Genomic DNA, 71,336 nt, shown 5'->3' on the forward strand with positions numbered 1-71,336 from the left:
ATGTAAATACAATCAAAGGGTTTAGTTTTTGTTTAGTGGTGTCTTTTTGACAGATTGCTCATTAATACGGCAAAAGGATTTCTTATCTGATTACTCGATTAATCAATGGAATAATCAATCGATTATTAAATTTACTATATTTTACAAATTTTTCTACCACATTTATTTTCAAAAATAACCTGAAAACAGTATTAGATGCTCTGCTATAAGTGATGCAGGCAATACAGTGCACATTGTCTGTTAACGTTCTCAGAAGTGAAAGAACAACAGATTTTAACATAGAAATGCAGGAAGTGCTGCTGCACAGGAAAAGGATGAAGGGGCCAAACTGCTGCATTTTACGGGGAGTCAGTGAACTTATCATACTGTGACTACAAACAAGATCAGAAACAAAAACTTACCTGTGGGGTGCCTTGTTCTTGACATTTCTGGAAGAGGATAGAGGTTATCAAGCTGCCAGAATGAACAGTTTCAGTTACACTTACAACACAGATGGCAAGAAACTGAGTCCCAACACATAGCTCATTTATGAAGGCCATTAGTATGCATCACAAATGATTGAAATAAATGACCACCTAAAAACATTCAAAGAAAAGACTGGACAGAAACTGGCTGTTTGATCACATCTTTCTGTGGCAAACCCATCTATTCAGCTTACCTGTGCAACTTTGCTGTGTACGAGTGTGCCAATGGTGCCTGCACAAAGCCTCGGACCAAGTCCTTTGAAAAGACCAGCTCTTCCATCAATCTTAATGATGTGTTTTGCTGAAACATTTAGTCCAGAGCAGGACACAGTGTAAATAGTGGTAAAACTACAAAGGTAAATATCCACATACAATCGTTCAAAGCACAGTAATACTATTACCAACTCCATTTATAAAAATATCAAGAATCAAACTTGCCATAAGCAAACAGTCCAGGTAGCTGGTAGACTTGTCTTCCAAATAAATTCCTACCCAGGGTGGGACGGAGTGGCTCATGTCCTACCTGATAACACACACAACACCAAAAACAATGAGAGGGTACCATAGGAGGGGGCAAGCATTGACTTTATGTATCCTAGAGAAATACAGCAAAACACCAAAAACACCTGGAAACACTAAAAGCAAGTCGAGTTGCCCGAGGTTCACAGAATTTACAGAAAAATGTTACATTTTTGTGATTTATATCGTTGTCAGAACGGTAAATATCTTAGACCGTGATATGAGATTATGGTCATAGCGCACAGCCCTGAGCTTGATATCTGCTCTGGTGCCTTTTACCAATACATACAGACTTGGATTATTTGCACAGAGCCAGGAAGGACTGTGTCCAGTACTGAATGGTGCTGTGGAGAGACAGACCATGGAGACAGACAGAACACATCACATGCTTTATAGCAAGAAGACAGACAGACAAATCTTTATTTTTTTACTGATGATGTTGACTTTTGATTCACTTATTTGGTTATTTTTCTTTTACAAAACTATGTTTCCTGAGATCACATAAGTTTGACAGGGCACCAGTGTGTGCGCTGTGCTGCATTCATATATTTAGCACACAGTTGATGATTAGCCGACTGCCACAAATATGGACACGGTATACACAAGGCAGACAACTGTTAGCATCTAGTAAAACTGTCGCTCCGTATGACTCATTCTGTCATTAAGATCTACATGCAGCTATTTCTGGTTTTAAGCAAACGTCCCCGGAGCTCTGCTGGTGCTCGTTATTTTCATGTTTTTCAGGAGCTAAAGGCATCGAGCTAGCAGTATTCGTAACTGAGAAGCAAACAGCATACATTTCTCCCGATGACAAACTTGTGAATATACACGGTGTGTTGAAGACATCAGTGTAAAACACTACGTTGGAGCTAATCAGCTGGCAGCTAACTGGCGGTGATCTCTAGCAGTTCAACAACTTAACGCCGCTGGCTTTCTTGGAAAATAAGCCATGTATGAACTGTGTACAATTACGTCTGTAGAACACAGATTGTTTTTATTCAGTCTGCGCACAGAATATAAATGAAGCAGGGTAACATTGCAGTTAATTATTAACTTTCGATTAACACACGGATTCCGCCTATTGCACAGCAACGAGGAAGCAGAAGGTCACAGGGACAACAGACGGGACAACCATGTGGCTGATCCTATTACTGGGACAGTTCCTGCTATATTCTCAAATAAATAGTTATCAAGACTTATTAATGTCTCTGTGTGTGCTACAAACCTACTAATCTACTGGTAAACGAGGCAATACACTGTGAAAATGAATGACAATTTCCTCTTCTAGTAAGATACTAGCGAGAGTTACAGTATTTACAACGATAAGTACAGAGTGTCTGAATCAGGCCCGGGAAGGAAACGTAACAGAATCTGTCCAAACTCTCACGTCTTACCTGGATCAGGACTTTAATGTACATCAAAGGATGGGAGAGCACAGTAAGCCCTGATCCCAATAACACTTGACCACAAACATCCGCCATTTTTGGAGCGTCGATAGAGACCGGAAGTTCTCCTATTTCGTTTTGCTTCTGAGAGCAGATAACGTCCGTGGAAAAAAACACTGCCATCTAATGTTTATAAGAGATATGACAACGATGTCCTTCGTTCTGAGACCATGTTCAAGTCTGAGGCAGCCCAGTGTTGCAGGCCAGGTCCGTTGCGTCTGCTATGAAAGGTTAGTGAGAGTTAATACTTGTACAGCTGCAGTTATAATGGATTGCATTTATATAGCGCTTTTCTAGGCACCCAAAGCGCTTTACAATGCCACTATTCATTCACTCTCACATTCACTGGTGGAGGCAGCTACAGTTGTAGCCACAGCTGCCCTGGGGCAGACTGACAGAAGCGAGGCTGTCATATCGCGCCATCGGCCCCTCTGGCCAACACCAGTAGGCGGTAGGTGAAGCGTCTCGCCCAAGGACACAACGACCAGGACAGAGAGCCCAGGGATCGAACCGGCGACCTTCCGGTTACAGATGCGATTCCCAACCCCCTTATTCATAGCCTTTTTCGTACTGTGTATGACTGTGTACGTGACAAATAAAATTTGAATTTGAATTTCTATAGACGTGTGTAAAACTGGCTGGTGACGATGAGAGAACGTGAAATTCATGTTTGTAGAGCAGTGGGAAGGCTCAAAAAAATACTGGGAAGCCCCCACTGGAGGTAGAAAAAAAGCACACCAAGCCCAGTGTGTTTTTACCCAGCTCTGTCCTAACTTTGCTATCAAAATAAAGGCCCTAAAAATACATACATAAATAATTTTGTAATGTGGAGCTGAAGGGAAATTGCTACACATTAATTCATTTTGCTGTCCCGGGTGCCTGGGACAGTAGAAAACAAAATCACGAGGGTACAGCATTAAACAACATACAAAATATACAAAGAATATAAGATATACATTTCAACCATGGAGATCTCTCATGAATGTACTCATCATATACTTTTCAACAGTATTAATAACAGTCTGTCCACTTATGGGTCATTAACGGGGTCTAGACTGCTCTTTATCACACTCACTTGTCAATAGCTGACTATGGACAGGGACATTTGGATATACATTTCTGCATTCACCATTTGTGCTAGAAAAAAGGAATTTCTTATACTCACTATAATACACTACCAGTCAAAAGTTTGGACACACCTTCTCATACAATGTTTTTACTACTTTCTACATTACAGGTACATACTGAAGACATCAAATATATGAAGTAAGATATATATAGAATGTAGCAAAGAAAACATTGATAAACAACTCTAAATATATCTTATATTCCTAACAGTAGCCCCCCTTTGCTTTGTTGACAGAACTGCAAACCCTCGGCGTTCTCTCGGTGAGCTTTATGATGTAGTCACCTGAAATGGCTTTCACTTCACAGGTGCAAAGCCCGATTTGACAACTGTTACAATTCATATTTATGGCAAGAACCAATCAGCTACGTAAAGAGAAATGACAGTCCATCATTACTTTAAGAACTGAAGGTCAGTCAGTCTGGAAATTGCTAAAACTTTGAATGTGTCCCCAAGTGCAGTAGCAAAAACCATCAAGCGCTATGACAAAAGTGGCTCACATGAGGACCACCCCAGGAAAGAAAGACCAAGTGTCACCTCTGGTGCTGAGGATAAATTCATCCAAATCACCAGCACCTCTGGTTAAAGTCCAGATACAGTGGGGCAAAAAAGTATTTAGTCAGCCACCGATTGTGCAAGTTCCCCCACTTAAAATGATGACAGAGGTCAGTAATTTGCACCAGAGGTACACTTCAACTGTGAGAGACAGAATGTGAAAAAAAAAATCCATGAATCCACATGGTAGGATTTGTAAAGAATTTATTGGTAAATCAGGGTGGAAAATAAGTATTTGGTCAATAACAAAAATACAACTCAATACTTTGTAACATAACCTTTGTTGGCAATAACAGAGGTCAAACGTTTACTATAGGTCTTTACCAGGTTTGCACACAGTAGCTGGTATTTTGGCCCATTCCTCCATGCAGATCTTCTCGAGAGCAGTGATGTTTTGGGGCTGTCGCCGAGCAACACGGACTTTCAACTCCCGCCACAGATTTTCTATGGGGTTGAGGTCTGGAGACTGGCTAGGCCACTCCAGGACTTTCAAATGCTTCTTACGGAGCCACTCCTTTGTTGCCCGGGCGCTGTGTTTTGGATCATTGTCATGTTGGAAGACCCAGCCTCGTTTCATCTTCAAAGTTCTCACTGATGGAAGGAGGTTTTGGCTCAAAATCTCACGATACATGGCCCCATTCATTCTGTCCTTAACACGGATCAGTCGTCCTGTCCCCTTGGCAGAAAAACAGCCCCATAGCATGATGTTTCCACCCCCATGCTTCACAGTAGGTATGGTGTTCTTGGGATGCAACTCAGTATTCTTCTTCCTCCAAACACGACGAGTTGAGTTTATACCAAAAAGTTCTACTTTGGTTTCATCTGACCACATGACATTCTCCCAATCCTCTGCTGTATCATCCATGTGCTCTCTGGCAAACTTCAGACGGGCCTGGACATGCACTGGCTTCAGCAGCGGAACACGTCTGGCACTGCGGGATTTGATTCCCTGCCGTTGTAGTGTGTTACTGATGGTGACCTTTGTTACTTTGGTCCCAGCTCTCTGCAGGTCATTCACCAGGTCCCCCCGTGTGGTTCTGGGATCTTTGCTCACCGTTCTCATGATCATTTTGACCCCACGGGATGAGATCTTGCGTGGAGCCCCAGATCGAGGGAGATTATCAGTGGTCTTGTATGTCTTCCATTTTCTGATGATTGCTCCCACAGTTGATTTTTTTTCACACCAAGCTGCTTGCCTATTGTAGATTCACTCTTCCCAGTCTGGTGCAGGTCTACAATACTTTTCCTGGTGTCCTTCGAAAGCTCTTTGGTCTTGGCCATGGCGGAGTTTGGAGTCTGACTGTTTGAGGCTGTGGACAGGTGTCTTTTATACAGATGATGAGTTCAAACAGGTGCCATTCATACAGGTAACGAGTGGGGGACAGAAAAGCTTCTTACAGAAGACGTTACAGGTCTGTGAGGGCCAGAGATTTTCCATGTTTGAGGTGACCAAATACTTATTTTCCACCCTGATTTACGAATAAATTCTTTACAAATCCTACCATGTGGATTCATGGATTTTTTTTTCACATTCTGTCTCTCACAGTTGAAGTGTACCTCTGGTGCAAATTACTGACCTCTGTCATCATTTTAAGTGGGGGAACTTGCACAATCGGTGGCTGACTAAATACTTTTTTGCCCCACTGTAAATGCAGTAGCAGACAGATCTTTGCATTAACTGTTCAGAGGAGACTGTGCGAATCAGACCTTTATTGACAAATAGCTGGTAAAAACCACTACTAAGGAAAACCAACAAGCAGAAGACGTGCACATTATTCATTTTAGGGAAATATTGCAATTGAAAATGCAAGTACTGTGGAGATAATCACAAAATAGAGCATGTTATATTACCCTTTCAGAAGTATGACTAAGAAAGAAGACAAAACCTAAATAGAATTAAACTGAAAGTAGATTTAATTGATTTACTTAGAAATAACTCAAGAAGTAACAGTTATCAGGCAAATTTTAATAACGTTAGGCAAGCACATTTATATGACAACATGTAATCCTTAAGTGACATTCTGGTTCAACCACAAATAATTACCACTGGTTTAGCTCAGTGGAGTGAGAAGGCAACAAGCTTCAGTCATATGGTGCACGGCTGAGAGCACCATACGACCCACGTCACTTTGCTGAAAAAGGCTGATAAAAAATAAAAACAGTGAGAAGAAGCACCTGGGTACAGTGGCACAACAGCACAAGCTTCAGCATGAGGGGTTATTGTTGGCATTGCTGTGATTCTTATACATGGTACACTCTTATGCAAACTGTTTTTGTGCCTTCTTGCAGTTTAATTCGAGGTTTATAAACTGTCTTGCTAGTGTTAACCTAGCTTTCGTATCCCTGATGCTCTGTGTGCATAATGCTCCCTTTCAAACCCTGTTGTTTAAAAAAATAAACCCTACAGCTTTAAAACCCTATAAAAGTCTCTCAGTGAAATTTACTGTTGCTGGTTTGAAATGGAAAAGTGACAAGAAGTGCATTTTCTGGAAGTTGCCGCCTTGTTGCCACTGTTAGGTGGTGTTGTGTTCTTCTTTAGAGAGAGAAGATGAATATGCTCAAATTATAAGTTTTCACAATTTATTATCAAACATTTTCAAATTAGTTTTAGATGGCATCATGGACCGCCACCTTTCAGAAACATGAGACAAAGGATGCCTCATGCAAGCAGTAAACACTTTTATTGTATGTGGTGAAATACAGAATCCCAAAGGGTTGACTCTGTTCATCTGGACGTAGCGTTTTAAGTGGGAGAAACATTTTGTCACTCATGCAAGTGACTTCTTCGGTCTCAGCTGACTGAACGTGTACATGGAAGAAATGGAGGCTATGTGGGCTTCATGGCGACATCATGATGGGTGAAAATCAAATCTCAGGACGTACCGCAATTAACGGATCACATTAACTAGGAGGACCAACACATCAAATTCACCAGGGATGATATGAAAAGTTGCAGTTTGCCTTCTTAGACTGTGAGATTTTCCATTTAAATAAACCTATACACATACAGATACATACATACATACAGTATTTAAGGTTTGAGTGTAAACATCCACTGGAGCACAAACTGGGTGTCATCAAGATGCTACAACATAGAGCGAACACCATCCCCATTACATCGAGAAGGCCCTGAGTAAATGTGGTTATCCCAACTGAGCTAAACCGGCGCCCTCTGTGGCATTTAAACTCCAAAACACCATGAGTGCCATGTTTTATACATCAGGGAAACCAAATAACCTCTGGCTAAGGGGATGGTGCAACACAGAAGAGCTAACTTGTCAGGCCAGGACTTTGAAAGCCTGTGGAGACGCTTTCAGTGATGAGGATGTAACATCCAGGACAGGGAGGAACACTGGTTTGAGTGGGGAGTCAAGGAGGCCAGTTATGTGAAAAGGGAAAGACCATCTCTGAATCGATGAGGGGGCCTAAGGGTTCATCTGTCACCATCTTACAATGCTGTGATTGCAGCCATTCCCCAACTCTCTGTGAATGGGACTCATGGCCATTGATCAGTGGTCTTTGATCAATGGTTGTTGATCAGTGGTCATGACAATTTGCATATTAATGGTCAAGGAACTGACATCACACCTCATTGTTCCTTCAGTGTGCTGTTTATAAGTTTGGGGAAACCTGCAGTCAGCTGAGACTGAAGAAGGCAGAGTGACGAAACGTTTCTCCCACTGAAAAGTTACGTTCAGATGAACAGAATCAACCTATTGGGATTTACTTGGATTACTGAGCATTCATGAAGACATAAAATACACAATGTTAATGTGATTGGTCAGAAAGTTGGGTGAAAACCGCAGTTTCCCTTATTTGGTTTGAAATAAATCCATAACCCAGCTGAAAGCCTCTTGCTGCTCCTTGGTATCCTTCACAGGTGTGATGCTGGACCAAAAAGGTCTTTCTCCCTTAGACCTGTTTCACGGGTCCCAAAAAGTTGATAATATTCTCCCATGTCTCTAATAATAGTAGTTACTGGATGTTACAGGCCATTAGCCTTAGGTCAGTGGTCAACTGGAAATGATGACGCAATTGTTACAGAGGGAAAGAAAACAAAAAAACCTTTTAACCCATGGGAGGAAATCTCCTATGTCAATATCCTCCCTCCAGTTTCTTTGATCTCATCCTCACTTTCCAGGACCCCCACCATACTCCAACAATGGCATCTGAAGTTGTGTATTTAAGAATGAAAGTGGAGCACAAAATACCAAATACTGAACAAAAACTTCCCCTCAGGAGCATGTCTAAGAACTTCCTATTCTATATCACCATCAGTGATGTGCCATATGTGCCTTATCATGTTCCTCTTTTGCTTTTTAATGTAGGACCTTTATTGCGTCATTATTTAGGAGTTGTGCTCCTGGGATATGTGGAGACCAATCCTCCTTTTCCCCACATCTTCCAGACGTAATCCAGTGTTTTTCTAATTTTCCCCTTTTCTCCTTAATAGTAATTGAGAAACTTTCTGGCAGAAACTTGGTCTTGTTAGGAGAGATGTCATCCATTTCTAGAAATCTGGTTAAATTTATTAATCCCTCCAAAACGGGACTATTCAAAGTTGAGACCAGGAAGCAGATGTTCAGTCTTACATGCCTCTCTGCAGCTTCTCTCCTCCTGTTATCCCCCAAAAGCACCATCCCATTAGAAACATACAAAAACAAACTAAAAACCAGCAAAAAAAAAAGTGTCTTAAACATAAAAAAATCACAAAGAACAATACAGCATCCCCAGCGGCACCAAAGCGTAAAACAGTGAAATGTGATTTATTAAACATTAAGTCTCTCTCTTCCAAGTCTCTGTTAGCACAGGAATTAAAAATTGATCAACAAATCAATTTACTCTGCCATACAGAAATCTGGTTACAGCAGGATGATTATGTTAGCTTAAATGGATCAAGACCCCTGAGTCACACTATCAGAATCCCCAAAGCAGAAGCTGAGGGGGTGGTGTGGCACCAATATTCCACACCAACTTATTAATCAACCAAAGACCCAGACAGACTTCATTCATTTGAAAGCCTCTACCACCACCCTAGCTGCCACCTATCATCCACCTGGGCCTTACGCGGAGTTTCTGTCTGATTTCCGTCCACCTTCTTATGCCTCCACTCATCCTCCTTCATGTTTGTGTTCATGTTTGCTGTTTAGTAGTTTAGTTTGTCCCAGTATAGAGTCGTTTTTGTTCCATTTTGCCATTTTTCACATTTTGCTTTACTCTACAATAAACCACCTTCACATCTCAGCAAGTGCCTGCATTTGGATCCTCATTTATTTTCTCCACACGGCTCATCCCATTCGCTGTGACAGTGACGGTGTTTTCAGATCCAGTGACAGTATGCAGTACAGTGCAGCCATCTGAAAAGAGGTATCAGAGAGGCCAAGGCAGTGCACAAGAGGAATATTGAAGACCACTTAACAACAATTTGCGACAGGTATGGCAGGGAATTTAGCACCTAACAAACTACAAGCCTGGCAAAACCATGATGACTGAGGGCAACATGGCACTTGCAGAGGAGCTGCACAACTTCTTTGCACACTTAGAGGTGAAGGAATCAGAGGCAGCCGTAGCTCAAACATCGAACGGCAGCAGCAGCCCAAGCCTCGTGGTGCAGGAATATGAGGTGAGGTGCACACTGAGGGCTGTGAACGCATGGAGTTTTCTCCAAGCATGACATCCCAGTGTATTTCAGACCCAGCAACATGCTCAGACAGAAACTGGTTCACCCGAAAGACAAAACGCCAAAACACAGACTTAACAATGTGGTGTATGCTGTACAGTGCAGCGAGGAATGCCCAGACCTCTACATCGGAGAGACCAAACAGCCACTTCACAAGCGCATGGCACAACACAGAAGAGCCACCTCCACAGGACAAGACTCAGCATCCATCTGCATCTTAAGGACAAAGGTCACTCTTTCGAGGATGCCAATGTTCACATTTTGGACAGAGAGGACAGATGGTTTGAAAGAGGAGTGAAAGAAGCATCTATGTCCACTGTGAGCGACCATCTTTGAACAGAGGCGGGGGTTTACGACACCAACTCTCTGCCATCTATAATCCAGTTTTGAGATCCTTCCCAGACGCCGTAACGCCCACTCACATCCTGGGCCATCTGACCTCAGGAATTCGCATGATAAGGTGGGGCCAGGTTTCACAATGAACACACCCGAAACTCTGGCTGATTGGGACCCACGCCCAGTTTCCCACCTTGGCTCAGGCGATTAGAGGATCATCAGGGGGTCCTTTTGTCCCTCTGTGGGGGGTCACTCCCACTAGGTTTATATCTGGGACTCTCCACCATTTGACCTTAGAACTGAAGAAGCTTCTCGGATGAGAGGTGAAACGTCTTCAAGCAACTTAAAGAAGTCCAGACGCTTTTCTTTGCAAGCTCCTTTGACCAGCCTGATTAATATAAATGTCACTGACAGTTGCTAATATATTGGAAAACCAAAATACTTACCACTGAGTTGATGTCTTTCTGTCCAACAGCAGGAGTGCTGGTCCCGATACTCAAAGACTGTCATGGATCGCTGCGTGGCAGGCGGGAGGAGGACCCAATCGCAAGATTCACAAACACGGGGATGAACTCAAAAGCAGCTTTATTGCTGACAGGCAGAACATAGGAAATACAGAACTCAACTAAACTGGGAATCAATAAACTAACACTCGTAGGGAGACACAGGGAATCCACACAGCAATGAGGGAGAACGCGACGCCGAACAGAGGGAGACGCAGACAGAAATACACAGAGGGTTAACGAGGAAAGTGGGAACACACGGGGAACACAGCTGACACAGATAACCATAACGAGACAGGGCGGGGTGAACATAACACTGACGGGAGACGGGCAGAGTCAAACAGGAAGTACAGAGGTTCAGACAGGAGGAGAGAGAGCACGGGGAAAACACAGACATAACGGGCAGGGGAAACATGGAACAACCACAAAGGGAGACGAGGGCTCACAGATACACAGAGGGGCACACAGGGGGTAAAAACCACGAAGGGAAAACACTTAGGGAACAACACAACAGGGCAACTCAGAAAACATGGCCTAAATAGGGAACAAAATACAAACATACAAGAAAACTAAGAATACTGGGCCAACATGGCCCAGGACCATGACAAAGACAGTAAGAAGCAAGCAGAGGGAGAAAAAACAGAATTTTTTTATAAGCTGATTTGATCCTTAATGTCTGTGAAATCATAATAACTTACAACACAGAAGGTCAATGTAGACCCCATACAACCAAATTAGACGAACACAGGGGTGGGCAATTCCAGGCTTCGAGGGCCGGTGTCCTGCAGGTTTTAGATCTCACCTTGGGTCAACACACCTGAATCACATGATTAGTTCATTACCAGGCCTCTGGAGAACTTCAGGACATGTTGAGGAGCTAATTTAGCCATTTAAATCAGCTGTGTTGGTTCAAGGACACATCTAAACCTGCAGGCACACCGGCCCTCGAGGCCCGGAGTAGCCCACCCCTGGACTAACACATATAGTATTAAAAACACCATCTACTACTGTGTCTGAATGTGCGGTATTAACACTGTCAGTTTAGGCCTAAAGAGATATGTGTTTAAAAAAAGACCACCTAATTTAAATATAATCATTACATGCTTGTTAAAAGCTAACTTCCAATATATAAGGTTTCTCATAAGCAAAATGACCAGATCTAACATATGGCAGGGTTTATATGTAACATCTGGGGCGATCGTGGCTCAAGAGTTGGGTGTTCGTCTTGTTTCCTTGGGCAAGACGCTTCACCTACCGCCTACTGGTGTTCTGTCAGTCTGCCCCAGGGCAGCTGTGGCTACAACTATAGCTGCCTCCACCAGTGTGTGAATGTGAGAGTGAATGTAAAGCACTTTGAGGGGTCCCGAAAAGCGCTATATAAATGCAATCCATTAACATAATGTTTCTAGTCACTCCCGATACATGCTCGATAAAATGGGAGGAGCAAAAACACATCCCGGAATTTTTCGCGTTCTCGGCTTCATGTATACTTTGAATTGAAACAGTAGGTCTCCGAGGTATCACAAGTCCATGAGAACACAAGTACAAGTACAAGTACAACAATTATACGCATACACAGGCTCCGACAACTGCGATCCTACTTTTCCCCAGATTACCCTTTCTGGGTCACAAAATAAACTTTTAAGATATTTTCAGGCAAGAACGTAGCTGTGTAATGCTCAAATATCTACTTAATTTATCAAAATGTGGCTCAGGAAACAGATTTTATGTGGTACACGGCGCTCAGCAATCTGTCAAAAAATGTTTTGGTACGACTTTGGTAAGCGACGGAGCTGCAGCGCTTGATGGATTGTTGGAGCATTACGGCTACTGTAGTCTGGAGCCTCGCAGAGTAACACGTACTCTGCTTCAACGTAATATTACCGTACTGTGTGTATAAGGACCACAAATGGCACCTGTTCAGAGACACGGTTACGAAGCAGATTTCAAACTCCAGGCTGTCAGTCACACAGTGGAACTTGGGAACAGAGCAGCTGTGAAATCTGTCTCTTTGTTATTATGCTCAGCGTCTGTTAGTTTACATTTTGACTGCACAATTGTGAGCTCTTTGTTATGCACAAAAACAACATTGTTTTCTTTTATTTATGGAGCATTATTATGTAATAAATGCTGATAATTTATTTCTGAGTAATGTTTTCATGTACATCTACGCTGTATGTTAATAAAAGTGCCTGTGTGAGATCTGGGACACAGCTTTGACTAAGAACTCTCTTAGTGACGTGGCATTTTCAAAACACATCTTTCATCCTTCTGCACTGAGAAGCTAAATTTCGAGCTTACTTGGTTTTTCTAAGTTAAGACAACTCAAATAAATTGAGCTGATCAGTGTTTTTGCATAAAAAGTACTGGTAACTTATTCAAATTGAGTTCTAATAACAAATTGATAAAAAAAAATTGAGTTCAGCCTATTTAATATTTTTAATTAAACACAATATTAGATTTTACAGTGTAGGTGGAGTTTGCATGTTCTCCCCGTGTTTGCGTGGGTTTTCCCTGAGTAATAATATCAAAGTGCAATAAACATTCACTCTTTATTTATTTATTTATTAAGTCATTCCTTTACCTTTCTTTTTTGCTCATACATTTCTTCCACTTAAAAAAAATCCCCTTTAACTTACTGTGTTGTTTTGTTAGTGTGTTGTGTTGTGTTTTGTGGCGTTTAGTTGTGCATATTGCTGACGCGGGACAGTTTCCAAGTTTGTTGTACTATTGTACTGGGTATGACTGTGCAATGACAATAAAGAGTTATCTTATCTTGAAGGGTAAAGTGTAGTTATGGTCAGTAAGACTAGAACATTGCAGTATAATGCAGTTGATAAGGGCGACATGGACAGTTGCCCAGGGCGGCATTGTGGTGGGGGCGGCATCACGGGAATCGGCAAAAAACAAAAAGTTGCTCGTACTCATGCTGCCCCGACAACATGCCAGCGCATTTGGGGGATATCATAGGCACCGATTGGTTTTCTATCGCCCATTTGCTGGGAGTAAGGGCGCCCTCCATCCAAATTTAGATAAGGTGCAGTTTTTTAAAATTGTGCATGAAGTCGCAGGACTTTGTGATCACGGGTGAGGTGCGCCTGCTGCTTGCGGCACAGGGAGGAGAGGGGCAGGATGACGGGGGATTCTCTGGATGGCTGAAGCGGCATCCAATAACCAACTCGTGAAATAAAACAAAATAAAAACGAACCAACAAACACGAAAACACCAGACATTATGATACACACTTATAATTTGCACTAATGTTTTTTCAAATTCTATACGCGAAAAGAGAGCACGAGAGCCCTCGGTGCGCCTGCTCGCTGCTGTGCTGAAATCAAAGTAAACTTTATTGTCATCTCTGCTATATACTGCTATATTGGGGTCATCTGAAAGCAATTGTCTATAGTGTGAAGATACGAGATGTGCAGCACCTGAAACTACGGATACTGGATGCCTGTGCTGGCATTTCTCCTGCGGTGTTGCTATCAGTGTGTGAAGAGTGGGAGAAGAGGGTTGCATTGACAATCCAACACAATGGGCAGCACATTGAACACATTTTATAAGTGGTCAGAAACTTGTAAATAACTCATGAAAGAATAAAGTTACATTGAAACCAAGCACACCATTGTTTTTCTTGTGACATTACCAATAAGTCTGATGTGTCACATGGCCCTCTTCCTATTGAAAAACAAAAGTTGTATCCAAGATGGCCGACTTCTAAATGGCCACCATGGTCACCACCCATCTTGAGGAGTTTCCCCCCTCACATATACTAATGTGCCACAAACAGGACTTTAACATATCACCAACCATTCCCATGTTATTACAGTGTATCCATATAAATGGCCCACCCTGTCTGTCTGTCTGTCTGTCTTGCATATATATATATATATATATATATATATATAGGCAAGAATACCAGAGGCGAAAAACACCAGCTACTGGTAGACAGAACAGTCAGCCGAGACTGCAAGACCAGACTGACCAACCTGTGCACTGCCTGGATTGATTACAAGAAGGCCTATGACTCAATGCCCCACAGCTGGATACTGGAATGCCTAGAATTGTACAAGATCAATGGGACCCTAAGAGCCTTCATCAGGAACTCAATGGGGATGTGGCGTACAACACTAGAGGCCAACTCCAAGCCCATAGCACAAGTCACCATCAAGTGCGGGATCTACCAAGGAGATGCTCTGTCCCCACTGCTGTTCTGCATAGGCCTGAACCCCCTCAGTGAGATCATTAACAAGACTGGCTACGGATACCGACTACGGAACGGAGCAGTTGTCAGCCACCTCCTGTACATGGATGACATCAAGCTGTATGCCAAGAGTGAACGAGACATCGATTCACTGATCCACACTACCAGGATATACAGCAATGACATCGGGATGTCATTTGGGCTGGAGAAGTGTAGTCGGATGGTAACAAAGAGAGGGAAGGTAGTCAGAACTGAGGGGATTGAACTACCAGAAGGCAACATTGCAGACATAGAGGACAGTTACAAGTACCTGGGGATCCCGCAGGCAAATGGGAACCATGAAGAGGCCGCTAGAAAAGCTGCAACCACCAAGTGCCTGCAGAGGGTCAGGCAAGTCCTGAGGAGTCAGCTGAATGGTAAGAACAAGATCCGGGCCATCAACACGTACGCCCTGCCCGTGATCAGGTACCCTGCTGGGGTAATAGGCTGGCCAAAGGAGGAGATAGAAGCCACTGACATAAAGACAAGAAAGCTCCTTACCATGCATGGAGGGTTTCACCCCAAGTCCAGCACCCTGAGGCTGTACGCTAAGCGGAAGGAAGGGGGCCGGGGACTGGTGAGTGTCAGCACCACAGTCCAGGATGAGACAAGGAACATCCAAGAATACATTGGGAAGATGGCCCCAACTGACCGAGTGCTCAGTGAATACCTCAGGCAGCAGAAACCCAAGAAAGAGGAGGGAGACGAGGAACCATCATGGAAGGACAGGCCCCTGCACGGTATGTACCACCGGCAGATAGAGGAGGTGGCTGATATCCAGAAATCCTACCAGTGGCTGGACAAAGCTGGACTGAAAGACAGCACAGAGGCACTAATCATGGCAGCACAAGAACAAGCTCTGAGCACAAGATCCATAGAGGCTGGGGTCTATCACACCAGGCAAGACCCCAGGTGCAGGCTGTGTAAAGATGCCCCAGAGACAATCCAGCACATAACAGCAGGGTGCAAGATGCTAGCAGGCAAGGCATACATGGAACGCCATAACCAAGTGGCCGGCATAGTGTACAGGAACATCTGTGCCGAGTATAACCTGGAAGTCCCGAGGTCAAAATGGGAGATGCCCCCAAGGGTGGTGGAGAATGACCGAGCTAAGATCCTGTGGGACTTCCAGATACAGACGGACAAAATGGTGGTGGCTAACCAACCGGACATAGTGGTGGTAGATAAACAGAAGAAGACGGCCGTAGTGATCGATGTAGCGGTTCCGAATGACAGCAATATCAGGAAGAAGGAACACGAGAAGCTGGAGAAATACCAAGGGCTCAGAGAAGAGCTCGAGAGGATGTGGAGGGTGAAGGTGACGGTGGTCCCCGTGGTAATCGGAGCACTAGGTGCGGTGACTCCCAAGCTAGGCGAGTGGCTCCAGCAGATCCCGGGAACAACATCGGAGATCTCTGTCCAGAAGAGCGCAGTCCTGGGAACAGCTAAGATACTGCGCAGGACCCTCAAGCTCCCAGGCCTCTGGTAGAGGACCCGAGCTTGAAGGATAAACCGCCCGCAGGGGCGTGCTGGGTGTTTTATATATATGGACCGGCTGCTTCCAAATAGAGCCCATTTCATTCATAATGTTATGAATGAAATGGGCTCTAATCAGCTAATCAGAAGGTCGGTGGTTCGATCCCAGGCTGCATCCTGGCTGCATGCCAAATATCCTTGGGCTAAGATACTAACCCCATGTTTGCCTACTGGTGGTGGTCAGAGGGCCTGGTGGCGCCTGTGTCCGGCAGCCTCGCCTCTGTCAGTGCGCCTCAGGGTGGCTGTGGCTACAATGTAGCTTGCTATCGCCAGTGTGTGAATGTGTGTGTGAATGGGTGAATGACTGAATGTAGTGTAAAGCGCTTTGGGGTCCTATGGACTAGAAAAGCGCTATACAAATGCAGGCCATTTACCATTTACCAATGTTATAAATCCAAGCCCATAATGTATTCATGATTTGAATCCTGGGTTGTGCGAAATCCCAGAAATAAACCCTTAACAAAGCAAATCTGTGAACTAAGGTTTAGATTTATAAGGTCATGTTGTGGTGATCCTCGGGTTGTGGGATGGGTGTTCATACTGGAGTGCAAAATTAAAACCAATGGAAAATGGACAAGAAAAGTTCAAAGCCATCAGGTTCTCAGTTTAGAAAAAAGAGAAAAGAAGAGGAGGAGAAACGAGCAAAAGATACAGGTAAGCAGATGTGTCATTGGATAATGGCAGGTCATCTATCCTGAAACAATCAGAATCAGAATCGGAATACTTTATTAATCCCTAAGGAAATTATGTGGGTTACAATTACTCCAAGAAGAAATTGTAGAAATAGCAACAGTAACAGACTAAACTCCAAACAATACATTATGTTACAGATTTTACACATTTAAGAAATAGCACTAATATATACAGATCACTCAATTATAAATATCAAGGATTAACAGAGGTGATTATAAATAAATATCAAGAAAATTTACAAGAATATTACAGAATAGAAAAGAACGTGTATAAAAAGTGTATCTTTTGCAGTGTTTACAGTGCATTAGATGGAGGAGTGGTACAGGGAGATGGCCACGGGCAGGAATGATTTCCTGTGTCGGTCAGTGGTGCTTTTTGGTAATCTCAGTCTCTCACTGGACGTGCTCCTGTGAGTAGCCAAGCCTTCATGGAATGGGTGGGAGGTATTATCCATGATTATCCTTATCTTGGACAACATTCGCCTCTCAGACACCACCCTAACAGAGTCCAGCTCCATCCCCACAACATTACCGGCATTGTGGATCACTTTATTTAGTCTGTTGGCATCTGTGACCCTCAACCTGCTGCCCCAGCATGCAACAACATAGAGGATAGCACTGGCCACAACAGGGATACAAGAAGATAACATTAATTAGTAGTGATAGTGAAAAAAAAAAATTAGTAGTGATAGTGAAAACTTTTGTTTACGTTTGTTTGCCACTTTCCTTTGTAGCTTACTGAATCTTTTGGACTGTGTTCAGCACAATATTAATTAGTCAGTGTCAATTGTTGATTTGTCCTATTCTCATTGTATGATGAATTATGATGGCTGTTTGTTAGTCGTTTGCTGTTTGTTATGGGGGGAGGGGGGGGGGCAGAGAGAGTGCTCGCCCAGGTCGCCAAACAGCCTTGGACCGCCACTGAATGCATTCCATTCATTTGTGGATCAGGTGTGACTCTTCACCTTCTGTAGTAACTGAAAAATCTTGAAGGTGGTTTGGCTAGAGTGGGTCTATTGCCCACTCCAACGCAGTAGGTGGCGGTAAAGCACTGTAACACTGGTTGTCACATGACATATATAAAAAAACAAGCAGGAAGAGGAGGTCTTTCGAAGGGTAAACATCCGTTGTAGTGGACAGTATATGTTGTTTTGTTTTTCAACGCCGCAAGCTTGTGATTTAAGAAAAAATAGAAAATCCCGATAAAGAGGAGACGACATGGCAACTACCATCAGCACCCAGAGGGGACAGGTAGCGACCTCGGTGTTTGTCTAGTTTGTTCGCACTGGCACGCACACAGCTAGGCGTTGCTCTGGATTGTAGTTCTGGTTCATTAAATGATCAAGAAAGAGTTGCACAGCACGGACACTAGCTTAGCATTCAATACCCGTCATTCAAAACGTCGACGAAAGTAATTAACGGATAAGCGTTAGCTTAGGTAGCTAATAGCAACTCAAGGATTAAGCTGCCAGGATAGCAACTCTGACGTGTTCCGTGTTACACAACAAACGATAAAGAACAGTTTCACTCCCGTGCTTCAGATCTGGGAAGCTGAATTCCAGTTTCTGTGTTGCTGCTTAGAGGACCCCGGATGTTTTGTGATTACAAAGAGTCAGAAAAAATTAAGCCTTTGATTTGTGGTGAGCTGATCTAATGATTACTCAGAAACCGACTAATTACAAGTTAATGAAGTTCTGAGACTTGAGCAAAACGGTGTTCACGTCCAATATTTTCCACGTGCTAGCATTACGTTAAAATGTTGGAAGAAAGGCTAGATAAACATATTAAAGGCATGGTTTACGTCTTTTAAACTCACAAAATCCTAAAAAGTCCTGCTCTTAGCGACAATAAGTTTCGCATCATTTTCTGTGTTTATTCGGGTAGATGAAGACAAACTGATTTACCCCACTATGTCTTGCAGTTTTTTAATGCTACATTCTTTGCTCCTTCTCTCTTGTACAGTTTCACTCGTGGAAGACAGAAAGTGAGAGATATAGTCGGCTGTAATGACTGGGGAAAAAGACTCATGCTTGAACACTGCTAGCAGCATTTGCACCCACTGAGTGAATTCATTTGGATTGGTCAGAGCAGTAAAAAGATCCGTCATTATATAGTTAGAATTTGTTGGACAAAGTTTTCTGTCTGTAAACCACCACATTGGATTTTAAATCGGACAATATGTGATCAGAATGCATACCTTAAGTTTTAATTCTGGAGTTTTTACCAAAAATTTTGGAATTAATTGTTTAGACAGGTTAAATGGGTCCTGTTGCATTGTTATTACGTGACAAATAAAGCAGCCATGATATCTGAAGTTGATTCAGAGTGAAGAATTTTGTATTCCGTAACTTTTCACTGTAATTGTGAATATGAAACCCAAGAGATGTCAGATGACAGCAAGGAAGGCTGTCACGAGGCTATTATGCAGAACAAACAAACTAAAGCATGTGGTGATGTTTGTGACATCACGCATGTCATTGATTGTCATTCATTGATTGAAAGGATTTTCAACTGTAGTGGTCTAGATAACTACAAAAACTGAGTCTCTCTACAACAAGTGATGGACCTAAGTGTAGCTAACTAAAATTCAGCAGCATCACCAAGATGTCTTCCAAGTGAGCCATACATATAAATCAACACCTCTCAAACAATTTCAACAAAAGTTAAAAAACCCCCAAACCAAAAAACCAAAAGTCTCATCATGACTCACTTAATTGACTGTAGGTTGTACCTGCTAGTTAGAGTTCAAATTAGCATGCTGATATGTAAAACACGATTAAGTCCACCAACCCTCATTTGAATACGGGTGTCTAAGAATGTAACGTTAACCGAAGTCCTGCTTGTAGACGGGACTCTTGCAGTAACCTAGAAATACCTCTGGGGACTTTTTCGGGTAGTACTTTTGAAGCATTATCTAAATTAACTTACGTTTCTGTCGTCACTAGTACATCACCAGTCAAATAAGATAAAAACTGCTTCAAATATTTATTGACTTTGCCCCAAAATAAGGTTACAGTACCATATTTACCGCACTATAAGGCGCACCAGATTATAAAGCGCACTGTTGAAGACTGGCTCTGTTTTCATACATAAGGCGCATCGTATTATATGACGCATTAAGACAAACAAAACAGTCAGATAACTTGACCTTTATTAAGCTCATTCACAGTAACTCTTAACACTGTTAAGCTGTAACACATTAAATATTGAAAAATACACTTACTTTTTCCAGTACATTCAACTTCCACAATTCCCTCAAACTCTTCACCTTCCGTGTCTGAGTTACGGTAAACAGCTGGGCAATTTCAGCATCAAGCATGCCCGGATCCCTCTCATTATTGTCTGAATCAGTCTTGTTGCTGTTACTTAGCTGTTCAGTGATTATTCCAGCCTTCGTGAAAGCTCGGACGACACTTGAGACTGATGTTTTGTGCATTTTATGTTCAATAAAGGTATTTGTTGTGCCTGAAAATGAACAAATAAATGAATGAATGAATGAATGATACCTTAGCCCAAGCATCCACGATCCATTGGCAGGTAGCGGCGTAACTTGCTCGGCGTTGCCTCCCTGTTTTGGTGAATGTGTGTTCGCCTTCTGTCATCCAATGCTCCCACGCAGCTCGTAATTTAACTTTGAACAACCAATATCTAGTGGTTGGAGTTCTTTGGTTAATCCACCCGGAATGACGGCAAGCTCCGAATTAGTTTGCTTCACTTGGGTTTTGACAGCCTCGGCGCGCATGGAGTCGTAGATCAAAAGAGACGGAGATTTGTGGAAAAAGCCACCCGGTCTCTTGACATGAACTCAAACACTCGCTCATCTTCTCCTCGTCCATCCAGCCCTTTGAGTTAGCCTTGACGATGACGCCGGCCGGAAACTTTTCTTTTGGTAAAGTCTTCCTCTTGAAAATGACCATGGGTGGTAGTTTCTGGCCATTAGCTTGGCAGCCCAGAACTACAGTGAAGGATGACTTCTCGTTCCCTGTGGTGCATATAGATACCGTACTGGTCCCTGTTTTCTCAACAGTACGGTTCACGGGGATGTCAAAGGTGAGGAGGACCTCGTCCATGCTAGTGATGTGTTCTGGCCGGATCTTCTTTTCAGTGATCTCATTCTGGCAGTAGGTGCTGAAAATGGCCAACTTTTCTTTGTAATCGTTTGGCAGTTGCTGTGAGACTTTAGTTCTTGTGCGGATTGAGAGATTATGCCTTTTCATCAAACGGAAGCACCAAGAAGGTCCCCCTCGAAAGTCGCTGATCTGCATGTCATGTGCTGCCGCTGTTGCCTTGAGTCGAATAGAGACTGTAGAGACACTTCTGCCTGCTGTTCTCTGTTCAATAACCCACTGTTCAATTTTGTCCTCTAACTGCGGCCATCGCGCCGTGTTCCCTCGGAAACTCCTTTTGGTCTTCTTTACTTGTTTTAGGTCATCTTCTTGCTTCCTCCACTTGCGCACCATCGACTCATTAATGCCGAATTATGTCACAGCTGCTCTATTTCCATTTTCTTCTGCATAACTAATTGCTCGAAGGTTAAAATACGCTTAAATATGCCATTTTGGAGTCGTTATACACACACAACACGGGAATGTTGTGTTGAAGCACAGTACGTATTACTCTGCGAGGCTCCTGGCAACGGTCCTCTAAAAAAAATTTTGACAGATTTTTGAGCACAGTGTGCCACATAAAACCGGTTCAAGGTCAGTAAGCACAAACCAAAATTCATCCATAAGGCGCACCAGATTATAAGGCGCACTGTCGATTTTTGTGAAGATTTAAGGATTTTACGTGCGCCTTATAGTGCGGTAAATACGGTATATATATTTTTTACATTTACATACAAAGACCTGAATGAATATACTCTATAAAGACCTCATAATACTATATTTTCTCAATAGAGCACTTTCCTCTCCTTATTTGTGGTTCTGAGAGATTTCAAAAGTAGAAATGGGGGAGAGCTTCTAGCTTACTTGACCCTCTCCTGTGGAACCAGCTCTGAGTTTGTAGTCAGGGTTGGATCACCCTGCTAGAGTACTTCATTTGTTTTCCACTTGTTCTCCTCTTCGCCTTCATCTTAGTTTCAATAAGCACTTCATTTATCCCATATTTAAGTTATATGGCAATATTACAAACTGCATGTCAGTAACTTTTGGTTTCTCTCTTCCATAGATTGTTTTTTGTTCTTTTCTCTCTCTCAAAAAATACATACAATGTTAAATAATTTGCATGAATTAGTATCTCTCTTAGTACAGCACCAAGCAATCCTCTCTTCCTCCAGCCCCCTTTATGCTGGTTTTTCTGGGTAAAACTTAAACCAGTTTTTTGCTTTCAGGTGTATATTGGGGAGCTTCCACAGGATTTTCTGCGAATCACTCCCACTCAGCAGCAGCAGCAGGTCCAGCTGGATGCGCAGGCAGCCAGGCAGCTGCAGTATGGAGGCTCCATAAGCACTGTAGGACGACTTAGCATTACAGTGGTCCAGGTGAGCACAGCTTCACTATTAGAAGTACAACTGGATGTCATTTCAGTATTTGTACCATTGTGGATAAAATATACACACCAACAGCTTGTTCTTTTATGTTACACATAAAAGCTTCTTGTTTAGTTTGTTAAGTTCTAAATTTTAACTGAAAAGTCATTATAGCAAAAGTGCCACAAATTCTTTATAACTAGGGATGGGTATTGATAAGATTTTAACGATTCCGATTCCATTTTCAATTCTGTTTAACGATTCGATTCTTTATCGATTCTCTTATCGATTCTTATTTTTAAAAAAGGAGAACACTAAAGTCAATTAGCTTAGAACTTTGTTTTATATCTTCTCTTTGAACAAGAGACAAATTTAGGAGTAACATGGCCTTACAAACCCAACAGTGAGGTCTTAAGAGATCCAGCCTACGGCTCTTCAATGGGGTGTCACAGGGTCCCCAGGAAAAAAAATGTAAATGTAAAATAATAAAATAAATATTCTTCTGTAGCAATAACAAAGTATAACATAAATTATTCTGTAGCAATTACACAAGAATATCCAGTAATGTCCCTGCCTACAATTAAACACATTCACTTACCAAAGTGAAATCGGGGCATCTGCTGTGGCAAACGGGTGCAAGCCTTTGACCACAAACTGAGTCACTGCTCGGTGACATTTGTCTATCCTGGCCTGAAAGGAGACGCTACCGGTAGACTGCAGTGAGAACTGCCAGCATCTGAGCCAGACTCTGTCTCTCTCATCATGATCACCTAAATGCACAGTAATGGCAGGTTTTGTAATAAAGCAGATCGCGCTAACATAATATGCACTGTTAGTTGATTATTTACCTGCCGCATTAACGGGAGAGGACGTGCAAACGTTACCGCTGCTGCTGGGTTGAGATTCACGAGTCCGGAGCGGAATTAAAAACACGACATTCATTTAAGGTCATCGTGTGTTTTGTGAGCAAATGCTTTTGCATATTCGTAGTGTTTCCTCCCTTAAATGAAATATCTACTTTGCAAGTATTGCAAGTTGCCCTGTTGTCATCCGTTCTCGTAAAGTATAACCAAACTTTTGAGCATTTGAGCCGCTGGCGCCGTGTTTCCTGCCGGGTAAATGACGCTCCGCGACGTGGTGACGTCATTCGGGGCGACTGGAATCGATAAGGGAATCGTTTGCAAAAATGGCAAACGATTCCAAGGAATTGAAACAGTGGGAACCGGTTCTCAACAAGAACCGATTTTCGATACCCATCCCTACTTATAACAAACTGTTATTTTTTTGGATCTTCATCCATATTCTATGTGCTAGTTAACAGACAGGTTTATTTTGTTTCCTCCTTGTTGAACTAGTCTAATGCAGAGGTCAGTTCACTAACCCAGTGGTGGCGTGGAAATCTTTTTTGTCTTTCATGTAGTTCATGTTTTATGTCTGAAAAACCTTTTGGTTAAAAAGTTCCTCAGACCCCAGGAAGAGTAGCTTCTGCTATTACAGGAGCTAATGGGGATCTTGATAAACTAAACTAAACTGAGTTTTAGTTAGTGTTTATGTTTTTGTGTGTAACTTAGATTAAACACAGGAGTACACGTGCTAGCTATACTGTAATACACAAATCTTAAATTAATCAGTTAATTGAAGCCACCTGTCTTGTTTTATTGTGTAGGCCAAACTGGCTAAAAACTATGGTATGACCCGAATGGATCCATACTGTAGGATCAGACTGGGCTATGCTGTCTATGAGACACCAACTGCTCATAATGGAGCCAAAAACCCACGCTGGAACAAGGTGATCCAGTGCACGGTGCCTCCTGGGGTTGACTCTTTCTACTTGGAGATCTTTGATGAGGTGAGGAGGTCACAGAGCTTCTCTTCTGAATGGTTAGACATGGGCACAGCTTTTCAAAGATTAGCTCTATAGGGTCTTCTTCTTTGTTTTCTTCTTTTTTTTCATTTTATCTATTTGTCTGTTTCATTTTAACATTATCATATTGTGCAAGTAAGTGGACTGGTTCTTATATAGCACTTTTCTACTCTACCTGAGTACTCAAAGCGGTTTAAAACATGTTTCTATTCATCCGTTCATAGAAGCACTTTTTTAATCTTAAGTGCTTTGTAACAGTCACACTCTGATGTGGGTGTGACTGTTACAAACTGTTACAAACTGTTACAAACTGTTACATTGGAGGGCAACTTGCGGTTAGTATCTTGCCCAAGGATATTTGCCATGCAGATTGGAGCAGCTAGGGATTAAACCACCAACCTTTCAGGTTAGTAGATGAGCCAAGCATACATACCTGGTATGCTCAGGCTGTTAACCTAGTCTGACCCTGCTTAGCTTCCGAGATCAGATGAGATTGGGCATGCTCAAGGTAGTATGGCCAAAAGCTGTGAAATATGGCAATAACAGAGCTGACAGTCAGAGGAAAAAAACAAAAGGACAGAAAGAAAAAAGAAGCGGGGAGAAAATAGGAGGAATATAAGAAGAAGATGGAACACAATTAGAACAACATAATGGGTCGGGCATCGGTTTAGCTCACTGGAATGAGCAGGGGAGCATATGCAGCAAAGCTGGGAGCGGCCAGACCAGGTTCGAGTCCGACCTGAGACCCTCTGCTGCATGTCTTCCCCTCTCTCTTTCCCTCATTGTCCCTATCAAACCTAAAGCCATATATATATATATATATATATATATATATATATATATATATATATATATATATATATATATATATATATATATATGTATATATATATATATATATATATATGTGTGTATATATATATATATATATATATATATATATATATATATATATATATATATATATATATATATATATATATATATATATATATATATATATATATATATATATATATATATATATGTGTGTATATATATATATATATATATATATATATATATATATATATATATATATAAGATCAAAGTAGCACGGAGGGAGGTTAGCCAACTAACGGAGTTGCAGAAAGGTGCGACAAAGAAGGTGCCTAAGAAATACAGCAAGCTGTCCATACCTGAGGCCTTGGAAACTGCCAAGCAAAGACTCACAGCCTTGGCCAGCCGCTTGAGGAGGTACACCAGAGAGATAGAAGGCAGGAGAATAAACCAGCTGTTCTCCACAGAACCAGCAAAGGTGTACTCTCAGTGGCAAGGGAACAATAAGAGAACAGCACCACCAAGGCTGGAGACGGAGCAATACTGGAAGAGCATATGGGAGAAGGATGCAACCCATAACGGCAATGCTCAGTGGCTAGAGGATCTGAGGGCAGACCACAGCGACCTCCCTGAACAGGGTCCAGTAACCATCACAGTGGCAGATATCCAAGAAAGGGTCTCCAGTATGAAGAGTTGGACAGCACCAGGGCCCGACATGGTTCACGCCTACTGGCTGAAGAAGCTGACTGCACTCCACGAGCGTCTGGCAGCACAAATGAACCAGCTGCTAGTTAACGAGAGACACCCGGAATGGCTAACTGAAGGCCGGACGGTCCTGATCCCCAAGGACCCCAAGAAGGGACCGGTCCCCTCCAACTACCGACCAATAACCTGCCTCAGTACTACATGGAAGCTCCTGTCAGGCATCATATCGGCTAAGATGAACAGGCACATGGGTCAATACATGAGCGGGACACAGAAAGGAATTGGCAAGAATACCAGAGGCGAAAAACACCAGCTACTGGTAGACAGAACAGTCAGCCGAGACTGCAAGACCAGACTGACCAACCTGTGCACTGCCTGGATTGATTACAAGAAGGCCTATGACTCAATGCCCCACAGCTGGATACTGGAATGCCTAGAATTGTACAAGATCAATGGGACCCTAAGAGCCTTCATCAGGAACTCAATGGGGATGTGGCGTACAACACTAGAGGCCAACTCCAAGCCCATAGCACAAGTCACCATCAAGTGCGGGATCTACCAAGGAGATGCTCTGTCCCCACTGCTGTTCTGCATAGGCCTGAACCCCCTCAGTGAGATCATTAACAAGACTGGCTACGGATACCGACTACAGAACGGAGCAGTTGTCAGCCACCTCCTGTACATGGATGACATCAAGCTGTATGCCAAGAGTGAACGAGACATCGATTCACTGATCCACACTACCAGGCTATACAGCAATGACATTGGAATGTCGTTCGGACTGGAGAAGTGTAGTCGGATGGTAACAAAGAGAGGGAAGGTAGTCAGAACTGAGGGGATTGAACTACCAGAAGGCAACATTGCAGACATAGAGGACAGTTACAAGTACCTGGGGATCCCGCAGGCAAATGGGAACCATGAAGAGGCCGCTAGAAAAGCTGCAACCACCAAGTACCTGCAGAGGGTCAGGCAAGTCCTGAGGAGTCAGCTGAATGGTAAGAACAAGATCCGGGCCATCAACACGTACGCCCTGCCCGTGATCAGGTACCCTGCTGGGGTAATAGGCTGGCCAAAGGAGGAGATAGAAGCCACTGACATAAAGACAGGAAAGCTCCTGACCATGCATGGAGGGTTTCACCCCAAGTCCAGCACCCTGAGGCTGTACGCTAACCGGAAGGAAGGGGGCCGGGGACTGGTGAGTGTCAGCACCACAGTCCAGGATGAGACAACGAACATCCAAGAATACATTGGGAAGATGGCCCCAACTGACCGAGTGCTCAGTGAATACCTCAGGCAGCAGAAACCCAAGAAAGAGGAGGGAGACGAGGAACCATCATGGAAGGACAGGCCCCTGCACGGTATGTACCACCGGCAGATAGAGGAGGTGGCTGATATCCAGAAATCCTACCAGTGGCTGGACAAAGCTGGACTGAAAGACAGCACAGAGGCACTAATCATGGCAGCACAAGAACAAGCTCTGAGCACAAGATCCATAGAGGCTGGGGTCTATCACACCAGGCAAGACCCCAGGTGCAGTCTGTGTAAAGATGCCCCAGAGACAATCCAGCACATAACAGCAGGGTGCAAGATGCTAGCAGGCAAGGCATACATGGAACGCCATAACCAAGTGGCCGGCATAGTGTACAGGAACATCTGTGCCGAGTATAACCTGGAAGTCCCGAGGTCAAAATGGGAGATGCCCCCAAGGGTGGTGGAGAATGACCGAGCTAAGATCCTGTGGGACTTCCAGATACAGACGGACAAAATGGTGGTGGCTAACCAACCGGACATAGTGGTGGTAGACAAACAGAAGAAGACGGCCGTAGTGATCGATGTAGCGGTTCCGAATGACAGCAATATCAGGAAGAAGGAACACGAGAAGCTGGAGAAATACCAAGGGCTCAGAGAAGAGCTCGAGAGGATGTGGAGGGTGAAGGTAACGGTGGTCCCCGTGGTAATCGGAGCACTAGGTGCGGTGACTCCCAAGCTAGGCGAGTGGCTCCAGCAGATCCCGGGAACAACATCGGAGATCTCTGTCCAGAAGAGCGCAGTCCTGGGAACAGCTAAGATACTGCGCAGGACCCTCAAGCTCCCAGGCCTCTGGTAGAGGACCCGAGCTTGAAGGATAAACCGCCCGCAGGGGCGTGCTGGGTGTTTTACTTTTTTTATAAGAAAAACATAATAGGTCATCCACTGGTGCACCTGTACGGTATCATCCAAAAAACAAACTGCATTTGTAAGAGAAAATCCAATGCAATGCGATTTAAAAACAGCTACTTCAACATCCTCCAATAAAGCACAGTACTATACAAAATATGCAAGAAAACTCTTCCTTCTAAAGGTGAAAGAAATTGTTTGTCTTTTACCACTTGGAGGCAGAAACACATTGTTGAGTACGAGCAGGCTACAAAGGTGGAGGTTAGCAGTTGGTAATGTGCTAGCCAAGTAAACACAGCTCTGTGGAGGTTACAGGAATACTCCTCTAGCTCTACGTATGTCAGGGGGGTGAAATGGTGGATGGAAATTACTTTTGAATAACCCTAATATTTTTTTCAGTTTTATTATGTGACAGTATTGTGAACGCTACTAAAAAGTTACAAGGTTATTTGTTAAGCAGTAATTTTTTTACTTAAGATTTCCAGGGGAAAACTATCTGGGCTGCTTTTATGCTTAGATTTTATTTGCATAGTATTCCTGGACATAATGCCGTGTCAGTGCTATTACAATTCTCCTAGCTCCTTGTTTCTGTAGTTTCACCCTTCAAATGAGGAAATGTGTTGTCAAGGATGGACAAAGTAAATGAAACTACAGTTGAAACTATGTTTTCTTACATTCTGTCTCTATCAACAGTGCATATTTATTGATGATATAGGGTGTAATCATAAGGTTCAGGGAAAAGGCCTACAAAATCTAAAGATCCTGTTCTAATGCGCCTCTGGACCATCTTCAGCATGACTCTTACCTTTTAGATCTCTCGGGGGAAGTTCTGTTATGTCCCTTTGTACTTGTTCTTGTACTTCTTTTTTTGTTCTTCTGAAATACGTGCTGGATGTTCTCCAAACTGCTTGGCACTAACAAGAGACCCCACTCTCACCGCCAGTTATGATCCATTATCACAAAATGTAGTCAATTTGAAACAGAAGTTGAAAGTTTATCTGCTTGAGGTTGAGGTCTATGGTGAAATTACATCAGCTCATCAGTGACTGGCAGTTTTTCTTTTAATTAATTAATTTTTTAACGATGGCTGCCCCTCACTGAGCCTAGTTCTGCTGGAGGTTTCTTTGTGTTAAAAGGGAGTTTTTCCTTCACCAAGGAAAAACCAAGTGCTCGCTCATAAGCGGTTGTCTAGTCGTTGGGTTTTCTTGTAGGGTCTTTACCTTACAGCAGGGGTGCCCAATCCCGGTCCTCGAGAGCTACCGTCCTGCAGCTTTTAGATGCATCCTTGTTCCCACACACCTGAATCAAATGAATGGCTTGTTATCAGGCCTTTGCCAAACACGATGGCATGCTGAAGAGGTAATCAAACCATTTGATTCAGCTGTGTTGGAGTAGGGATGCATCTAAAAGCTGCAGGATAGTAGCTCTCGAGGACCGGGATTGGGCAGCCCTGCCTTACAGTATAAGGTGCCTTAAACTGTTGTTGATATTTGGTGCCAAACAAGCTTGAAGGAGAGACGGCTAAATTTAAATCAGGCAAGCTGTTTGTTATGGGCCTCTTCCCAGAACGTTTTGGTCACATCTTATATTCTGAGCTGAACTGTTGTGTGAATTGTTTTCATACTCTGGTAATTTCCTTGTCTTAAAGCCTTACAAATGAAGAAACCGTTGAATTTGAACTCTGCTGTTAATGATCCAGCAGTATACATTTGCATTTATCCACTGACCTGATAATTGTTTCCATGTGTTGATGTACAGAGAGCATTTTCTATGGATGACAGGATAGCATGGACACATGTCACCATCCCTGAAGGCCTAAGGGAGGGCAGAGTGGTGGATGAGTGGTTCAGCCTGAGTGGACGGCAGGGTGACGACAAGGAGGGCATGATCAACCTGGTTATGTCTTTTGCTGTGAGGACATTTACACGCACCCTTCATCAGATAAGATGGAAAGTGCATCACACGTCTGTGTGTTAAATCACAGATTGAGTTTTGGTTATGCTGTTACTATGGATCCACAGTCGGTTTATTATTCCCGGAAGTATTTGGACAATGACAAAGTTTCCATAAATTGTTTTGTATAGTGTAACAAAACTAATCTTGAAAGCTTGGAACATGATAGCCTGTAATATCTATTATTCATTTTGATTTAGTTTTAAGGAAAAGGCTTTCAAAATGATCAAGTGTTGCTTCACTGTCAGGAAATATCTTGAAAACCATCTTTCATTTCTGTTTCATTTATTTCCATGAAGTGAAATTGTTAACCCTGTCTTTGTGCCAGTCTTTACCAGCAGGAATGATGACTCAGCCTGTCGTCTTTATGCCATCTGTATATCAACAAGGAGTAGGATACGTGCCCATCACAGGTCAGTCAGTGAAACCTTGTATCTAATAAGTTAAAAGCTGGTTCTTGTATAAGCAGTGTCATCTGTGTTCCTAGGAGTTCCTGCGGTCTACAACCAGGGCATGATGCCTATGGCAGTGCCAACTACCATGCCAGCAATTGGGAACCAGGGCCTACCATGCACTGAGCAGGACCTTAAGGCTCTGCAGGACATGTTCCCCAACCTGGATAAAGAGGTGGTTCGCACTGTACTGGACGCACAGCAAGGCAACAAGGATGCTGCCATCAACTCTCTGCTGCAGATGGCTGAGGAGCTCTAACTATACAAGACAGTCTGATACCAGACATGCTAACAGATGCATGCATTCACAGTGAAAGTAGTCTATATACAGAGCTCCACCCCTTCTCTTATAGACATGTTTATAGTCCTCCCACAGTAATATACTCTCACACACTGCAGCAGCAGCCGAGTTCCCAAAAGAGCTTTGTTTCCAGTTCAAATAAGGTCCCTAGAGCTTAAACACAACTCTGCTCCCAAGTTCTGACAGTCATTTTGGTATAGCCACTCAGTGGGTGTTCTACCCTCTAATCACAGGATTGGATTTTCACAGTGCACCAAATATTTCTGTTGATGCTTTTGTAAACAGTTTGTTTTGCACCTGCCATAACTGCAGCAAATCACAACCTCCTGTATTATTGGTATCTGTAAAGTGTGTAGTGCATTTCAAATTATTCATTGTGTATATATAGAGAAATGTATGCAGTAATAATAATGAGTGAATGACTACCCTGGTTAGAAGAACTCTTTTGTCCACTGTGAGTCATTTCTAACAAAGTTAATATAGGTTTACCATCACTAAGTCAGGACATGAAGGTTTTATGTGCAGTTACCTTCCAAATGAGTTTGAAGATGTCACTTTGCTACTGATATCTGAATGGAGGACAACAGTATGACATCTGCAGAGGTTTTAAGACCCACAATGCTCCTTGGTGACTGTATATTCTAATCTTAAGTCTTCTATTCACACCTGTAACCTGCCAACATTTTGTCTGCCAAAGTTCTTCTCCATGAGACTGTCAGTCTGCAAAACTCTTAATGTTGAAAGTGCAGTGGTGTCATGTGATTCTGTTATCTCAGTGTAATACACATCTTTCAGTCCAGGAACTTTGGTATTCCATTGGTGTTTACTGATTTCAGAATATTCAGAATATTTATGATTCAGCATGAATTGCAGTCACATGTCACTAGACAAGAACAAGTAGTGCACATGTTTTTGCTACCTATGAAGCGCCTTGAGGCGACCTTTGTTGTGATTCGGCGCTATATAAATAAAATTGAATTGAATTGAATGTTTTTAAGTGAGAAGGTGATTTAGAAGCCAGCCGATAGCAGATGTAATGGAAATGGAATATAACATTTCTGTAAGATTGTTCCCTTCGCAATGTCAAATTTGTCTTCAAAAAGTCTTAAACCTCCATGTTTTTCAAACTTTTATGTTCAATCCCCACAAAGACTTGGTGTAAATGTTCATGTTGCAGAAAGACTTTAATGTTCATCACCAAGAAAAGACAGTTTACATCACAGTGGTATGTTGTGATACAGAAAAGGAGCATTTGTTTAACCAGAGATAAGAAAATGAGGCACACTCAGTGTCGAGGTGGTCGAGCCATTGTAAAGCATTTAAGTTACTGATGATCAGCGTCTCCTGCGGCGCTGTGGTTTGGGCGTTGTCCCTTCCACGCATTCTGTTTTGCTGCACTGGCATGACTGAACCATGGTGTAGCTGTGCTGCAGCTTAGACCCATCAGCACAGGTAAGCTCCACCTGCTCCACACTTGTGGTGGCTTCTTGGCAGCACTCGCAATTGTGTACCATTGTGTTGGCTTCCATAGAGTACCTGAACACACACACAGAGAAAGACCAGTTAATGAAGTCTGCACTAGTTACAGTAACTAATCAACAGAAAAATCTGAATGTTCTGTACAATGCCTAATCCTGAGTGGGTGATGTTTAAAGATGATCATTACTTTATTGTTGCACTCATATATACTAGTTCTTATTCATTATTCATGAGTTTGCCTACAGCAGATAAATAATAGTGTATTCTTTGGTATGCAATGAAAACAGTGAACATGTAGCAGCCAGTTAAGGGAAATGAAGGCGCTCTCGGTTAAATTTCAAATAATAGACTCACATGGAGAAACTGTCACAGTGTCCAGCGCAATATGTGATGTTAACTGGCTGTGCGCTCTTGCAGTTGTTCAGTTCAAGGATTCTCTGCTCCTTCTGGGTCTTACACAGACTTATATTGCCTGGAACATATAACAACAGTTGCACACTCACGTGAGGCACATTTTTAAACTTTGTTCTTAACATGTATTTAGTTATTTAGTTTGATGGCTTACAGGTTGGGCAGCACCCACTGGCATCTGTTGTTTCAGTGCCCTGGAGGAGGAAGACATTTCATGTTGTGTGAAATATTCAGCAGTAAAATGCAAAATCCACCAATCTGATCGGTAAAAGTCTAATAAACTCACAGGTTCACAGTCCAAGGGGTTAAAGGGAGGACAAGTAGCCTTGGTTTCCTTGGTAACAAGCTGTCCGTTGAGCTTCTCACAGGTATATTGCACACATTTGTCATTAGGAGGTGTGTAAGAGCTGTTGACCTGTAAAACCATGTAAAACAGCAATTCTGGCTCAAAACACAGGGTACCTGTGTGTCATCTCATTTCAAAAAGACTTTTTTGGCTTTGAATTTATAAGCTTTTGTTTTTTAGGTCCTAAATTGCTGATTAGTTTTTAAGAACGAAAAAGAAAGGAGTCCTGCTGTGGTGCTTCTAATGCTAGCATTTATTCGCTGTTGGCTGCAGTACTGACCTCAATAACATGCACCGTCACGTTGTCAGGTGTGGTGAAAATACAGTCCATCTGAACACATGTTCCACAACACTTTCCTGGTTCAGTCTGATATTCATAACCCTGCGAAAGAGTGAGATATGAAGAGTGAGAGAGCTTTGTAAGGAAAGAAGTATGTGTGTGTTTGTGTAGACCTGGGGATGCTGGAATATGCTTCACTGTGGCTGAATTAAAACATGTCTGCATGTGAAGGACCACTTATCACAAATGCTTGAATACAGTTGTTGCTAAGGGGGCACAGCCAGTTAGTAGGTTGAAGGGCCAATGACTTTTTAGCATCGTCAGGCATTCTTTTCTTTTCATTATTGAAAAACTGTATTTAATATTTACTTAAGTTATTTTTATCTAATTTAAAAATGTATTTGACTACCTGAAACATCTAAGTGTGACAAGTATGTAAAAACCTAAGAAATCAGTAAAGGGCTAAAAAGGTTTCATCGTTACTATTTGCACAACAAAATGAAAGAAGAAAGCCAGTATATAAAGGATAAGTTAAACACTTATGTACTTAGAGGCTAACTTATTTGTTAATGATGCCTTCATAAAGTTCTTAAAGAGTAGCGTTTCAAAATCCACAGTGCTTAATAACATTTAGTTCATTATCTGAAACGTACTTTTAATTCTTCTCTCACCTTAAAGGTATAAAGGCCAACTTTCTATTGGACGGCTCCACCTCATTAAGAAAACATTTGAACAACAGACGGGTGGTGTTTCTATGTGCCCAGTAAACGTTGTGCACCTGAGTGATATTAGTGATATCCAATGTCAGTGACATCATAGCGAGTTACTACTAAAATAAATAGCAGAAATGCTGTTTAGAGAAGTCTGAAGGATTGCGTGTGCATACATATGTGGCCTCATTATTTGAAGCTACAGTTGTGTTTAATGTAACATAGCAACACCATTTCAGCAATGAACATTATTTTCTATTGCAGAAAATAAGAATAGCTCTGCTTCAGTGTTTTGTTTTGGAGTTTTTTTAACCAAGTTTCACAAAGCTGTTCATTTCAATTCACATCTAAGGTTCTAGTTTTTTGGTGCTATTGTTCTGGACCTTATACTGCGATTTGCTCAGGCTGGCTTGCTGGTGTGAAGTGTGGGGCGATGATTCCTCTTTATGATGTAATGAATGTGTCGTGCGAGTTGGCATGTGAATGAGCTTACAGCAGAACAGTTTTCGTTGCAGACGACAGGTTTGCAGATAACGATGTTCAGCTTGGTGACAGGATCCATTTCGGGGCCACAGTAACATTCCTGGCAGGGCCCGGGTGTAAACGACTCTGACGTTGTTGATATTTCTCCAGCTCCTGATGGTGTTGTTGTTGTTACTGATGCTTGTTCTACAATTGATTGTGCTTCTGGTGCTTCCAGCGGGGGTTCTGATAGTGTGTCTGGTGTTGGGATCTTGGTACCAGGCTAAAGAATTGTATGTTATATATTATATTAATTGCTTCAAGGAATATTTCATACCTCTATATCTATTTTAAGCCTTATCGTAATGATGAGTATAAAACAAAGTTCAGCACAGAGAGAGTTAGCTGGCTTGACAAAATCTAAAACACCAGTCAAAGATAACATATATAAGGGGGTGTTTTACATGTCAACTGAGCACTCCCTAGTCCAATCAAAGATCGTATCAGTGAAGTGAGTAATAGAGATCTATAAAGAACATAAAAATTGACATAAAAAAAACACTTTTCCAACAAATAGGAGAGACTGGTGATTTCATCGCCACAAGTGCGGTAAAATTAACTCAAGCTATAAGCACTTCATGCGGTCTCCGTGCTGCTGTTTATTTCTACCTGCACATTAGAACCCTATCACTTTGAACTGCAGGGCTGAATACACGTTAAAGCTACTTGGTGTGTTCAGCTGTGACACTCTTCCATGTGAAGTTTTGCCTACAAATGTAACTGATTTACTTGCTTTCCAATAGCTGCGATTGAAATGAAGACCTAACCATCCATCTGAATACATACATTCCAGCGAAAGAGCCTCACACAATTTTCACTGTTGTAACTTTACAGCTGGGCTTCATTCAGTTTTCAGTCAGGCACAGTTTAAAAAGTTGAATATACTGATGTAAGTCATACATACATCAAGTGCAGGATGCTGCAGTATGCTGCACTTTGTTATGTGTATAATTCAGGACAACAGATGGTTCTTGTTTAGTGTATTAGGGAAAACCACTTCTTGTTTCCAGAGTTTGAACTGTGTGCTTACCTTGTATTCAGTCATGTTATAGACACATACACCTTTAGGAACTGCAGACACAAAGAGACATGGGTTTAGTTAACATTCACACATATGCATTGATGATCTGTTGTAGTTTACATTGTACTAGACTCCATCCATTTATTCATTCACTTCACAGGCTGATGGATTAGAGTGACATACCACAGTTGTAGGATAGGCAACAGGTGCCATTGGTAATGCTCAGTTGGAAGCCCAGCAAGCACGTGGGAGGAGGAGGACACAGGTTTACGTTGCATTCTGTTGCAAAAGGAACGAGAACTTGTCAGAATGTGATGATGAAGATTTGCACAACTTTCCATTTGATAACAATAACTTGAAGAACCAGGAAAGCAACTGTTTACATGATTTAGTACAAGCTGGGAAGGGACTTTGCTGAGCCAAGCTCTCTTTTAATTTAATTCAATGAAATGAAATTACATTTTATTTATATAGCTCCAAAACACAAAAACAGTTGCCCCAGGGCACTTTATGTTGCAAGGGTAAGACTTTACAATATTGCAAGGTCTTACCCCAACAGTCAGATAACCCCTATGAGCAAGCACTTTGCTGACAGTGGGAGGAAAAACTTCCTTTTAACAGGAAGAAGAACCAGCCTCAGGGAAGGGCTTATATCTGCTGTGACTAGCTGCGGGTGAGAGGAGAAAGACAGGACCAAACACAAGCTGTACAAGAGACCCAAAGATTAATAATAACTAATGATTAAATGTAAAGTGGTGTATGAAAGTGTATACCTTCCATTTAACTTTTAAATATCTTACGAACAACAAGTAAGCCAGCAGTCTGAGAGTGAAGGACTGTGTTGACCTGTATTGACATTAGTACTGTGACCTCAGTACAGTACCTTGGTACTGTGAGGTCCACACATACTCATATGTGCCATTGCCAGAAGGTTGGTTGTGTATTCCAGCACAGTGGAAGGGCTGGACAGGGCCATAGAAGGTCCTTAACCCACGAGTAGGACCGGTATCTTCTACTCAAGACTTATGATGACACCCGGACTGCCGGACTAGCATTGGGATGAAATCCTTGGATCTATTATCAGACCCTGGTGCACAACGATGAACAGGCTCATGTGGATGCAGATAGTTCCTCAAGGATAAAGGAATTAATATCATTGAATGGCTTCTAGGATTACCTGACTAAGTCCCATATAACGCCTCTACAACATTACGCTTTGGTCCATCCAACACCACCAGGTTGCACTTTAGACTGTCCAAGAACTCAGTTATACCCTAATACAGACCTGGGAGGAGTCCCTCAGGACACAGTCGGTGATCCACTACCCTGCACCGTTAAGTGCTTGGCATTTCCCATCATGGTGTCCCCCAGGAGATCCCACAGGAGACCATCTATATATCTGACATTGCCAGATTTAAGCACATGGGCAAACAACTAAATATCATTTTGAGTTGCTGCTAAGAAATTTTACAAAATGGACTAGCCTGCCACATATTTTTTTCACTTTGATTTTTGGGGTGTCTTTGAATTAAGCCCTATGTAGGTTGATAATCTCCATTTTCATCAAATAATATGACACGCTTTTAGTCCTAGAACATTCATCTATATCAGTTGAGAAAAGCAGCGTGATCGTTGTCCCTGAGATCTGATGTTTGTTCCAAAACATTGTAATCAACAGATTAATGTGAATGTAGTCTTTTTTTTTCTAAACAACCATGTGATGATTTCAAAGAACAGCAATAAGTACATTGGCACAAGCTCTACCGATCTTGATTTTTCTGTGATTTTGAGTTTTCGTTTTCATTACTATTCACTGACTGAGATGGAGATTTCAATCACACAGAACCAAGCTGCCTCTGAAAAGCAAACAGAAATGCAAATGTGCATATTTTCCATTAAGCTAAATAACTACGTTATGAATGTGCCAGGCATGAGACTACCTCCAGGTGTTATCTGGCATATTAGGCTCAGAAGGTGGAGTGGGTTGTCCACGAACCAGAAGGTTGTTGGATTGATACCTTACTCTTCTAGTTTGAGTATTCAAGTATCCTAAGTTGCCGCTGATGCATCCAATGGAGTGTGTGTGTAAATGTCAGAAAGCACAGAGGGATGAAAGTGCTGCGTGAATAATGTCTGTGATCGACTGGACGAGTCTTGTAACAAAAACGCTTTGAGATGAAATTTGAGCATAAAGACAGTACTAGTCCCAGGAAAGGCAATTTTCATCAGTGTCAGTCATCCATTTGTGTGATATCAACGGCAAGACATTGTTTAAAGCTAGTTCAAAGACACTAAAACTGACCACATGACTGTGTTGTGCAGCAGTTCACTGTATTGTTGACCAGTTGCTGGCCAGGCTCGCTGCAGTTAGGACTTTGTAAAGACTGGCACTGAACAGGCTCACACTGGACGCTCATGGAGTCCTTGTCACAAACACAGGTTTGACAGTCACTTGTCCAAGTCTCGCCCAGCTGTTTAAAAGAAACACACCGATTCAGATTCACACATCTTATTCATTGTTAAGAAGGCATGAACATAAGAGCAGAGTTCTCACCTGTTTGGGTTTTCCATCAGGTCCAACACAGGCTGAAAGGCAATCACAGACAGTAGCAGGTGATGTTTGGGAGAAAAATATTTCAAAGCCCAGCAAAATAGCGTTCTGCAGAATCTGGTCTTACCACAGGTGTCAACACATATGTCATGTACTGTGTTGAATAATGTGGTACCATGAGGACAGAAACAACCTTCCTTAGTGTTGTTACTGGATGCCACTGTTTGGTATGCCGTGTTGTATCTGATGAGAGAAAATGAATTAGCCCATCAAAAATAGAGATTGGGCTAATCTTGATTAAAAATATATATATATTTAATTAATCCTACTATCAAAATATTCCATATCCCCCCCAGAAAATACACATCACTAAATTCATCAGGGTCATTAAACAAACAAAAGTTCTTCACACTGATATGGTTTACGCTACCCGTTGTTGCATGTAGGCTCTACGGATGGACCACAGGGCATGTACACTTTGTTGCTTGGACACTTGTGCTCTGAAAGATGGAAGTATGTTAAGAGCACATTGTTCAGAACTGCAAAAACCAAATAACCAAAAAATCAACTGTATGGATATAATATGTATATCTCACCACAGAGCCCATTGGTAGCATTTCTCCAATCGATACAGATTCCTTCATTAGAACATTCAGTGGCATAAGCCTCCAGACTGCAGCAGCTGTTTTTGCCAAGATTGCAAGTGTCAAAGACACATGATGTCACAAATGGTCCTGGAGGTACAACTTTGTGGCATGGTGCAAATAAACTAGAAGACATACAAGCCAGAGTGTATCAGGAAAATGATTATTCACAAAATGTGTACAAACATTCATACATCATATAATGACTAAAAACGTCCATATATGTAATAGGCCAGTTACTTGTCTCAGTGCTATCGCTTAGCTTATAAACTTCGTACAAAAAGTGAAGAAACTAGTGTTCGGTCAATTATTTCTTTGTTTTTGTTTTTGGTAAAAGGACTGGATAGTGCTTTTACCAAAACAAAAACAAAATTGGTGAGTGGAATGGACAGTGCTTGTCTACTCTACCTAAGCACTCGTGCCTCATAATGTACAACACCCCTCATCCAGACAAGCACTTTTCTTCCTATGTGTGTTAAGTGTTTTCAATCTAACATTCACATGGATCTGATGGATGCATCAGTGAGCAACTTGAGGTCAATATCTTACCCGAGGATATTTGGCATAGAGACTGGAGGAGCCAGGGATCAAACCACCTAACTTTCAATTAGGAGTTGACCTGCTCTACCTCCTGAGCTACAACCACCCAGACTGCTGCTCTGCCCACAAATGTGGGCTCTTTACAAATGTGGTACCATTTTATAAAGCTTGGCCTTCAATTTGGAGACGGTACTAAACCTCTACAAACCACTGTAGCAGGGTCCATGCTCACAGTTGTTTTTGATCAAGCACCAATAAGGTAACCAGAAGCTGAAAACCAGTCAATAGAGTTTGCTGTAAGGCATTTGTAGAGAAGATTTGGCAAGTTTTTCATGGGCGCATACACTAAAGTCAGTGGCTCCATTTAAGGAGAAATAAACAGGCTTTAAAACATTATGATTTATACCATACCATCTATATTTATAAAGCACTTTAACATAAAACCAGAGTTCACAAAGTGCTGTACATATGCAAATAGCATAAGCAAAGTAAAAATAAAATTAAAATACGATAAAATAAGATAAAATGAAATAAATAACTAAAATAAAATAAAACATGTTCAAACAAATTGAGTCAATCCCCTTAAACAAAGGCTTCAGTGAATAAATATGTTTTGAGAAGAGTCTTAAACTTTATTTATTGGCAAGAAGCACTGTTACGACAAAGAAATACCATGTCCTTCCTTTTTGTGTTAATTTCAGTTATATCAATAACCAGTTATAGATTATAAAAGCTCCTCCCATTAAATTTTCTTCTTTTTATTTTTTATAAGTATTTCCCTAATGCTGTTAAACAGAGTAAGGCAGCTTTTCCAAATATCCTGGTTTAATTTTTGATGCTGACATTATTTTATGTGCACACAGAAACAAAATATGGTAAGAGTTATTTCATCTAGAATTGATGAATTTGTGGAACTTTTTTAGAGAGTGAGGAAGGTAACTGAAGAAGAAATACACAGTGCATCATGGGAATCCCCCGGCAGCCTACGTCTATTGCAGCATAACTAAGGGAGGATTCAGGGTCACCTGGTCCAGCCCTAACTATATGCTTTAGCAAAAAGGAAAGTTTTAAGCCTAATCTTGAAAGTAGAGATAGTGTCTGTCTCCTGAATCCAAACTGGAAGCTGGTTCCACAGAAGAGGGGCCTGAAAACTGAAGGCTCTGCCTCCCATTCTACTTTTAAATACTCTAGGAACAACAAGTAGGCCTGCAGAGCGAGAGCGAAGTGCTCTAATAGGGTGATATGGTACTACAAGGTCATTAAGATAAGATGGGGCCTGATTATTTAAGACCTTGTATGTGAGGAGCAGGATTTTGAATTCTGGATTTAACAGGAAGCCAAAACAGGAGAAATCTGCTCTCTCTTTCTAGTCCCTGTCAGGACTCTTGCTGCAGCATTTTGGATCAGCTGAAGGCTTTTCAGGGAGTTTTTTGGACTTCCTGATAATAATGAATTACAGTCGTCCAGCCTGGAAGTAATAAATGCATGAACTAGTGTTTCAGCGTCACTCTGAGGCAAATTGTATCTATTTAATAGATCAGATTGGAATGGATGACTGGAGAACTGTTTACTAGGAACAGAACTTGGCTAAGTCATTCAGTACTGTCTCAGTTTCGTCTTCATCTGTATGCTCTGCCACTTTATGATACATACTATTGATTTAGGATATTTGCAGCGCTCCTTCACAGGCTGTCAACTTGACAATCAAACTGGAAAGAAAATACCATTATACCACATTCCCCAAATCATTCTGTTCTACATGTGCAGAATAAGTACATTTTTCTATCTACCAAAATGAAAAGTATAACGAGTTTGCTGAACAGTTTGTGGTTCTCTTTACCTGGTAGTTAGTAGATCACAGACAGCAGGTTCACAAACAGGTGGTGTTGAGTGTGAGGGCTTTGATGTGGTTCTGGGTGTTGGTGGGGTTGTGGGGATAACGCAGGGTGTATGTGGGACCTGCCACTCGCCTGCAGTGTCTGAGCAACTTCCCACCTGGCCATTTGGAGAACGGCATTCATTGCTCTGGGAGTTGTCACAGGTACCTAGTAAAGGAAAAGCAGCAGAATGAAGCCTGAGCAGTAGCCTAAGAAAGAAACTTATTATATGATCAATATCAAAGTTATGTAGGCATACCTGCATACTTACATACTTCTTTTTCTTATCTAAGCTTCACTCTAATTAAATTTACAGTTTGTTCAAGACATGTACAGATATTTCTTTAAATGGGAAATTAGTTAACATTTCAGTACAAACATAATTTTTAGCGGCAATCAAAATGTTTTATACCCACTACAGCTCAAACGTTTTAGAACACCCCAATTTTTCCAGTTTTTTATTGAAAATTATGCAGTTTAATGTCTCACTGCACTCTGAAATTAAAGCATAGTACAAAATGACCAAAATGTACTAAACTTTTGTCCAGTCAGAACAGCTGGACACCCCTGTGGCACTCTTTCTACAATAGAAATCAAATATTGTTCAGAAGTTCTTCCCATATCTGTTGCAGAAGTTCCCATAAATGAGGCACTGCTTGGTTGCTTTGCTTTGTCTCTTCTGTCCAGTTCATCCCAAACCAGCTCGATGGGGTTTAAGTCTGGAGACTGTGGTGTATGCTCAACAGCATACAAAGATGCTGCATGATGAACCAAAGATTTCAAATTTGGATTCATCAGTCCAAAATACCTTCTTCCAGTCTTCAGTGGTCCAACAGCAGTTGTTAATGGCCCAGACAAGCCTCTTTGTCTTATTCTGGCATCTTAGCGATGGCTTTCTTGCTGCAAGCTCAAAGTCTTCTCTTCACAGTTGAAACTGGGACTTCCTTACCACGACCACTATTAGGCTGTGCTTGAAGCTGTTGTCCTGCGAGCCACCAATCACACAAGCTGTTAACTCTCCGAAACTCTGATTCATTTGTGGCTTTGGGTCTGCCAGACCTCTTCCTGCCAGAGTTTGTTTCTGAGTGCCTTTTGATGGTGAAGGAAACTGTACTCACTGACACCTTGACATTCTTCCTAATTTCTCTGTAGATAAAAGACCTAACCTTTTTAGTGTTAAGATGGTCTGTCTCTTCCATTGTTAATTGCATTTTTTGTAGCAACCCACTACTTTCTGCAGTACAATATTGTTCAACTGATGCTGACGAGGGTATCGTACCACAGTGTATTCCAACACTGCTTTTATGCAGACAGAGGGGGTTGTAAGCATTCCAGAAAAGTTGGAACACCTGTAGCAATTAGTAGCACCAGCTTTGCAGAACAGCTTTAAATTGTTAACTCATGTTCTGTTCCCTGAAAAGGGCCTTTTTGGATAATTCTGAAATGGACGTCATTTTTCAGTTTTGAGTAACCTTATGTTTTTTTAACCTCTGGCAGTTCACCACTTACCTTTGTACCATTTCAAGCAATTCATTGGACCTGAATGACATGAATTGCAATAAAAAACTGGAAAAATTGGGGTTTCTAAAACTTTTTTTTTTAAGTATATAACTTTGTTTGTGTTGCATTTTTAATTTCTCTTGGTATTTGGGATTAGTTAGATGTGTGAAGTTTAAAAAAATCATGACTCTCAGCTGGAACTGCAGTAAAACAAGGTGAGGAGTTTAATGATATGCAGCAGGAATTACAAAACTATAGCTATAACGGGCTTCAGTATACCAGAGAATTGGTATTGGTCTGAAACTGAAGCTTAGTTCCAGACTTAGTTCAACTAAGGCCCGAGGGCGCGATACGGCAAGCCTCGCTTCTGTCAGTCTGTCCCAGGGCAGCTGTGGCTACAACTGTAGCCTCCACCAGTGTGTGAATGTGAGAGTGAATAGTGGAACTGTAAAGTGCTTTGAGGGCGTTGAAAAGCGCTATATAAATGCAGTCCATTATTATTATTATTAACCAAAGTGTGCTGAGGCTGTCTCACCTTCTAGATTGGATATGGATTAGAGTTAAATTTGATTGCAAGTGGCTGAGGAATCTTTTCTATTATTAATATTTGGCTTATTAATGGTCATTGTTTAGACCTGGGTTAAAGATTGGGAGAAGTATTCTCTAACTCACCACATTGTCCCTCTGTGTTTCCTTCAAAGAGGGAGTAGGGAAGGTCAATGCTGAATGAAGAGCCTGAATAGACTATTTTTGCACTGATGTCTTGTAACTCCAATGTGGTGATTATATCTGTGCTAGTAATGCGCAGGACAGAATTGCTATAGGCAGGATAGATCTTTTGCTGATTGACAAACACCTGTAGGTAACAACACAATTTACATTAAAAAATAGTGTGAAACAAGCATCATACTCATTTGAAAGATTAACCATTAGATCAGCTTTCGCTTGGTCAAATTGAATTATTGCTTACCACATTAGTTGGTATTCCTGAAGACATCAGCTGAGTCAAAACCACTTTGAAAGATTTATATGTAACAGTAAGAACCTTGGGACAGAATGTACTGCTTGATGGATCACAATCACGGTTAACTACAACAGTCAGGTTATATTTAGCAATAATCTCTTTGACCAGGTAGTAAGAGCAATTCTCATTGAAATTGTAGGATTCTCCATCAAATGTTAAGTAGTGGGATCCACACCAGACACTGCACACACCTGCAGGGTGAAAAGAATCATGTATAGAAATGTCAAGTAATAACTGGAACAGGAAAAATAGACAAGCGTCATAAGTTAACAAAAGACCATAGATCTGCCTAAACAGTCAGAATGCAGGCTGATCTAATTTTATTTATAAAGAACATTTAATACAAGGTTGGCCAAAGTGCTGTAGATAAAACAGAGTATTGCACAGTAATGTAAAAACTTCACTATATGGACACGTGCCCACTCACAACAATAAATATGCCACAAAAAGACGATAGACAATAACAGCCTAAATAACTAGCAACAACATGAAGGGTATTCATGGCCATTGATCAGCGGTGGCTTTTCATGTATTTACAAGCCTCAAGGCTCTGACACAAGATTATCTGCAGTATATCAAAGAGACAGATTTCATATTGTGTATTTATATACACCATAAGTACAGTGTATATTTTGCTGTGTATTTATAATATACATTATTAAGCTTACATCGACATTCATAGTGAGGGCAGCATCCGTCATCATCAGAGATCTTAGCAGCACTGCGTCCATTGGTGCAGATGGGCTGCTGCATAGTAGGACAGACTGTTGGCATCGTTATAATCTTCCCATTAATGCACGTAGCTGTGGTGCAGTTGCCGGCATCCCAGGACTCTCCATTCTGAACAAGTATTGACAAACAAAAGATGATTTAGGAGATCATGGGTTTGTTTAAAATACACTGTCTTTCAAGTAAATTGTCATAATCTCATTTAGGTTTATAATTATTCTTATCCCAGACATATGCTCTTTTATTTAGTAATTTATTGCATTTTGCACATATCTAAAATATATGTTTATTTATTTTTGGAAGTTTTTGATCCACTTTTTACATTTGTAAATCTGTGAAGTAACAGTAAAGCTGAAGTCACCAGATTATTATTAATATGTGAAAGAACCCCCACAGGTACAGAACATGCTAACAAAGAGCCCCAAGTTGTTGTCAAACCAGAAACATTCATCCTGTGAAGCAGCTGTGCTAACCACTGCTCCATTCAGCCACTGTGTTTCATTTCTGCATTATATGTTTTTTTCAGCTTAGAGCAGTGGTTCCCAAACTGTTTTTGCTGGGCCCCCCTTTGTTTTAGAAGAAAAATGTTGCCCCCCCCCCCCCCCCCCAACACGCAAACACATCCTCCCACCACACAGACTCATATTTTGCTTTCAAACTCCATTGCTGTTTATTTCACATCTCGACTCTGGTCCGATTTCACATACTAACTCTTTTACGCTATGTCCACATCTACACGGTCATTTTTGAAAACGCAGCTGTTTCTATGCGTTTGGGCTTTTCGTCCACACGTAAATGGCGTTTCAAATCACCGAAAACTGCGATTTTTTAACTTTTAACTCCATTTTTGTTCGTCACGCAACGTCAAAGGTATGCGCCTTTTTTCACATCAGGCTGTGCGCAACGTTATTGTTTACATGAGATGAACTGCAGAATGATAGAGACAAAATACTGTTAATCTGACTGTCTGCAGGTTTTACACACAGTTACTGTCCCTCCATTTACAAAGGCAGAGGCGTCACGGTGTGATTATTTTACATGTAGTTGTTTTTTTCCTGTGTAATAATGTTCAACATTGCTGTCAATACATTTTTCAAAAAATGCCTCTCTGTGCAAAATGGGTTCAAAAACATAAACAGCTGTGGGATCCTGTTTGTCTGTGATTTGAACCGAGGGGAATAAATCATGGCAGGATCAGCCTGATGTTATTTGCATCCCACTGTAACTTTATAAAGAGCAAAATGTCAGGAGTAGTTAATCATTATAAGAAGTGTTTGTAAACTAAAAATCAAGAATGTAGGATACTGTTTGTCCGTGATTTGGAGAGCCCAACGCGCGGGGAGATCTACCTCGGCACTTGTGCAGGTGAAGCCAAAGAGAAGATATGCTTCACCATGTTTTCTAGTTTTTGGCTTGGAAGGGAGTTGGTTTGGAAACATATTTGGCGATGTTTCATCTCCTGCTTTGTGTTTGTATGGAAGCCCCGTTAAAAACCTGTCAATTATGCTAGCAGTATCCAAACGTTCTTTTTTTTTCTCTCTTTTCATACCGCGCCCCCCCTGCAATGGCTCTGTGCCCCCCCTAGGGGGTGGGCCCCACACTTTGGGAACCTCTGGCTTAGAGCATGGCTGTACACAGTGGTGCACTAAGGTAGGCCTATTATCAGCAAATCAACACCATGGACTTGGAATTACTAAATGGTCTATTGTGGATCTACACTCTACAGCCTCTCAACTGGTATTCACCAAGGCATCACAGTGGTAAATGACAAAAATAGATATAGCTATTATTGCAGTCAGGTTCAGGGTGTCACACCAGCACCAAAGTGGTATTTAACAAAAAGCCCATACATTGCCCTCACTCAATAAATAATAAAAACATATGTAATCATGTCACACCTGTCTCGGTGGATACACATCATTGCAGACATTTTGAGTAGATGAAGTTATTGATGTACTTGAAGTAAAGGAGGCAGGACTAGTTGTTGTCAGAGGTACTGAGCTGGAAATTGTGGCCTTTGTAGTAGTGCTGAATACTGTAGTTGTAGAGTGTGCAGTAGTGGGCACACTTGGTGTCACAGGACAAGGACTGGACTGTGTCTCAATTTCACAAGATGCATTGCAAAATGCAGCATAACACCACCCTAACCCATCAGTGACATTGTACACAAAGTCCCCTGTGAAAAAACAAACAAAAACAAAACACAGATAATTAAACAAGCGCTGTACTGGTATCCAACTGGACAGGCTGGATGCGTATGTGTGTGTCAAATTAACAGTTTTTGTTATGTCCATTTCTAACTAAAGACTGATATGCTTTTTCTTCATGAACAGCTCTGGGATTTAGAACAATATGCATTCAAATAAGAACTTCAGATGAGAATATAAAACTCTAAATTTGAGGTAAGATAATGGATGAAAACAACATTAAGGGACTTAATGACCTATATACAGTGACATACTGTGCAGAAAGTTCCCCAATTCCCTATGAAACCCATGTTGGTTTTTGTGGAGACCATTCAGAAAGCCAGACATGCAGTAACATGCAGCTGAAGTTACAATGTCACCTGCTCTGGCCCCAGGAATAGAATTATCTATAGTAGTTGGGGTTTACCATCACGACTCTAAAAATAGTTAGAAATAACCTAATTTTTTCCTTGAAAAGACTGTTGCCAAGTGGGTAAGGTAAAGGTGTACCAAGGGTTATGTTTTGGACTACACATCTTCCTCACAATCAACTGTTTTCCTGGATGCTTTGGGAGAACCTGCTATACGACGGCTAACTGGGTCTAAACTTGAAATTTAAAACAAGAACAGAGGTGTCCTAACAACATGTGTTCAGAATTAAAGAAAAATAAAATGATAACAAAAATGAAAGAGAAACCTACCAGCATGATGCGAAGCTCCATTGACAATGCATACACATCGTGTCGAGGTTGTATTAAGGGGTGATGAAGAAGCAGCTGTGGTTGTGGTTACACTGGGGCTTACACTAATTGCGTAAACAGTCGTGCTGCCTGGAACAGTCTCTGTTGTAGGAGTAAAAGAAGTTGTACCTCTAGATGTTGAGGGTAAAATGGTTGTGTTTAAAACAGAAGGATTTGAAATTGCAGTTGAAGAAAACGATGATCCTGTTATGACAACTAAGGTTGATGCAGTTGTGGTAGAGGATGTTGTTGGTCCCGATGTAACTATTTTTGGTGTTTTTGTTGTCATAACTGTGGCTGTTGTGGATTCAAATGCTGTTGTCTCTGCAGGTGTTGTAGTTGTTCCTTTAGTGGTAGTGAAAGGCCCAGATGTAATTTCAGTACTCACAGATGGTTTTGATGTAACCGTTGTGGATCCTTGACCTGTTGTTTCAACATATGGAGTTGTGGTCGTGGTTTCAACAACAGCTGTGGTAGAGGATGTTGTTGGTCCCGATGTAACTATTTTTGGTGTTTTTGTTGTCATAACTGTGGCTGTTGTGGATTCAAATGCTGTTGTCTCTGCAGGTGTTGTAGCTGTTCCTTCAGTGGTAGTGAAAGGCCCAGATGTAATTTCAGTACTCACAGATGGTTTTGATGTAACCGTTGTGGATCCTTGACCTGTTGTTTCAGCATATGGACTTGTGGTCGTGGTTTCAACAACAGCTGTGGTAGAGGATGTTGTTGGTCCCGATGTGACTATTTTTGGTGTTTTTGTTGTCATAACTGTGGCTGTTGTGGATTCAAATGCTGTTGTCTCTGCAGGTGTTGTAGCTGTTCCTTCAGTGGTAGTGAAAGGCCCAGATGTAATTTCAGTACTCACAGATGGTTTTGATGTAACCGTTGTGGATCCTTGACCTGTTGTTTCAACATGTGGACTTGTGGTCGTGGTTTCAACAACAGCTGTGGTAGAGGATGTTGTTGGTCCCGATGTAACTATTTTTGGTGTTTTTGTTGTCATAACTGTGGCTGTTGTGGATTCAAATGCTGTTGTCTCTGCAGGTGTTGTAGCTGTTCCTTCAGTGGTAGTGAAAGGCCCAGATGTAATTTCAGTACTCACAAATGGTTTTGATGTAACTATGGTGGATCCTTGACCTGTTGTTTCAACATGTGGAGTTGTGGTCGTGGTTTCAACAACAGCTGTGGTAGAGGATGTTGTTGGTCCCGATGTAACTATTTTTGGTGTTTTTGTTGTCATAACTGTGACTGTTGTGGATTCAAATGCTGTTGTCTCTGTGGGTGTTGTAGCTGTTCCTTCAGTGGTAGTGAAAGGCCCAGATGTAATTTCAGTACTCACAGATGGTTTTGATGTAACCGTTGTGGATCCTTGACCTGTTGTTTCAACATGTGGACTTGTGGTCGTGGTTTCAACAACAGCTGTGGTAGAGGATGTTGTTGGTCCCGATGTAACTATTTTTGGTGTTTTTGTTGTCATAACTGTGGCTGTTGTGGATTCAAATGCTGTTGTCTCTGCAGGTGTTGTAGCTGTTCCTTCAGTGGTAGTGAAAGGCCCAGATGTAATTTCAGTACTCACAGATGGTTTTGATGTAACCGTGGTGGATCCTTGACCTGTTGTTTCAACATATGGACTTGTGGTCGTGGTTTCAACAACAGCTGTGGTAGAGGATGTTGTTGGTCCCGATGTAACTATTTTTGGTGTTTTTGTTGTCATAACTGTGGCTGTTGTGGATTCAAATGCTGTTGTCTCTGTGGGTGTTGTAGCTGTTCCTTCAGTGGTAGTGAAAGGCCCAGATGTAATTTCAGTACTCACAGATGGTTTTGATGTAACTATGGTGGATCCTTGACCTGTTGTTTCAACATGTGGAGTTGTGGTTTTGGTTTCAACAACAGCTGTGGTAGAGGATGTTGTTGGTCCCGATGTGACTATTTTTGGTGTTTTTGTTGTCATAACTGTGGCTGTTGTGGATTCAAATGCTGTTGTCTCTGTGGGTGTTGTAGCTGTTCCTTCAGTGGTAGTGAAAGGCCCAGATGTAATTTCAGTACTCACAGATGGTTTTGATGTAACTATGGTGGATCCTTGACCTGTTGTTTCAACATGTGGAGTTGTGGTTTTGGTTTCAACAACAGCTGTGGTAGAGGATGTTGTTGGTCCCGATGTAACTATTTTTGGTGTTTTTGTTGTCATAACTGTGGCTGTTGTGGATTCAAATGCTGTTGTCTCTGCAGGTGTTGTAGCTGTTCCTTCAGTGGTAGTGAAAGGCCCAGATGTAATTTCAGTACTCACAGATGGTTTTGATGTAACCGTTGTGGATCCTTGACCTGTTGTTTCAACATGTGGACTTGTGGTCGTGGTTTCAACAACAGCTGTGGTAGAGGATGTTGTTGGTCCCGATGTAACTATTTTTGGTGTTTTTGTTGTCATAACTGTGGCTGTTGTGGATTCAAATGCTGTTGTCTCTGCAGGTGTTGTAGCTGTTCCTTCAGTGGTAGTGAAAGGCCCAGATGTAATTTCAGTACTCACAGATGGTTTTGATGTAACCGTTGTGGATCCTTGACCTGTTGTTTCAGCATATGGACTTGTGGTCGTGGTTTCAACAACAGCTGTGGTAGAGGATGTTGTTGGTCCCGATGTAACTATTTTTGGTGTTTTTGTTGTCATAACTGTGGCTGTTGTGGATTCAAATGCTGTTGTCTCTGCAGGTGTTGTAGCTGTTCCTTCAGTGGTAGTGAAAGGCCCAGATGTAATTTCAGTACTCACAAATGGTTTTGATGTAACTATGGTGGATCCTTGACCTGTTGTTTCAACATGTGGAGTTGTGGTCGTGGTTTCAACAACAGCTGTGGTAGAGGATGTTGTTGGTCCCGATGTGACTATTTTTGGTGTTTTTGTTGTCATAACTGTGGCTGTTGTGGATTCAAATGCTGTTGTCTCTGCAGGTGTTGTAGCTGTTCCTTCAGTGGTAGTGAAAGGCCCAGATGTAATTTCAGTACTCACAGATGGTTTTGATGTAACCGTTGTGGATCCTTGACCTGTTGTTTCAACATGTGGACTTGTGGTCGTGGTTTCAACAACAGCTGTGGTAGAGGATGTTGTTGGTCCCGATGTAACTATTTTTGGTGTTTTTGTTGTCATAACTGTGGCTGTTGTGGATTCAAATGCTGTTGTCTCTGCAGGTGTTGTAGCTGTTCCTTCAGTGGTAGTGAAAGGCCCAGATGTAATTTCAGTACTCACAGATGGTTTTGATGTAACCGTTGTGGATCCTTGACCTGTTGTTTCAACATGTGGACTTGTGGTCGTGGTTTCAACAACAGCTGTGGTAGAGGATGTTGTTGGTCCCGATGTGACTATTTTTGGTGTTTTTGTTGTCATAACTGTGGCTGTTGTGGATTCAAATGCTGTTGTCTCTGCAGGTGTTGTAGCTGTTCCTTCAGTGGTAGTGAAAGGCCCAGATGTAATTTCAGTACTCACAGATGGTTTTGATGTAACCGTGGTGGATCCTTGACCTGTTGTTTCAACATATGGACTTGTGGTCGTGGTTTCAACAACAGCTGTGGTAGAGGATGTTGTTGGTCCCGATGTAACTATTTTTGGTGTTTTTGTTGTCATAACTGTGGCTGTTGTGGATTCAAATGCTGTTGTCTCTGTGGGTGTTGTAGCTGTTCCTTCAGTGGTAGTGAAAGGCCCAGATGTAATTTCAGTACTCACAGATGGTTTTGATGTAACTATGGTGGATCCTTGACCTGTTGTTTCAACATGTGGAGTTGTGGTTTTGGTTTCAACAACAGCTGTGGTAGAGGATGTTGTTGGTCCCGATGTGACTATTTTTGGTGTTTTTGTTGTCATAACTGTGGCTGTTGTGGATTCAAATGCTGTTGTCTCTGCAGGTGTTGTAGCTGTTCCTTCAGTGGTAGTGAAAGGCCCAGATGTAATTTCAGTACTCACAGATGGTTTTGATGTAACCGTTGTGGATCCTTGACCTGTTGTTTCAACATGTGGAGTTGTGGTCGTGGTTTCAACAACAGCTGTGGTAGAGGATGTTGTTGGTCCCGATGTGACTATTTTTGGTGTTTTTGTTGTCATAACTGTGGCTGTTGTGGATTCAAATGCTGTTGTCTCTGTGGGTGTTGTAGCTGTTCCTTCAGTGGTAGTGAAAGGCCCAGATGTAATTTCAGTACTCACAGATGGTTTTGATGTAACCGTTGTGGATCCTTGACCTGTTGTTTCAACATGTGGACTTGTGGTCGTGGTTTCAACAACAGTTGTGGTAGAGGATGTTGTTGGTCCCGATGTAACTATTTTTGGTGTTTTTGTTGTCATAACTGTGGCTGTTGTGGATTCAAATGCTGTTGTCTCTGCAGGTGTTGTAGCTGTTCCTTCAGTGGTAGTGAAAGGCCCAGATGTAATTTCAGTACTCACAGATGGTTTTGATGTAACTATGGTGGATCCTTGACCTGTTGTTTCAACATGTGGAGTTGTGGTTTTGGTTTCAACAACAGCTGTGGTAGAGGATGTTGTTGGTCCCGATGTGACTATTTTTGGTGTTTTTGTTGTCATAACTGTGGCTGTTGTGGATTCAAATGCTGTTGTCTCTGCAGGTGTTGTAGCTGTTCCTTCAGTGGTAGTGAAAGGCCCAGATGTAATTTCAGTACTCACAGATGGTTTTGATGTAACTATGGTGGATCCTTGACCTGTTGTTTCAACATGTGGAGTTGTGGTTTTGGTTTCAACAACAGCTGTGGTAGAGGATGTTGTTGGTCCCGATGTGACTATTTTTGGTGTTTTTGTTGTCATAACTGTGGCTGTTGTGGATTCAAATGCTGTTGTCTCTGCAGGTGTTGTAGCTGTTCCTTTAGTGGTAGTGAAAGGCCCAGATGTAATTTCAGTACTCACAGATGGTTTTGATGTAACCGTTGTGGATCCTTGACCTGTTGTTTCAACATGTGGACTTGTGGTCGTGGTTTCAACAACAGTTGTGGTAGAGGATGTTGTTGGTCCCGATGTGACTATTTTTGGTGTTTTTGTTGTCATAACTGTGGCTGTTGTGGATTCAAATGCTGTTGTCTCTGCAGGTGTTGTAGCTGTTCCTTCAGTGGTAGTGAAAGGCCCAGATGTAATTTCAGTACTCACAGATGGTTTTGATGTAACCGTGGTGGATCCTTGACCTGTTGTTTCAACATGTGGACTTGTGGTCGTGGTTTCAACAACAGCTGTGGTAGAGGATGTTGTTGGTCCCGATGTAACTATTTTTGGTGTTTTTGTTGTCATAACTGTGGCTGTTGTGGATTCAAATGCTGTTGTCTCTGCGGGTGTTGTAGCTGTTCCTTCAGTGGTAGTGAAAGGCCCAGATGTAATTTCAGTACTCACAGATGGTTTTGATGTAACTATGGTGGATCCTTGACCTGTTGTTTCAACATGTGGACTTGTGGTCGTGGTTTCAACAACAGCTGTGGTAGAGGATGTTGTTGGTCCCGATGTGACTATTTTTGGTGTTTTTGTTGTCATAACTGTGGCTGTTGTGGATTCAAATGCTGTTGTCTCTGTGGGTGTTGTAGTTGTTCCTTCAGTGGTAGTGAAAGGCCCAGATGTAATTTCAGTACTCACAGATGGTTTTGATGTAACTATGGTGGATCCTTGACCTGTTGTTTCAACATGTGGAGTTGTGGTTTTGGTTTCAACAACAGCTGTGGTAGAGGATGTTGTTGGTCCCGATGTGACTATTTTTGGTGTTTTTGTTGTCATAACTGTGGCTGTTGTGGATTCAAATGCTGTTGTCTCTGCAGGTGTTGTAGCTGTTCCTTTAGTGGTAGTGAAAGGCCCAGATGTAATTTCAGTACTCACAGATGGTTTTGATGTAACCGTTGTGGATCCTTGACCTGTTGTTTCAACATGTGGAGTTGTGGTTTTGGTTTCAACAACAGTTGTGGTAGAGGATGTTGTTGGTCCCGATGTGACTATTTTTGGTGTTTTTGTTGTCATAACTGTGGCTGTTGTGGATTCAAATGCTGTTGTCTCTGCAGGTGTTGTAGCTGTTCCTTCAGTGGTAGTGAAAGGCCCAGATGTAATTTCAGTACTCACAGATGGTTTTGATGTAACCGTTGTGGATCCTTGACCTGTTGTTTCAACATGTGGACTTGTGGTCGTGGTTTCAACAACAGCTGTGGTAGAGGATGTTGTTGGTCCCGATGTGACTATTTTTGGTGTTTTTGTTGTCATAACTGTGGCTGTTGTGGATTCAAATGCTGTTGTCTCTGTGGGTGTTGTAGCTGTTCCTTCAGTGGTAGTGAAAGGCCCAGATGTAATTTCAGTACTCACAGATGGTTTTGATGTAACTATGGTGGATCCTTGACCTGTTGTTTCAACATGTGGAGTTGTGGTTTTGGTTTCAACAACAGCTGTGGTAGAGAATGTTGTTGGTCCCGATGTGACTATTTTTGGTGTTTTTGTTGTCATAACTGTGGCTGTTGTGGATTCAAATGCTGTTGTCTCTGTGGGTGTTGTAGCTGTTCCTTTAGTGGTAGTGAAAGGCCCAGATGTAATTTCAGTACTCACAGATGGTTTTGATGTAACCGTGGTGGATCCTTGACCTGTTGTTTCAACATGTGGACTTGTGGTCGTGGTTTCAACAACAGCTGTGGTAGAGGATGTTGTTGGTCCCGATGTAACTATTTTTGGTGTTTTTGTTGTCATAACTGTGGCTGTTGTGGATTCAAATGCTGTTGTCTCTGCAGGTGTTGTAGCTGTTCCTTCAGTGGTAGTGAAAGGCCCAGATGTAATTTCAGTACTCACAGATGGTTTTGATGTAACCGTGGTGGATCCTTGACCTGTTGTTTCAACATGTGGACTTGTGGTCGTGGTTTCAACAACAGTTGTGGTAGAGGATGTTGTTGGTCCCGATGTGACTATTTTTGGTGTTTTTGTTGTCATAACTGTGACTGTTGTGGATTCAAATGCTGTTGTCTCTGTGGGTGTTGTAGCTGTTCCTTCAGTGGTAGTGAAAGGCCCAGATGTAATTTCAGTACTCACAGATGGTTTTGATGTAACCGTTGTGGATCCTTGACCTGTTGTTTCAACATGTGGAGTTGTGGTCGTGGTTTCAACAACAGCTGTGGTAGAGGATGTTGTTGGTCCCGATGTAACTATTTTTGGTGTTTTTGTTGTCATAACTGTGGCTGTTGTGGATTCAAATGCTGTTGTCTCTGTGGGTGTTGTAGCTGTTCCTTCAGTGGTAGTGAAAGGCCCAGATGTAATTTCAGTACTCACAGATGGTTTTGATGTAACCGTTGTGGATCCTTGACCTGTTGTTTCAACATGTGGACTTGTGGTCGTGGTTTCAACAACAGCTGTGGTAGAGGATGTTGTTGGTCCCGATGTGACTATTTTTGGTGTTTTTGTTGTCATAACTGTGGCTGTTGTGGATTCAAATGCTGTTGTCTCTGCAGGTGTTGTAGCTGTTCCTTTAGTGGTAGTGAAAGGCCCAGATGTAATTTCAGTACTCACAGATGGTTTTGATGTAACCGTTGTGGATCCTTGACCTGTTGTTTCAACATGTGGAGTTGTGGTCGTGGTTTCAACAACAGCTGTGGTAGAGGATGTTGTTGGTCCCGATGTGACTATTTTTGGTGTTTTTGTTGTCATAACTGTGGCTGTTGTGGATTCAAATGCTGTTGTCTCTGTGGGTGTTGTAGCTGTTCCTTCAGTGGTAGTGAAAGGCCCAGATGTAATTTCAGTACTCACAGATGGTTTTGATGTAACCGTGGTGGATCCTTGACCTGTTGTTTCAACATGTGGACTTGTGGTCGTGGTTTCAACAACAGTTGTGGTAGAGGATGTTGTTGGTCCCGATGTGACTATTTTTGGTGTTTTTGTTGTCATAACTGTGGCTGTTGTGGATTCAAATGCTGTTGTCTCTGTGGGTGTTGTAGCTGTTCCTTCAGTGGTAGTGAAAGGCCCAGATGTAATTTCAGTACTCACAGATGGTTTTGATGTAACCGTTGTGGATCCTTGACCTGTTGTTTCAACATGTGGACTTGTGGTCGTGGTTTCAACAACAGCTGTGGTAGAGGATGTTGTTGGTCCCGATGTGACTATTTTTGGTGTTTTTGTTGTCATAACTGTGGCTGTTGTGGATTCAAATGCTGTTGTCTCTGCAGGTGTTGTAGCTGTTCCTTCAGTGGTAGTGAAAGGCCCAGATGTAATTTCAGTACTCACAGATGGTTTTGATGTAACTATGGTGGATCCTTGACCTGTTGTTTCAACATGTGGAGTTGTGGTCGTGGTTTCAACAACAGCTGTGGTAGAGGATGTTGTTGGTCCCGATGTGACTATTTTTGGTGTTTTTGTTGTCATAACTGTGGCTGTTGTGGATTCAAATGCTGTTGTCTCTGCAGGTGTTGTAGCTGTTCCTTCAGTGGTAGTGAAAGGCCCAGATGTAATTTCAGTACTCACAAATGGTTTTGATGTAACCGTTGTGGATCCTTGACCTGTTGTTTCAACATATGGAGTTGTGGTCGTGGTTTCAACAACAGCTGTGGTAGAGGATGTTGTTGGTCCCGATGTAACTATTTTTGGTGTTTTTGTTGTCATAACTGTGACTGTTGTGGATTCAAATGCTGTTGTCTCTGTGGGTGTTGTAGCTGTTCCTTCAGTGGTAGTGAAAGGCCCAGATGTAATTTCAGTACTCACAGATGGTTTTGATGTAACCGTTGTGGATCCTTGACCTGTTGTTTCAACATGTGGACTTGTGGTCGTGGTTTCAACAACAGCTGTGGTAGAGGATGTTGTTGGTCCCGATGTGACTATTTTTGGTGTTTTTGTTGTCATAACTGTGGCTGTTGTGGATTCAAATGCTGTTGTCTCTGTGGGTGTTGTAGCTGTTCCTTCAGTGGTAGTGAAAGGCCCAGATGTAATTTCAGTACTCACAGATGGTTTTGATGTAACTATGGTGGATCCTTGACCTGTTGTTTCAACATGTGGAGTTGTGGTTTTGGTTTCAACAACAGCTGTGGTAGAGAATGTTGTTGGTCCCGATGTGACTATTTTTGGTGTTTTTGTTGTCATAACTGTGGCTGTTGTGGATTCAAATGCTGTTGTCTCTGCAGGTGTTGTAGCTGTTCCTTCAGTGGTAGTGAAAGGCCCAGATGTAATTTCAGTACTCACAGATGGTTTTGATGTAACCGTTGTGGATCCTTGACCTGTTGTTTCAACATGTGGAGTTGTGGTCGTGGTTTCAACAACAGCTGTGGTAGAGGATGTTGTTGGTCCCGATGTGACTATTTTTGGTGTTTTTGTTGTCATAACTGTGGCTGTTGTGGATTCAAATGCTGTTGTCTCTGTGGGTGTTGTAGCTGTTCCTTCAGTGGTAGTGAAAGGCCCAGATGTAATTTCAGTACTCACAGATGGTTTTGATGTAACCGTTGTGGATCCTTGACCTGTTGTTTCAACATGTGGACTTGTGGTCGTGGTTTCAACAACAGCTGTGGTAGAGGATGTTGTTGGTCCCGATGTGACTATTTTTGGTGTTTTTGTTGTCATAACTGTGGCTGTTGTGGATTCAAATGCTGTTGTCTCTGTGGGTGTTGTAGCTGTTCCTTCAGTGGTAGTGAAAGGCCCAGATGTAATTTCAGTACTCACAGATGGTTTTGATGTAACCGTGGTGGATCCTTGACCTGTTGTTTCAACATGTGGACTTGTGGTCGTGGTTTCAACAACAGTTGTGGTAGAGGATGTTGTTGGTCCCGATGTGACTATTTTTGGTGTTTTTGTTGTCATAACTGTGGCTGTTGTGGATTCAAATGCTGTTGTCTCTGTGGGTGTTGTAGCTGTTCCTTCAGTGGTAGTGAAAGGCCCAGATGTAATTTCAGTACTCACAGATGGTTTTGATGTAACCGTTGTGGATCCTTGACCTGTTGTTTCAACATGTGGACTTGTGGTCGTGGTTTCAACAACAGCTGTGGTAGAGGATGTTGTTGGTCCCGATGTGACTATTTTTGGTGTTTTTGTTGTCATAACTGTGGCTGTTGTGGATTCAAATGCTGTTGTCTCTGCAGGTGTTGTAGCTGTTCCTTCAGTGGTAGTGAAAGGCCCAGATGTAATTTCAGTACTCACAGATGGTTTTGATGTAACCGTTGTGGATCCTTGACCTGTTGTTTCAACATGTGGAGTTGTGGTCGTGGTTTCAACAACAGCTGTGGTAGAGGATGTTGTTGGTCCCGATGTGACTATTTTTGGTGTTTTTGTTGTCATAACTGTGGCTGTTGTGGATTCAAATGCTGTTGTCTCTGTGGGTGTTGTAGCTGTTCCTTCAGTGGTAGTGAAAGGCCCAGATGTAATTTCAGTACTCACAGATGGTTTTGATGTAACTATGGTGGATCCTTGACCTGTTGTTTCAACATGTGGACTTGTGGTCGTGGTTTCAACAACAGCTGTGGTAGAGGATGTTGTTGGTCCCGATGTGACTATTTTTGGTGTTTTTGTTGTCATAACTGTGGCTGTTGTGGATTCAAATGCTGTTGTCTCTGCAGGTGTTGTAGCTGTTCCTTTAGTGGTAGTGAAAGGCCCAGATGTAATTTCAGTACTCACAGATGGTTTTGATGTAACCGATGTGGATCCTTGACCTGTTGTTTCAACATGTGGAGTTGTGGTCGTGGTTTCAACAACAGCTGTGGTAGAGGATGTTGTTGGTCCCGATGTGACTATTTTTGGTGTTTTTGTTGTCATAACTGTGGCTGTTGTGGATTCAAATGCTGTTGTCTCTGTGGGTGTTGTAGCTGTTCCTTCAGTGGTAGTGAAAGGCCCAGATGTAATTTCAGTACTCACAGATGGTTTTGATGTAACAGTTGTGGATCCTTGACCTGTTGTTTCAACATGTGGAGTTGTGGTTTTGGTTTCAACAACAGCTGTGGTAGAGGATGTTGTTGGTCCCGATGTGACTATTTTTGGTGTTTTTGTTGTCATAACTGTGGCTGTTGTGGATTCAAATGCTGTTGTCTCTGCAGGTGTTGTAGCTGTTCCTTCAGTGGTAGTGAAAGGCCCAGATGTAATTTCAGTACTCACAGATGGTTTTGATGTAACCGTTGTGGATCCTTGACCTGTTGTTTCAACATGTGGACTTGTGGTCGTGGTTTCAACAACAGCTGTGGTAGAGGATGTTGTTGGTCCCGATGTGACTATTTTTGGTGTTTTTGTTGTCATAACTGTGGCTGTTGTGGATTCAAATGCTGTTGTCTCTGCAGGTGTTGTAGCTGTTCCTTCAGTGGTAGTGAAAGGCCCAGATGTAATTTCAGTACTCACAGATGGTTTTGATGTAACCGTTGTGGATCCTTGACCTGTTGTTTCAACATGTGGAGTTGTGGTCGTGGTTTCAACAACAGCTGTGGTAGAGGATGTTGTTGGTCCCGATGTGACTATTTTTGGTGTTTTTGTTGTCATAACTGTGGCTGTTGTGGATTCAAATGCTGTTGTCTCTGCAGGTGTTGTAGCTGTTCCTTTAGTGGTAGTGAAAGGCCCAGATGTAATTTCAGTACTCACAGATGGTTTTGATGTAACCGTTGTGGATCCTTGACCTGTTGTTTCAACATGTGGAGTTGTGGTCGTGGTTTCAACAACAGCTGTGGTAGAGGATGTTGTTGGTCCCGATGTGACTATTTTTGGTGTTTTTGTTGTCATAACTGTGGCTGTTGTGGATTCAAATGCTGTTGTCTCTGTGGGTGTTGTAGCTGTTCCTTCAGTGGTAGTGAAAGGCCCAGATGTAATTTCAGTACTCACAGATGGTTTTGATGTAACTATGGTGGATCCTTGACCTGTTGTTTCAACATGTGGACTTGTGGTCGTGGTTTCAACAACAGCTGTGGTAGAGGATGTTGTTGGTCCCGATGTGACTATTTTTGGTGTTTTTGTTGTCATAACTGTGGCTGTTGTGGATTCAAATGCTGTTGTCTCTGCAGGTGTTGTAGCTGTTCCTTTAGTGGTAGTGAAAGGCCCAGATGTAATTTCAGTACTCACAGATGGTTTTGATGTAACCGTTGTGGATCCTTGACCTGTTGTTTCAACATGTGGAGTTGTGGTTTTGGTTTCAACAACAGCTGTGGTAGAGGATGTTGTTGGTCCCGATGTAACTATTTTTGGTGTTTTTGTTGTCATAACTGTGGCTGTTGTGGATTCAAATGCTGTTGTCTCTGCAGGTGTTGTAGCTGTTCCTTCAGTGGTAGTGAAAGGCCCAGATGTAATTTCAGTACTCACAGATGGTTTTGATGTAACTATGGTGGATCCTTGACCTGTTGTTTCAGCATATGGACTTGTGGTCGTGGTTTCAACAACAGCTGTGGTAGAGGATGTTGTTGGTCCCGATGTAACTATTTTTGGTGTTTTTGTTGTCATAACTGTGGCTGTTGTGGATTCAAATGCTGTTGTCTCTGCAGGTGTTGTAGCTGTTCCTTCAGTGGTAGTGAAAGGCCCAGATGTAATTTCAGTACTCACAGATGGTTTTGATGTAACTATGGTGGATCCTTGACCTGTTGTTTCAACATGTGGAGTTGTGGTCGTGGTTTCAACAACAGCTGTGGTAGAGGATGTTGTTGGTCCCGATGTGACTATTTTTGGTGTTTTTGTTGTCATAACTGTGGCTGTTGTGGATTCAAATGCTGTTGTCTCTGCAGGTGTTGTAGCTGTTCCTTCAGTGGTAGTGAAAGGCCCAGATGTAATTTCAGTACTCACAGATGGTTTTGATGTAACCGTTGTGGATCCTTGACCTGTTGTTTCAACATGTGGAGTTGTGGTCGTGGTTTCAACAACAGCTGTGGTAGAGGATGTTGTTGGTCCCGATGTGACTATTTTTGGTGTTTTTGTTGTCATAACTGTGACTGTTGTGGATTCAAATGCTGTTGTCTCTGCAGGTGTTGTAGCTGTTCCTTTAGTGGTAGTGAAAGGCCCAGATGTAATTTCAGTACTCACAGATGGTTTTGATGTAACCGTTGTGGATCCTTGACCTGTTGTTTCAACATGTGGAGTTGTGGTCGTGGTTTCAACAACAGCTGTGGTAGAGGATGTTGTTGGTCCCGATGTGACTATTTTTGGTGTTTTTGTTGTCATAACTGTGGCTGTTGTGGATTCAAATGCTGTTGTCTCTGCAGGTGTTGTAGCTGTTCCTTTAGTGGTAGTGAAAGGCCCAGATGTAATTTCAGTACTCACAGATGGTTTTGATGTAACCGTTGTGGATCCTTGACCTGTTGTTTCAACATGTGGAGTTGTGGTCGTGGTTTCAACAACAGCTGTGGTAGAGGATGTTGTTGGTCCCGATGTAACTATTTTTGGTGTTTTTGTTGTCATAACTGTGACTGTTGTGGATTCAAATGCTGTTGTCTCTGCAGGTGTTGTAGCTGTTCCTTCAGTGGTAGTGAAAGGCCCAGATGTAATTTCAGTACTCACAGATGGTTTTGATGTAACCGTTGTGGATCCTTGACCTGTTGTTTCAACATGTGGAGTTGTGGTTTTGGTTTCAACAACAGCTGTGGTAGAGGATGTTGTTGGTCCCGATGTGACTATTTTTGGTGTTTTTGTTGTCATAACTGTGGCTGTTGTGGATTCAAATGCTGTTGTCTCTGCAGGTGTTGTAGCTGTTCCTTCAGTGGTAGTGAAAGGCCCAGATGTAATTTCAGTACTCACAGATGGTTTTGATGTAACCGTTGTGGATCCTTGACCTGTTGTTTCAACATGTGGAGTTGTGGTCGTGGTTTCAACAACAGCTGTGGTAGAGGATGTTGTTGGTCCCGATGTAACTATTTTTGGTGTTTTTGTTGTCATAACTGTGACTGTTGTGGATTCAAATGCTGTTGTCTCTGCAGGTGTTGTAGCTGTTCCTTCAGTGGTAGTGAAAGGCCCAGATGTAATTTCAGTACTCACAGATGGTTTTGATGTAACCGTTGTGGATCCTTGACCTGTTGTTTCAACATGTGGAGTTGTGGTTTTGGTTTCAACAACAGCTGTGGTAGAGGATGTTGTTGGTCCCGATGTGACTATTTTTGGTGTTTTTGTTGTCATAACTGTGGCTGTTGTGGATTCAAATGCTGTTGTCTCTGCAGGTGTTGTAGCTGTTCCTTCAGTGGTAGTGAAAGGCCCAGATGTAATTTCAGTACTCACAGATGGTTTTGATGTAACTATGGTGGATCCTTGACCTGTTGTTTCAACATGTGGAGTTGTGGTCGTGGTTTCAACAACAGCTGTGGTAGAGGATGTTGTTGGTCCCGATGTAACTATTTTTGGTGTTTTTGTTGTCATAACTGTGGCTGTTGTGGATTCAAATGCTGTTGTCTCTGCAGGTGTTGTAGCTGTTCCTTCAGTGGTAGTGAAAGGCCCAGATGTAATTTCAGTACTCACAGATGGTTTTGATGTAACTATGGTGGATCCTTGACCTGTTGTTTCAACATGTGGAGTTGTGGTCGTGGTTTCAACAACAGCTGTGGTAGAGGATGTTGTTGGTCCCGATGTAACTATTTTTGGTGTTTTTGTTGTCATAACTGTGGCTGTTGTGGATTCAAATGCTGTTGTCTCTGCAGGTGTTGTAGCTGTTCCTTCAGTGGTAGTGAAAGGCCCAGATGTAATTTCAGTACTCACAGATGGTTTTGATGTAACCGTTGTGGATCCTTGACCTGTTGTTTCAACATGTGGAGTTGTGGTCGTGGTTTCAACAACAGCTGTGGTAGAGGATGTTGTTGGTCCCGATGTGACTATTTTTGGTGTTTTTGTTGTCATAACTGTGACTGTTGTGGATTCAAATGCTGTTGTCTCTGTGGGTGTTGTAGCTGTTCCTTCAGTGGTAGTGAAAGGCCCAGATGTAATTTCAGTACTCACAGATGGTTTTGATGTAACTATGGTGGATCCTTGACCTGTTGTTTCAACATGTGGACTTGTGGTCGTGGTTTCAACAACAGCTGTGGTAGAGGATGTTGTTGGTCCCGATGTGACTATTTTTGGTGTTTTTGTTGTCATAACTGTGGCTGTTGTGGATTCAAATGCTGTTGTCTCTGCAGGTGTTGTAGCTGTTCCTTTAGTGGTAGTGAAAGGCCCAGATGTAATTTCAGTACTCACAGATGGTTTTGATGTAACCGTGGTGGATCCTTGACCTGTTGTTTCAACATGTGGACTTGTGGTCGTGGTTTCAACAACAGCTGTGGTAGAGGATGTTGTTGGTCCCGATGTGACTATTTTTGGTGTTTTTGTTGTCATAACTGTGGCTGTTGTGGATTCAAATGCTGTTGTCTCTGTGGGTGTTGTAGTTGTTCCTTCAGTGGTAGTGAAAGGCCCAGATGTAATTTCAGTACTCACAGATGGTTTTGATGTAACCGTTGTGGATCCTTGACCTGTTGTTTCAACATGTGGACTTGTGGTCGTGGTTTCAACAACAGTTGTGGTAGAGGATGTTGTTGGTCCCGATGTGACTATTTTTGGTGTTTTTGTTGTCATAACTGTGGCTGTTGTGGATTCAAATGCTGTTGTCTCTGCAGGTGTTGTAGCTGTTCCTTTAGTGGTAGTGAAAGGCCCAGATGTAATTTCAGTACTCACAGATGGTTTTGATGTAACTATGGTGGATCCTTGACCTGTTGTTTCAACATGTGGAGTTGTGGTCGTGGTTTCAATAACAGCTGTGGTAGAGGATGTTGTTGGTCCCGATGTGACTATTTTTGGTGTTTTTGTTGTCATAACTGTGACTGTTGTGGATTCAAATGCTGTTGTCTCTGCAGGTGTTGTAGCTGTTCCTTCAGTGGTAGTGAAAGGCCCAGATGTAATTTCAGTACTCACAGACGGTTTTGAGGTAACTATGGTGGATCCTTGACCTGTTGTTTCAACATATGGAGTTGTGGTCGTGGTTTCAACAACAGCTGTGGTAGAGGATGTTGTTGGTCCCGATGTGACTATTTTTGGTGTTTTTGTTGTCATAACTGTGGCTGTTGTGGATTCAAATGCTGTTGTCTCTGCAGGTGTTGTAGCTGTTCCTTCAGTGGTAGTGAAAGGCCCAGATGTAATTTCAGTACTCACAGATGGTTTTGATGTAACCGTGGTGGATCCTTGACCTGTTGTTTCAACATGTGGACTTGTGGTCGTGGTTTCAACAACAGTTGTGGTAGAGGATGCTGTTGTTCCCAATGTGGTTTTGGTCACACTGGGGTTTACACTTGTTGCGTAAACAGTCGTGCTGCCTGGAAGTGTCTCTGTTATGGGAGCAATAGAAGTTGAACCTCTAGATGTTGAAGGTGAAATAGTTGTGTTTAAAACAGAAGGATTTGTAATTACAGTTGAGGAAAATGATGATCCAGTTACAACAACTGAGGTTGATGCAGATGTGGTAGAGGATGTTGTTGATCCCGATGTAACTATTTTTGGTGTTTTTGTTGTCATAACTGTGGCTGTTGTGGATTCAAATGCTGTTGTCTCTGCAGGTGTTGTAGCTGTTCCTTCAGTGGTAGTGAAAGGCCCAGATGTAATTTCAGTGCTCACAGATGGTTTTGATGTAACCGTGGTGGATCCTTGACCTGTTGTTTCAACATATGGACTTGTGGTCATGGTTTCAACAACAGCTGTGGTAGAGGATGTTGTTGGTCCCGATGTAACTATTTTTGGTGTTTTTGTTGTCATAACTGTGGCTGTTGTGGATTCAAATGCTGTTGTCTCTTCAGGTGTTGTAGTTGTTCCTTCAGTGGTAGTGAAAGGCCCAGATGTAATTTCTGTTATTTCTGGTTTGGTCAGTTTTGCCGATGTGGTTTCAAATTCAAATGTAGTATTTAATGGAGATGTAGTACTAATAACTGTGACAAAATACAATGACATGACATTAAAACATGCATATACTTCCATAATACAATTCAATTTTCTCAATATTTCTCAATACTCTATCTATATCTTTGAGAAATCATCAGTTTAATACCTGAAGTGGTGTTTAGTATTGTACTAAACGTAAATGGAGTTGTTGTTGGCCCAGCTGTTGTGGTAATAAAGCAGGGGTATATGCTCCTTGTTACAATTCCATTCTCTGCACACTCAGCTGTGATGCAGTTTCCTAGGCCATCAGTTGTGTTGTAGATATTGTCCCCATAGTTGTACATTTTTCCATTAATGATGCATGTACAATCTACAAGTAAAACATTTTGTCTTTTTGTAAATACAAATTAATTCATATACATTTATTATATTATATATAATAAATTAAATTTGAAAATAAATGTTTTTTTCAATTTGCCAAGCAATAGATTTATAGCATAGCTTTACAAGCTTATAGTATACTTACAGTTAACACTGTAGTTACATTGTATCCCCGACATTGTACATAAGCTTGAAAGAAAACAACGTTGTGGTTATTTCATTTGTGTCTGGTTATACACTCACTGAGGCATGTTAAACATCACATTTACTTCTCAATAACTGTATATTTCACATACAGTGCCATGAGAAAGTTTTTGCCTTCTTTCTACTTCCTTTTTTTCAGATCATTGAAATAATAGAGTAATAAAATATTTACATTTACCTAGTCCTTTGCCCCTTTCAAAGTGCAGCAGGTTAAATGATCTTAAAAAGTGATTCATCAGGCCAAAATCTGAAGAATTACCTGAGAAACAACTTTATCATATACAATTCTAAAAAGGGTTACAAAGCCACTATGACAGCCCTTATCCATACACAATGAAAACTTGAACCAGCAGTGAACCTTCCCGGGAGTATAGAGGATTTTTGTTTCACACAAACAGTTTGTCCCTAAAGTTATGTGAAAGACTCCAGTAAGAGGAATCGGAAAGTGGGCAAATACTTTTTAATGGCACCGTGTATTATATTTTATATACTTACATCAAAAGACCACATGTTGAATTCTACGTGCATCATTATGTACTGTGTGCTAAAATGGATGGAATGATGAATCTTGTGTGAGACATACCAGGTGTAGCAGTTCTCTGATGGAACCTTTTCACCAATGTTGTAATGGTTGCCTTGGTCATCATAGCATCCACACTGGTCCCCGGAAACGCACTTCATAGTGTCTTCATCAAAGTAGGGTTGGTTCGGGGGACACTGTGGATAGCAGCCTACGATGTTTTAAAATAGCGGTTAACTTGAGTAAATTTACAAGTACAATACATGCAAAGCTTTTTTGTAAACATTTCACAATTTGCCTCTCCTTCACCTATCATGCTCCAATCCTGGGTAAACGATGCAGGACAGACATGTTCACACTTTTCAGTACACTTCTTTATTGCAGCTGTTGACTTACGCACGTGGCTGCAGCTTTTCAGCTACAGCCTACACACAACAACAACAACAACAACAACAACCACAACCACAACCACAAAAGGACTTAGTTCATTCTGTTTTAAGCCGGAACACCAGCAAGGTGTGATTGCTGCTCATATACATCCGCCTCCCCCGCAGCCATGCCGCAGACCACGCCCTGCCACAGCTCTGCAGTCAAAAACAGGCTTACTACAGCCACTAAGAGTGAATAGTATTGAACCCTCACTAAATTATATATTTTTCATCTCTGTTCACAAGTCTCTGGATTTCTTTTTTATAAGACTAAGACTGGACTGTATTTTTCCATGTTTGGCAATGTTCACATTCTGTTTAACTTGTTGCTTTTTTGAAGAAGTGGTGTAGACTAAGGAAGCTGTCTCGTGACAAAAGTTACAAATAGTTGTTTGAAATGAAAGTTGCTTGTTTAAAACAAAAATTACTGAAGGATTCATTGTGAATGAGTTCATTATCTAAATACAGTTGCAGGTAGGCTTTTCTGTCATTGTTTTGTTTAGATGGGATGTGAAAATATTCCTTCCTGCCATGTGGGGAATGATGTAAAAAGCTTGTGAACCACTGTGTCATAGGCAGGGATACGGTCTGTTGTTCTGTTGACTTAAGCTCCACATTTAAAACAAAAATAAAGAGTCCACAAAGTGGCATATCAATACTGTGCCTAATGTACCTTCCAGGTTGGTGATGAGTGACGAGCAGTTTCCAGATGGATTCCTACATGTTTTCATGCAATTAGCTCCACAAGGCTTATAGTGCCACTCACATTCACCAGGTGAATTATAGTAGTCACAGAAAATAGCTGCAAGAAACAAAACCATTGCTTATTAGACTTGTAGAGCATTGATGATGTTTTTCCTTCCCACTGTCACCAAAGTGCTTGCTCATAGGGGGTCATAAGATTGTTGGGTTTTTCTCTGTATCTATTATTGTACGATCTACTGTACAATATAAAGCGCCTTGAGGCGACTGTTGTTGTGATTTGGCGCTATATAAATAAAGTTGAATTGAATTGAATTGAATTACATTAATCAGACTTACGACAAAACTTTGGAGTCCTCCATGCAATGCAGGTCCCAGCTTCATTACAGGCTTTAGCATATGCAGCCACCGCAGTACAGAGACATTCGCAGTCCCCACCAGTGTCACAAGCACAGGAGTCTCTCACACAGGAATCAAAATATGGACCAGGGTCAACCTAGAACACATACAGTAATACACTACCAGTCAGTTTCACAGAACCCCACTTCCAGTTTTTTTATTGAAATTCAGACAGTTCAATTATTCCTTTTACTCTGTAAGCATAGAACAAATAAACAATTCAAGTTAAAAAAGAATCATGCAATCCATTTTTAACCACAATGTATTCAGGGGTACAGATTGAGGAACTGTCCTTTTGCCTCCTCAATACTGTACAAAGATCATAGACTTCGGATTTTGATTCATTACTCCATAACACCTTCTTCCAGTTTTCATTAGTCCATTGGCAATGTTTCACAGCTCAGGTAAACCTCTTTAAACCTCTTTTTCTTATTCTGAAATCTTAGCATTGGTTCTGTTGCTGCAACTTGACCAGTGTTGGTCAATTACTTGAAAAAAGTAATCAGTAACTAATTACTGATTACTTCCCCAAAAAAGTAATCCTGTTACTTTACTGATTACTTATTTTCAAAAGTAATTAATTACTTAGTTACTTAGTTACTTTTTAAAAACACGATTTACAACCTGAAGAGGTGATAAAGCGATAGATCTTTCAGCCCAATTCTACTTTTTCTGCATAATCCATCATACAAAATGTAATCAAATGGAAAAGTCTCTTTTTAAAACTTGTTTTATCAGTTTTAATCTTTTAACTTTATGCATCAAGAAAAAAATTTAATTATATGCAACATTCTCTGACTTGAATAAATTAGTTTAACATTTAAACCTATTTTCTGCACATTCCAGCACATAAAATAAAATATTTTTGTGTTTACACTCAGTCTTTCAAATAGATGCAAGTAAAACACAGCAGAAAATAAATAAAGTCAAAGACTCAGCGGTGCTGTTGCTCTATTTTCACCTGTAAAGCAGGACTGAGGTAGGCGGAGGTTTACCCTGGTGCAGGTGTGCCGCGGTCAGTGGAAGAATCCGTGAGTTTCTCTGTGAGTTTCCCATTACGTCGTAGCTACTCGGTGCTTGTTGGAAGTTTAGGGGTTTTTTTCGCTGTAAAAAGAAGTTTTCTTCCCACGCACAGCGGACACTAATGTTTTTGTCACTTTTTATGGAATCAAACTCAAAGTAAGGTCAGTACTTCCACGCTTTAAACGCTGCATGCTCATACTCTCTCTGCACTCGATATGTGATCCATTGTTGATCTGCACACAGCTGTTGTCACTAACGTCGCACTCGCTTACGTCACTGTCGTGAGACATTCTCGCAAAAAGATCACGGTTTTAGTAACGCAGTAACGCAGCGTTCCTACGGGAAAGTAACGGTAATCTAATTACCGTTTTTGCAATAGTAATCCCTTACTTTACTCGTTACTTGAAAAAAGTAATCAGATTACAGTAACGCGTTACTGCCCATCTCTGAACTTGACCTGTCAGTTGAAGTTGAGGCTTGCTTACTATGACCACAATTAAGCTCTGCTTCTAGCTCAGAAACTTGTCTTCTGACTCTGTTGAGGTTTTGGTTCTAGTAGACTTTTCCCCTGTTTCTGATTGCCTTTTGAAGATGAAGGACACTTGGCATCTTAATTTCTTTGTAGGAAAGATTTACACCTTTTCTCACCATTTTTATAGCAACACACAACTTTCTGCCCAAATCCTGAGGGTGTGGTACCACAATGTGCTCCAACACTACCTTTATGTAGACATACGCAGGTTTAAGTTATCGCCCACTACTCTGGATTATTCCCACAGTCTAAAGACATGTAATTAGTGGGATTAGGTTAACTGGTGATAGGTGGGGTAGGTTCCAGGCCCCCCACGACCTTGAATAGATAAGTGGAAGAGAATGCATGGGCGGATGGATATCACATATCGTGTCTATTAGGTAAACATTCCTAAATGCCAGACATTAAGATAAAAGAACAAAGAGCTCATAGGGGAAATTAAAGTGCATATTCTTTTGTGCATTTTTGTGTGTGTGTATCCATTTCTGTATATTTGCTACCACCAAACATACTGACCTTTGAATGACAGCTCTGGAAGGTGACACTTGTGATGATACTGCACTGTTTTTGAGACCAGGCTGCCCGGTAGCGATTTGAGGCACAGGGATCACTGATTAGCTCTGCACTGGGGCAACTAGATGAAACTTTCCAGCTGTTACCAAATTGTAGAACATCTGCTACTATTTCCTGGGAGCGTGTGGTGAAGTCATTCTTACTGTTACCATCATAGTTTCCACACAGACCACAGACCTGACCCTAAGAGGAAAGGAAGCAGTGGTACAAATTAAAGCCCTCGTTTTAATGCTTTTTTTTAATTACAGTGATATCACAATTATTAATACGTATGAGTATCAATAATTGTGTAATTGTATTTCTATTTGTACTGACTACTAAATTTCTGTTATTGTGAAATTCTTAATATTAACTTTCTTAAGCAATTATACTTCAACAGTAAAAAGAAGTAACTGTCAATCCAGATGTGCAGAAGTTATTTCTTTTACCTGGAACTGTGGACTGATTGTAATGAAAAGACTGGTCTTCTGGTCCCACATGAGAACAAGTCCAGGCTTGATTGTCACCACTATGTAAATGCCCATTTTTTGTACCTGAAGCGCCTGGATAGTGCCCTTTACCACTTGTAAATTGTCATCTTTAAGCTGGAATTCATTATCCTGTGGGTTACAGCAGCAATGAATAAAACAGGAATTTTATTTTTGTAGAATTTAAGCTACCTGGAAACCATATATGTGCAACAAACCTGAAAAGCTGAAAGCTCTTTTGTTTTTTCAAAAGAGTTCAAAAAATTGAATCTAAAAACAGTTAAATTATACAACCTTTAATTGATTCTGTAGTTTCTTTTTCTAGTATTAATTGTGCAATTTTAATATTGTTGGTGAAGAGTTCTTAAAACATTTTACTCTACATTCACTCTACATTTTGCAGTCATTATTTTTGAAAATGAGCACAACTGAAGGATTTTGTGTTTACCCCCAAGAAGATCTTGATGGTCTTAGAACAGGTGGTTCCTGTTGTTCCACATGGAACATTTTCAGTAATAATTCTGAAGCTTCCATTGCCATTATAGGTGCCACAGAAGTCCTGAGCAAAGCACAGTGCATGCAATTACTGGATACCAGTGTTAAAGTTAGAATCCTTAAGAGTTGCATAAAATCGATTTACTGATAAAAATGTTGATGTGCCTCTTTCTGTTCTGGTAAAGTAATATACAAGAAACAGTAGCCAGAGTGAGCTTTACAATGAAGAGCTGCAGAAGAAAGATGGTACAACAGTGTGTTGCCAAATCTACCAAGGCTACAAAGTTTTCATTTTTAACTTTTAGCAACCTTACTTGTAGAAGTGTGTATTCACACTGTCCACTGAAGTCGAACCTCTTATCGTCAAAGGTGACGTAGTGACCATCTCCATAGATTCCACAAACAGCATCACACGTCTCGTTGGTACATGTGAACTTCCTTCCACTGCAGGAACTGGGGAGAAACACATACAGCCGACAAAAACTATTAAATTAATTTCAAAATATTTGTAATATCTGTGTAATCAAGAATACAAAATACAAAAAAAAAAAAAAAAAAACCCACAAAAAAACCCGCTGGTGATTAATTAACTACCTACCTTTATGTTTTTACAAATATAATTAAAACAACTTTTTCTATTCAAACATTTGAAAAGTACAGTGTATTTGGTGAAAACACTGCCAAATTGTATCATTTAAACCCTGATTATTCCTGAATTAGTGTTATTTTACAAGATGGGGGGAAACTTCTCACTTGTATTGGCCAAACAAGTATAAGTGCAATGACAAAATTAGTAGAGACATAACAGCAAATATAGCTGAATAGTGAAAATATAGTGACGTTTTTATTTAGTAAACAAGTTTTATAATAGAAACCCAACTCCCAAAAAGTTGGGACACCTTGCAAACGTAAATAAAATGTAAATAAAAATGATTTGCAAATCTCAGAAAGTCATACCTTTTTCACAGTAGACCATAGAAAACATGAAATGTTTGAATAAATGAAAAGGTCATTTTAAATTTGATGGCAGCAACACGTTGCACAACAGCTTGGACAGAGTGTTGTTTACTACTGTGTATCATCCATCCCCTCTTCTTTTAAAAGCAATTTGCAAATGTCTGGGAACCAAGACCATCCCTTGGACTTTTGGAGGACGAATGTCTGATATTGAATTCTAGCAGTTCAACAATCTTGGATTTTCTTTGTCATATTTTTCATTCATGTTTTCAAGTGTAATTTCTGGAATGCACGCAGGCTAGACCCGTAGCCAGAGCCTCCTACTACAGAGCTATACTGTTGTTCCAGATGCAGTATAAGGTTTAGCATTGTTTTGCTGAAATATGCAAGGTCTTGCTGAAAAAGACATCTTTTTGTTTTTTTGTTTTTTAAGAGATGAAGGCATTTGGACTGAGTCCTGATAACTTAGTTGCCTCTAGTGTGAAGAAGACAGTAGCCATTTTATTTTGTGGAAAACAAAAGAAT

General features: G+C 41.6%; 4 protein-coding genes across 4 annotated transcripts in view; 1 reads left to right on the forward strand and 3 right to left on the reverse strand.

Moving 5' to 3' along the window:
* mtch2 (mitochondrial carrier homolog 2) overlaps nucleotides 1–2,504 on the reverse strand; it is a 17,739-nt gene extending 15,235 nt beyond the window's left edge. The window contains exons 1-4 of the mRNA XM_080884622.1: nucleotides 2,378–2,504; nucleotides 903–987; nucleotides 659–765; nucleotides 402–428 (exon numbers count right to left, since the gene is read on the reverse strand). Of these exons, the coding sequence (XP_080740748.1) occupies nucleotides 402–428; nucleotides 659–765; nucleotides 903–987; nucleotides 2,378–2,464 (306 nt within the window). The 5' untranslated portion in view covers nucleotides 2,465–2,504. The remainder of the gene's footprint in view (nucleotides 1–401; nucleotides 429–658; nucleotides 766–902; nucleotides 988–2,377) is intronic.
* Nucleotides 2,505–18,195: 15,691 nt separating this feature from the next.
* On the forward strand, nucleotides 18,196–31,566 carry tollip (toll interacting protein). The gene is made up of 6 exons (XM_080884857.1): nucleotides 18,196–18,350; nucleotides 22,432–22,581; nucleotides 24,236–24,418; nucleotides 29,873–30,025; nucleotides 30,396–30,480; nucleotides 30,555–31,566. Exons 1-6 carry the CDS (start codon nucleotides 18,318–18,320, stop codon nucleotides 30,776–30,778), a joined length of 828 nt encoding a protein of 275 aa, XP_080740983.1. The 5' UTR covers nucleotides 18,196–18,317; the 3' UTR covers nucleotides 30,779–31,566.
* A 379-nt stretch (nucleotides 31,567–31,945) lies between these two features.
* On the reverse strand, nucleotides 31,946–47,626 carry LOC308398301 (intestinal mucin-like protein). The gene is made up of 19 exons (XM_080884854.1): nucleotides 47,342–47,626; nucleotides 46,353–46,630; nucleotides 44,394–44,565; nucleotides 43,672–43,916; nucleotides 43,374–43,557; nucleotides 41,165–41,369; nucleotides 38,737–38,909; nucleotides 38,571–38,640; nucleotides 38,268–38,383; nucleotides 38,144–38,175; nucleotides 37,892–38,060; nucleotides 35,773–35,868; nucleotides 35,599–35,639; nucleotides 34,540–34,791; nucleotides 33,337–33,438; nucleotides 32,997–33,125; nucleotides 32,865–32,904; nucleotides 32,654–32,771; nucleotides 31,946–32,356 (listed from the first exon to the last, which is right to left on the reverse strand). Exons 3-19 carry the CDS (start codon nucleotides 44,497–44,499, stop codon nucleotides 32,155–32,157), a joined length of 2,280 nt encoding a protein of 759 aa, XP_080740980.1. The 5' UTR covers nucleotides 44,500–44,565; nucleotides 46,353–46,630; nucleotides 47,342–47,626; the 3' UTR covers nucleotides 31,946–32,154.
* A 15,854-nt stretch (nucleotides 47,627–63,480) lies between these two features.
* The window catches only part of LOC308398454 (mucin-2), a gene marked incomplete at both ends in the record, with an annotated part of 24,092 nt that continues 16,236 nt past the window's right edge, over nucleotides 63,481–71,336 (reverse strand). The window contains 8 exons of the mRNA XM_080885112.1: nucleotides 63,481–63,610; nucleotides 65,299–65,446; nucleotides 66,337–66,465; nucleotides 66,705–66,861; nucleotides 68,836–69,075; nucleotides 69,321–69,491; nucleotides 69,808–69,918; nucleotides 70,169–70,307. Of these exons, the coding sequence (XP_080741238.1) occupies nucleotides 63,481–63,610; nucleotides 65,299–65,446; nucleotides 66,337–66,465; nucleotides 66,705–66,861; nucleotides 68,836–69,075; nucleotides 69,321–69,491; nucleotides 69,808–69,918; nucleotides 70,169–70,307 (1,225 nt within the window). The remainder of the gene's footprint in view (nucleotides 63,611–65,298; nucleotides 65,447–66,336; nucleotides 66,466–66,704; nucleotides 66,862–68,835; nucleotides 69,076–69,320; nucleotides 69,492–69,807; nucleotides 69,919–70,168; nucleotides 70,308–71,336) is intronic.

Source organism: Rhamphochromis sp. 'chilingali' (genome assembly GCF_963969265.1).
Source record: "Rhamphochromis sp. 'chilingali' genome assembly, chromosome: 6".
NCBI classification, from domain to species: domain Eukaryota; kingdom Metazoa; phylum Chordata; class Actinopteri; order Cichliformes; family Cichlidae; genus Rhamphochromis; species Rhamphochromis sp. 'chilingali'.

Excerpts from the sequence above, each read along its gene's own strand:
- LOC308398301 (XM_080884854.1), bottom strand. The coding sequence starts at position 44,499 with ATGCCAACAGTCTGTCCTACTATGCAGCAGCCCATCTGCACCAATGGA. Across the intron at positions 43,558-43,671 it reads CAGGAATACCAACTAATGTG|GTGTTTGTCAATCAGCAAAA; the intron begins GTAAGCAATAAT and ends TGTTACCTACAG. Across the intron at positions 38,176-38,267 it reads CATATGTGTTGACACCTGTG|CCTGTGTTGGACCTGATGGA; the intron begins GTAAGACCAGAT and ends ATTGCCTTTCAG.
- tollip (XM_080884857.1), top strand. The coding sequence starts at position 18,318 with ATGGCAACTACCATCAGCACCCAGAGGGGACAG. Across the intron at positions 18,351-22,431 it reads TCAGCACCCAGAGGGGACAG|GTGTATATTGGGGAGCTTCC; the intron begins GTAGCGACCTCG and ends TTTTGCTTTCAG. Across the intron at positions 30,481-30,554 it reads AGGATACGTGCCCATCACAG|GAGTTCCTGCGGTCTACAAC; the intron begins GTCAGTCAGTGA and ends CTGTGTTCCTAG.